The sequence below is a fragment of the Chenopodium album genome, chromosome 1, assembly GCF_948465745.1.
Source record: "Chenopodium album chromosome 1, dcCheAlbu1.1, whole genome shotgun sequence".
In the NCBI taxonomy this organism is placed as follows: Eukaryota; Viridiplantae; Streptophyta; class Magnoliopsida; order Caryophyllales; family Amaranthaceae; genus Chenopodium; species Chenopodium album.
Genome location: NC_137834.1, coordinates 22,012,144 through 22,084,232, shown reverse-complemented (window position 1 = coordinate 22,084,232; position 72,089 = coordinate 22,012,144). Strand labels below are relative to the sequence as shown.

The 72,089-nt window shown below is 34.5% G+C and overlaps 3 protein-coding genes across 3 annotated transcripts; all 3 read left to right on the top strand.

Annotated features, from left to right (window-relative positions):
* The first annotated feature begins 3,054 nt into the window (after window positions 1-3,054).
* Window positions 3,055-5,991, top strand: LOC145629388 (protein FAR1-RELATED SEQUENCE 6-like). The gene is made up of 4 exons (XM_081681988.1): window positions 3,055-3,933; window positions 4,081-4,133; window positions 4,268-5,792; window positions 5,890-5,991. The coding sequence occupies exons 1-4, from the start codon at window positions 3,055-3,057 to the stop codon at window positions 5,989-5,991; spliced, it is 2,559 nt and encodes an 852-aa protein (XP_081538114.1).
* Window positions 5,992-23,341: 17,350 nt separating this feature from the next.
* LOC145571403 (uncharacterized) lies at window positions 23,342-36,606 on the top strand. The gene is made up of 2 exons (XM_081630466.1): window positions 23,342-24,939; window positions 35,845-36,606. The coding sequence occupies exon 1, from the start codon at window positions 23,542-23,544 to the stop codon at window positions 24,934-24,936; it is 1,395 nt and encodes a 464-aa protein (XP_081486592.1). The 5' UTR covers window positions 23,342-23,541; the 3' UTR covers window positions 24,937-24,939; window positions 35,845-36,606.
* A 10,369-nt stretch (window positions 36,607-46,975) lies between these two features.
* Window positions 46,976-47,830, top strand: LOC145629381 (uncharacterized). Its single transcript, XM_081681976.1, has one exon. It carries the CDS (start codon window positions 46,976-46,978, stop codon window positions 47,828-47,830), a length of 855 nt encoding a protein of 284 aa, XP_081538102.1.
* The last annotated feature ends 24,259 nt before the right edge of the window (window positions 47,831-72,089 follow it).

Genomic DNA, 72,089 nt, shown 5'->3' with positions numbered 1-72,089 from the left:
CTATTATTGGACCCTTGATATGGACCAAACCAAACTGGATTGGTTGTTTTCTTAAAAAAGGTTTTCAAAAACAGAGAGAAAGAAAAGAAATAAAAACTAACCGCAACACTAGACTTTCCACACTTTCACTTCATTCCTTTATGATTCGACGTGAAAGGTACTCATCACTGGGTTTGGTTTTGGGGAGACACAAATGGGTGTCTACAAGAAGGCATCTTGCTCTTAAGCTCTCTTCGAAGCTTGCTCAAGGCGAGTTGGAGAGAACCAACAGTCATCGGAGGATCCTCGACCTCATGGAATGAGGCGGTTAGAGGATCATTATAATTGATTATTGCAATTAGATTCTCTACGTGCCCATCCTGATCAGGGCCAGGGTCGGTATTAGGTGCTTGACCATCTATTGCCATATATAACGGACGAGTATCCCCACAAACAAGGCCAAATATTTTGGGTGTTTTTTGGATTTCCCTTAGGATACTGGTCGCGCTCCTTCGGACATATGGGCTTGGACACCTGCAAAAGAACGAATATCCCGTTGCTAGAATATTTTCCTCCGATGGTCAAGTTAGTAACCGGAAATCAGAAAAGTTAGAGAGATAAAGTAGAGAGAAGTTGGAGCTTGAGTGTACTCTTAAATGTTATGTCACAATCCACCCCTCCCATCTTAAATGATTGGGGTATTTATAGGGGTGGAGAATTGTGCCCCTTAGGATTCCTACCCTAATATTATGCGCTCTGATTGGTGGCGCAATCGGGAGAGGACACGTGTCTTAGGGGGCGGCATTTTGCGGCTTTCCCATGATTTGGGCCTCCTGATGTAAGGAGGCCCTTTATTTTCTTTTTCAGATGCTCATGTAACAGTTTTACACGTGTCATCTTCCTATGGGGACACATGTTGCTTTTTAATTTGAGCCACATGTCTCTATGGGATTGAACCATGTACTTAGGGTATTATTGTTACCCTAAACATTTTTCATTGTGATTAATATGGTCTATGGTTGTGCGGGGCTACGATTGATTATTGTTCGGATTTGGGTTACGAAATTAGCACAAGAATTTTCTCTCTCATAATCGAGTTATGAAGCGGTGTCGGATCTACTCAAAAAGTTGTATAAGACTACGAATCGAGAATGTGCCGAATTGTTATATCTATATATTTGGTTTTTAAGCTCTTCACCGATTATTTTTTTTTTTATTTTGTTAAATTTGTTTTCATTATCGTTAATTGTCTATTGTAGATGTCATATAACCCTCATTAACGAAATTTAATTCATGTAGGAAGTTTTTCAAAAAAAAAAAAAAAAAAAAAAAAAAAAAAAAAAAAAAAAACAGAAATATCCCATGTTTAACAATGCGAGAAGATAAAGCTCCCCATCCCCGTTTTTTTTTTCAGTTAGGAGAAGAGCCTGGCTTGGGTTAGTGAGATAGGGTTAGCGAGATAAACTGTAGGAGTGGAGTCGAATGGTAAGACAATTCCGGCAAACTCTTAGCCCAGCACCGTGCTGGGCCAAGCACACATTAAATTCATTAAATAATGTGTTGTGGGTCCTGCCTGTAGTATTGGAGTGTTATTTATACGGAGTATATGTATTTCTATACATGTACTAAAATACGCGGGATATTTACTAAGAGTTTATACCCGTTGACAAATAGTGTCCCGTTGGTGGCCGTTACTTTGCGAATTTCAACTCAGCTCCAGCCCCAATTTCAACTCAACTCCTTCTCTTCTCAGCCTCTCTCCTCTTTCTTCCTCTTACAGTTAAGAGTATGACTTGAAATACATACTCAGCTATGCCTTCAAATTCCTATTCATCTAGAAATTCGTAATTGGGTCGCAAATGTAGATTGAGAATGTGGATTTCCTTTGTGTAATTGCGCGAATTTAGGATATGGGCGAATTTAGGGTTTGTATAATTTTGTTTGTGAACTTCGGAAGTTGTTTGCGAATTTCGGGTGTTAGAGTTGCTGAATCAAAGGCTTCTTCCTTAACATTGTAAGTGTGGTTAAAGTGCATTTCTATTTTTGTTGTCGAATTAATTGGCTGAAGCAATGGCATTGAATTTCTGTATAGTTAATGGCTGGTAATGTGTGTGAACTGAGTAAATTTGTAAATTTGGTGTAGCTGTACGAGTATATTTGTTAAAATAGTTTTATCCTTGAACTGAATATCAAAATTTTGCTAATCTAAATACTCGTCCATGGTATGCTGTGTACTATATGTGATGAATGCATGATATGTACCATCTGGTGGGTGTGTTGAATCATATGATTTTTGCATGTATGTTATTTGTATGTTGATGATGGTTGAGAAAGACATTTTTGGCTTTCAAAGGCAACTATATACACAATTATACTTTGTATGGTAAGGCCATCTATAAGCATATTTAAGTATTAAACAATTATACACAACAATTAACTTCTTACTATTAAGGGGAAGATTCTAAACAATGAGCATATTTAAGTATTAAACAATTGAGTTTTGTGTTTAAACTAAAATAAAGTATATAACCTTGGAATCTTGGATATCTAGTAGTGTCTTTCTTTATGCATTGGCTATTGAGCATGTTTCTGGTGATTTTAAAAGGCTAATTAAGAATGGAGGTTTGAAAAATGTGATTCACTTAAGAATGGAGGTTTATGCAAAGAAAACACATGACATTATTTAACTATTGGAAAAATGTGATTTTTTTTCCCCCATTAGCACTTTCCAACATAAAGCAAATGGAGTACACATGGTTTATGCAAAAAGAGTTGAATAAAATGTCATTATGTGCTACCTTCCTTAAAACATTTTGAAATTATAGGCATATAACACTTAAATGATGCTAGTATACCTCCCACTGCCACTCCACAAATGTGCCTTAGTGTTTGCTTCAGCTGCATTACATTCTGCAGAGATTATGTCCCAAATCCACATAAGTGAATGCTGCCATATATCCGAGTCTCTGTTTCAGCTGCAGTATATTCTGATTTATGGATTTTAAACATTGTTGTGAACTATTTGTCAAAATTTGTGGCTTATAGTTGTTTGAATATATTTGTAAATAGGTGTAAATGACAGTTGGTAGTGGTGAGTGTTCTGATTATGTTCAACAAATGGAGGAGATGGTGGAGTATGATGAATTAATGGATGAGATAGTGGAGTATGATCGACAAATGGATGAGATTATTGTAGAGGGGAATGGTGACAGTGGAGGTTATGATACTCCAGATGAGAAGGAGCAGAACAATGATGTTCAGAACATGGTGAACATGGACTGTGTTAGGGTGGATCCCCCTGAGGTGGGAATGATTTTTAATTCATGGCAAGAAACTGAGGTTTTTTACAATGCATATGGGAAGCAAGAAGGATTTGGGGTAGTTCTTGCTCAAAGTGCTTATAAGTGGGTAGACGGAGTGAAGGTAAAACGTGCCACAACCTGGAAATGTGACTGTGCTGGTAAACCAGATTCTAGAAGGAGGGTTGGAGGAAAGAGAGTATCAAGGGAGTTAGAAGGTGAACCTGTGGCAACCAAAAAGTCAAAAAAATGCGGTTGTGGTGCAAAGGTGTATGCAGGGCTGTTGGAGAATGGAAGATGGGAGCTGAAGAATGTTGTTTTGCAGCATACTAACCATAATCCCACCCCATCTAAGGCTATGTTTGTGGCAAAGTACAGGTTGGATGAGTTGGAGAAAATGCCATATGTTAAGCGTAGGCTTCAATTTGGTGATGATGTTGGTATTAACACTTCAACAATGCATAATATGATTGCTGCCGAGAGGAATGGCTTAGAAAATATGCCATTCACTAAGAGGGACTTGCACAATTTGAGGGCTAGGGAGAAGAAATTGAAATTCAAAGATGGGGATGCCAATGCAATGATGAGTTATTTTAAAATGATGCAAAACAACAACAAGAATTTTTATCACATGCAGCGGTTGGATCAGAATGGGGTACTGCAGGATGTTTTATGAGTAGACCCTAGGAGCCAGGCTGCATTTGATGATTTTGGTGACGTCGTGTGTTTCGATACGACCTTCCTTACAAATAAATATAATTTACCGTTTGCCAATTTTGTTGGTGTTAACCATCATGGGCAGACTACATTGCTTGGTTGTGCACTAATATCGCGGGAAACCACTGAAACCTTCAAGTGAGTTATAACTTTGTGAATCATTTACCTTTGCAAATATATGTCCTGCTGTTGTACTCTTTATAAGTCTTGCTTGCTGCTGTTATGCTGTTTACATATGCTACTTATGTGTAATGTTTAATTTGATATGTTAGGTGGGTGTTTTCAACTTGGTTAGATGCAGTTGGGGGAACTCCTCCCATGGCTATTCTGACAGATCAAGACCCAGCCATGCGAAAAGCGTTGAAAGCTGTTATGCCGCAAACTAGGCACAGATGGTGTCTTTGGCATATCACTGACAAATTTGGTTCTAAGTTAGGGAAGTGTAAAGGGTATTCAGATTTCAAAGAGGTGCTAAAAAATATCATTTATGATAGTTTGAGTATGGAAGAATTTGATTTGAGGTGGAAGGAGTTTATAGCCACCTATAACTTGGAGAGTAACATGTGGCTTGCTGTTTTGTATTCTGAGCGGGAAATGTGGATACCAGCTGCCATGAAGCACATGTTTTGGGCTGGAATGAAGACCACCCAAAGGTCAGAAAGTATTCACAATTTTTTTGATGAATTTTTTGACCGTAATACCGGACTGTGTGACTTTGCTGAGAAATATGTGAGGGCCATGGAGCATCGAAGGGAAGCAGAGAGGTTGGAAGATGGTAATTCGGCATTGTATCTTCGGGGATTAATAAAAGATTTCAAGATTGAAGAGACGTACAGGAATGTGTACACAGATGCAAAATTCATGGAGGTGCAACGAGAGTGTAAGAGAATGTTGTATTGCAATTCCACTAGCTTGCAACATCTTGGGGATGGCTGCTATGAGCACCTAATTAAAGACAGAATTTATGTTTGGAATGAATTTGAAAAAAAAGAAAAGCCTGTGGCAAAGTGGCGAGTTTACCGGGTTTTGTACAATGCAATAAGTGAGGAAGTTGAATGTGAATGCAAGATGTTCGAATGCAATGGAATTCTTTGTAGGCATTGCATCAATGCTCTAGAAATACAGCAAGTGCCTAACGTCCCGCAGAAGTACATCTTGGATAGGTGGCGTAAAGATATATACCGCAAGCATACTAGAGTCAAAGTTGCGTACCATGACATATCTAAGACTGCGGATGTACTCCGATTTGACAAGATGAACTTTGTATTTGAGGCCATTTCATATCTTGCAAGTGAGAAGGACGAAGCTTTTGCCATGGTCATTGCAGGCTTACGAGACTTAGAGCTGAAGGTTAAGGAGATTGTGAAACCTGCACTTCCCTTGAGCAGTGTTGGGGAAGCCATGACAGATTACACTCCCCAGAGCAGAAACATGGCAATTGCATGCCCCACTGTATTCGCCACTCCTTCTTCTGTGGGTAAGAGCGTCATAGGGGGTTATGGTGGTGCGGGAACTGATGTCCTTGATCTTACGGTTGCGGATGAATCACAGCAAAGTGGTCTTGGAGATGGCATTAAGGATCCACCTTCAAATAGGGGTCCTGGTTGTGTTAGAGCTTCAAGGTTTATGACCACTTTTGAAGAAGTGTGTAGACAAAAGGAGGCAAGGAGGAAATACTATGAAGAAAAGCAACGTCGAAAAGATAGAGCTAAGAAAAAGGATGACATTGTACAGTTGACCGATGAAGCTGTTGCAAGGCAGATAGACTTCGATGATCACAGCTTGGGACAGCAACAGGTATAAGTGCTGGTATATTGAATCACTTCATTTGTAGTTAACAACTTCTGTTATGAATAATTCTGAGCTTTGATTTCATACCCTTTTGTATTTTTAGTTCAGTGAAGACACTGTTGGGAATCAATTGAACCAACAAGATCTGGATGCTATGTATGGTGATGATGAGCTCATCCAACGTAATGGGGTTCATTGGGGTTGAATGTCCTAGGAGTAGTATGATGAATTGGGCAATTCGATTGTTGTAGTAGTACTTAAATACGTAAATTTTAACTTTGGGCTTTTGATTTGGCCCTTTGATTTGCTGTAGGGCTACTGTATTTTTTACATATGCTGATTCCTCTTTTAGTTGAATAGTTTGTATAATAAGTGTTTGGGCTTTTGGATTGGGCTGTAGTAGTAGTATTCACATATTATTTTGTTTTCTTAACCTATTGTCTAATCAAATGTGGTGTAAATTTTATTTTGAATTTATGCATTATGTATTTGGGCCTTATGGATTTTGGGGCCCTTTGAATTTAGTTTAATGCTCTATTTTGAAAAGATGATTTAGGTTAATATACATTTAGTTACGGTTTTGAATTTAGGCTAATATGCTACTTTGAATTTACTTTCGGATTTTTTAAAAGATGATTTAGCACTTGCTACTAGTCGACTTCGAGTAGCTTGCGATTTGTCTCACATCATAAGTACCACCCTTAATATATTCTTTTGGTTTTTTTAACTCGCATTGGAATAAGTAACAACTACCAAACGATTTAGAGGTTGGACTAAGCTATATTCTTTTGGTTTTTTTAGCACTATATATATATATATACATATATATATATATATATATATATATATATATATATATATATATATATATATATATATATATATATATACATATATACATATATATATATATATATATATATATACATATATATATATATACATATATATACATATATATATATATATATATATATATATATATATATATATATATATATATATATATATACATATATATATATATATATATATATATATATATATATTCATAATATGAGAACATAATTTAACAAAATTAAATATAATACACACAACTTATAACATAATTTAAATTAAACATAATTAAATCCACAACATACGAATACTAAAGACATACAAATTGTTCACCAACACCTACGAGCCGAATAAAAGATTACAACCCAAATTAATAATTGTTCTTATTAAAAACGTTGTTCATACGAAATAGTAAATTAAACATGACGACATAATTTGCCTTTCATAGCTTAGCCCCTTGCAACCCGAACTCTACTCCTCCTCATCCGTTCCAGCCATACCTTCACCAGCAGTTCCCGACGAGGCGGCCCCACCTTCAACCTTCACCTGCAACACATAAGGGTTTTCATTACATTTGATGAATGCTTTAATAACTAATATATACAACTAACTTACTAAATTTACTAATAACAATGTAATTGCTCAAACTTACTTTGACTGAACCCACAGCAAGCAAATCGCAAGTTCCCCCACAGTTGAACATTGTTTCACAGTCGACCAGATTTGTATCCCACAAAACAATAACACCTGATGCTAGCCCTCCTCCTGGGAGACAAGCCTCTTCAAAATTGCAGTTCATGAATTTTTGGGAGAGACGTGTCCAATTCTTCATGGTTGCTCGGGTCTCAAGGAGTATTATAACTCCGGGTTCGTGTTTCTCAACCAATGCTTGGAAATTTTGCATGAAAGATGGTCTACAGACATCCCTAACATTCCATACGACTATTGGAGTTCCTATGGGCAGGGAGGGACAATCTTTTTCAATTGTTGGTGTTAACCTCGTACCATAAAATCTAGACGCAGGGGCCTCATCAACAAGGTGGCTAGTGAGAATGGCAAAATCAACAGTGGTAAACATTCCATGGACATGGTAAACAACAAGTGCATCACTTCCAAAACCTATTTTTAACTCAGTGGGATTTGGTTTTGTGAGGCGAAAAATTGGACATTTCAAATTCACAACAGGTAAAGGGTCAACGATCTTTTTCAGAATGGGTGGAACAACCTTAGACACAGTCTCCATTTTAGAGTAATCAAAAGACTTAAGCTTTGAATCAAAAGTGGAAGGATCTGAGATAATACCGTCCATGTCATAATAGTTGGGAAGGTGAGCCGGACGCATGGTTCCATCCTCCTTGATCATCTGGAGGCCATGGTAACAGTCAGGCCACGGTTTCAAAGGATCACCTATCAAAGCCCTTACGTCGTCATGATCGAGATAATGGATATGGTATGGCTTCTTCATCACAACTCCGTACAGAACATTGTTGAAATCCATCTCACTCTTTCTCGTGGTGTTGGGTTCTAGAAAGTATATCTCAGATTGAGCATCAAGGGGAGTGCATCCCATAGGGTATTTGGGTTTGGAGAGAGAGTACCGAGAAGCCATTAGGATGTTAGTGTTTGTGTGAATTTGGTAGTGTTTGGGTTTCTGTATTTCATTTACCAAAAAGATGATGACATTATTTATAGTAGAGGTAAATAAATTATTAGGAATATTAAATAAATTACACTAAATAAATTACACTAAATAAATTAATATGGTTCAATAACGTGTCATTGGGTAAAAGACTTGCCCAATTCAGTTACTAAGATTTTTCTTTGGGACTTCAAAACCATCGATGACAATATAACACAATGTATTGATGTTATAAGTATTTATAAAAACATTCACCTATGTGACAATTATTAATATAACTTTTATACAGTGACAACATAATTATAAAAATAAACAGTATATAAGGTGCATATGACCATCTTTATTACATCATTAAATACAACCACGTTTGTATTAATATTATTTAACGTTATACTAACACATTATCATATCATCCAATTCAATTATATTGTCATTTAATATAATTAATTGTGTCACAAATAAGCCCTTTATCAATTTTATGTGCAGAAGTACAAATTGAACTGAACTGAAGTGATAGGAGCTAAAATGAACTGACTAACTTAGTATTAGTAATTTGTATATAAATTAAAAGCAACAATACTTGTGATTGTCAAAATTGGGTTGACTAAACTACATTTAACGGTATTTAATTGAATTATTTACCTTCAAAACATATTTGTAACTTGATCTATGCACAAGTACGGCTTAAATGGATTGATACACTATCGTTTCAAATATCTTCCATACAAAGATTTGGTCCGTTGGTAGGTTATTTTAGAATTAATAAAGGAGTTAAGGCGATTGTAGCGCGACAATTTAACTAACATGTATTAAATTAGTGGAAATTAGTGGTTAAGTAATATTTTATCTTTGTACATGTATTAAATTAGTGGTTAAGTTATACTACCTACGTTACACATTTTTTGCAACGATGTGACATAAAGTAGAGAAGAAAAACGTTTCATTGTAACGGAGGTATTAAATAATTTCACATGTATACCTAATAGTCTAATACACAACCTATAAACAACTAAACATACTTTATGTGTATGTACCTAATATATAACCTATTTGAAACTAAACATAATACTTTCTTATTCATATACAATTGTAAGTCAATAATTTGATTTATATTGTCATTACTAAATTTATATTGTCATTTCTATGTAACCTCTCTCAATCAATCAAAGTTATATTACATACTTACCATTGACAGTCTAATTATAAATATTGACAATGTAAATATCTGTATGAATAGTAAATATTTGAACATTGTGCTACATATATATTTTCTATGCCACATACCACCATTTGTTGAACTTATCTATAATTGTAATAATTGATGTAGTTAGTAACAGATATGTAATTGTCAATTCTCATATTTTGAAAATGTTATTAATGTCTTTTTTTAATTAATGTCATTTACTTTTATTGTAAAACTTCTAACATTTCTGTGACTTATATTTCTGATTAGATTCATTGACAATATTTTAAGCAAAATTTGTGTTCAATTGCTTACAATAAATTGTCAATCAAAATATGAATTTCAATTCACTGACTTGTCATGTCAATGAATATCGCAAATCCAATGTAGATTACATTGCCATAACCGAGATTTAAGACCAACTTTAATGATAACTTGTTGAATCTAATTTGAATTGTTGGTACCATGCTGTTGAATGACAGAAAAAGATTCGAAATTGATGCTTTTTATTTGGTGAAGTGACAAGTCACTGATATAAGTAATAAATTTATTAATGCATATATTTTTAAAGTCATCTACTTAAAAATTGCTGTCATTTAAGAAATATTGTTTTAATATTGTTTTAAAATATAATAGTACATCAATAATAAAATGTGATAATGACAATAAAAGAATATAAAAGGACTTATATCAAAGAATCTTTGAAACTATGGTTCTATAAGGGTCTGTTATGTTCACCTTATTTTCAGTTCAAATAACTTATAAGTTCAAATAAGTTCAGTTATTTTCAGATAAGTTCAGTTATTTTCAGATAAGTTGAGTTATTTTCAGATAAGTTGAGTTATTTTCAGATAAGTTCAGTTATTTTCAGATAAGTTAAGATTGATCAGGTATAATAAGTTCTAATAAGGGTAAACCAAATACTAATTACATTTTATTTTAATTTTTAGTAAGTTAAGAAAAGTTCGGTTAAGTTCATATAAGTTAAGAAAAGTTCGGATAAGTTCATATAAGTTAAGAAAAGTTCGGATAAGTTCAGATAAGTCAGTGAAAATCAACTGAATAGAACACACCGTACTATGGTTCGATTTGGTTTTCTATAACATTTCCTTATAATTGGTTAGGGTAGAATAGGAAACTAGTGTAAGTGTCCTTCAAAATCTATCATGAAACATTGAGTTATGATTACAATAAAAAGAATTTACATTGCCAAAAATAATAAATAGGTGCGACTAGTAAATATGTAATAGCTCAGGTAAAACATTAGAATCGTTAGCGTTTGAGGTATCTTAACATCATTAGAATTGTTAGCGTTTGAGGTTTCTTAACATCGGATCGGATCGTATTTTACCATTACCATGTTATGAGCAATGTTTTACCATATTCATTTGTTTATGTACATCATTCTACCATATGATCAAATTTTAGGCTTTTGAGGTGGGTACATAGCTTATCCACGTCAGTGTTAAAAATGACAGTAAAAGAATCATCAATGACATTTTCAGGGAATCTTTTGAAACTAAAACCCTATCATAGACGTTTGATTTGAGTTCTTAGAAGAAATTTATTTGTTGTTTTGTGGTTAACTTTGGTCTATAAAATGGGGAATGTAAATCATTAAAGTGTTAAAAATGACAGTAAAAGAATCATCAATGACATTTTCAGGGAATCTTTTGAAACTAAAACCCTATCATAGACGTTTGATTTGAGTTCTTAGAAGAAATTTATTTGTTGTTTTGTGGTTAACTTTGGTCTATAAAATGGGGAATGTAAATCATTAAAGTGAAATCCAGTAGAAGTCATTATCTAGTTCATTATCTAGTTTGGTTAAAGACTTTCAAAATGGTTGATGTAAGTATATTTTCTGATTGGTTATTGTAATTTTTGGGTGTTTACATTTATTTGCTAATGATTATGAAATGAATCATATGTAACATCAATGTGCATTTTTCTCTTTTTTGATGATTAAGGTGTATGAAAGCTTGCCAAATTTCAGCGTTATATGTGATCAAGACAATGACCGAGTGGTAATTACTATCTTATTGACAAATATTTGTAGTGATTTTATTTAAATAATTTTATTACATAAAATATAATAGGCATCGTACAATATTCAATCAACTTAATTTTTATTACTTATCAAGTATTAATTTGTAATTTTTGGAATTATTACTTATCATGCAGATGATTACGTCTATATTTAGAGGCGTAATATCTGACATGAGTGGCAATGCTCGTGTGTATCGGGGCCTAGACACTTCGCAACAATGGGGTGTTTTTGTAACTGAAGTGGAAGAAAATGACAATATGGTAACCTACATAGAAAATGGATGGAAGGCATTTGTAACAGACAACGATATCCACTCTGATGATGAATTAGTAATTTACTATGGTTTTTCTGGTAAGTTTTATTGTCGTGTTATAAGGGGTGGGGTTGATATCACAATCGTTGAGGAGAACATGAACAATCAGAATGACCATGAACATAGCGTTGTCATTCTTGATGATAATTATTTAATGGAATTGGAGAATCGTAAACAACGAACCAAGCAAATACTTGCTAGGATGATCTTTCAATCTAGGAAGGTTGCCTTTGGTGTAACATTAACATCGACCTACATTGAGCAGGGCAATCTGGTAAGTACTTTCAAATATTAACTTGTTACATTTGACTAATATTTTAGAAATTTGGAGAAATGGTCACATGTTACCTTGATTGTATTTGTAGAATGTGTCGGTAAAATTTGCTCTGCGGAAACCAACCGCGTTACTTTGACTTATAAAAGTAAGCGTTGGGACGCGGACCTACATATTGTGAAAGGAGATACAAGAGGAGAACTAAAGATCGTGCTAGCCACTATTAAAAGGATTCGCCCTATGATGAGGCAAATGAAGTTGAAACCATGTCATGGAATATTTTTGGCTTATGATCTCAACACCCCTGACTTGTTCGAAGTTCAATTTGTTAAGGATGGTTGAAGTTGTTATCATTACGTCAAATTATTATGTCTTTTATTAAATAGATTATGTCAGTTATTATTGTTTATGTCTTGCAGCATCCTAATTTTATGTTGTAATGTGTGGGTCTATTAGTTATTTGTTGCTGTCATTTTGGAATGTAATTTTTGTCATAGTTGTACTAGTACTTGTACTCCTTTGTTGTATTTGTACTCTATGGCATTAATTGTGTGGTATTACTAGTAACTTTTATCGTTTTAATGTCTTAAATATTATTCTAATAGGGGGTTAACAATTATTTAAGTAGATGTTCCATAATTTCAGTAATTTTTCACCATTTAAGATTGATTGATTATCTAAGTAAATGTTGCATAATTTTTAGTAATTGTTAACAATTATAAAAGTAATAATCATTTAATTAAGATTGACTATTGTCAATCTTAATTAAATTTTAAATGTGTAATTCAATACAAAAATTTTCGCGCCTAATACAAAAATATTCCTTGTTTGAACTAAACTACTACTATAAGGTCGTGCGTCAATTACAAGAAAATAACTGTCACCCTTTAAACTTAGTATGTCATTACAAAATTTCAACTAAACTACTACTATACCAAAATCTGAGTTCCATACATTAGAAATAATTGAACCAAATTATTGCTGCCTTGACCCAAAATCTGAGTTCAAATTATGAGGATTTAAAATTAGAAATTTCCCGCTAGTTTTTCGACAATAAGACTAACTCTCCCCTCCTCCTCAATTCAATTGAAGAATAACAACTAAATACTACATCCTAGTTCCCACAACTATGGCCAGCCCACTCCATGAATGCACCTACCATTTTTACTCACCACCCTCAAAAAGGCCGAAACCCGAAAATGAAGTCTCTGTAATTTGTGGGAGCATTAAAGATCTAGCACCGGTGCATCTTCAAGTTGATTTGGGAGTTCGCACACTTAGGGCCAGGAGCAGAATGAATATGTTCAGCTCTCAACTTGCAACGATCGGAAGGAGTGGGAACAACGTTGCAGAAATCCGATTCCATCCAGAGTACCCATTTCTTAGACCCTTCAAAATAAGAAATCCACTCAAATTTAGGAAGGAGTCATATTGCATGTTACATTATATGTTTGATCTTTATAATGTTTGCTTCTCTTTTCAATTATCTACGCTTCAAAACTATGTTTATAAATGCACATATTATGAGCACACTTATAGGCATATATCGGTGTTCATGAATTTGTTTATGAATTTAGAGGAGTGGGAGGTGGTTTTGAACTCGCTGCAGGAGGAACATGGTGATGATGCTTGGGCCTTGATATCACTAAGAAGGGAGTTCTCTACTCTTCACATTGATGATTTGAAAGATAGAGAAGAGGTTCAAGAGAATGCGAACGAAGAGGAGATAAGAAAGCCTAAGGGAGTACTTAATTGGCTTGAATTCGGAGATGAAGATTTTTGTGATGTGTTCAATGTTAATGAAGTGAAATATAAAGAATTTGTTACTATCATGTGCGTATTTAATGGAATCGAAGCGTCATTGGCAAGTAGAATAGTGAGCAACCATCCTTATGATAATAACCATGACCCCCCAGCATACATTGAGAACATCGAAGATGCCTACGAAAACTATGGCTTAAATCTTGAATGTCGTGTTAGGGGTAGTTCCGACTCTGGTCGTGAATCGGACGAGTACAACAATTCTGATGAAGATGACGACTGGTAGAATTTCTATATTAAAATCGGGCTAATTGTTGATTTTATCCAGACTTAAATGTATACTTTTAATATAACTGTTGTTATTTAAATATGTAATGTTATGGTTAGTAATTTAGTATTAGTATTAATGTTATGGTTATTTCAATATGTAATGTTATGGTTAGTAATAAATATGTATTTGAAATGTAATTACGGGTACGATTATGAACCTAATATATGTTTCGTATTTTAAATTATATGATAACTTAAAAAATATCGTGGGGTGTTAAGGGAATACGTGTCCATATTACATGTGACACTTGAGTAATTATAGATGTGTTAGTAATTCGTGTACTAAGCATAGTTGACGGTATATGATTGATAAGACTCATAACCATAAAGATTAAAAACAATGTACTTTCTTTTGCAAACAATACTGCAAACTAAGTTAACCATGCATTTATATTAAAAAAAAAAAACTACTACATTAAAATATCTCTCTATACTCCCTTTGCCAATACAACTATAATCACTCCCTATATAAAAGAGTCAGTATGCAATAATGTCCAGGCAAAACCGATCAACACAATCACTTACTTTACAAATTCCTCCATCTTTACCAAAGCATACCCTTATAACTCATTAGCTCCTTGCTCCTTCGCCTAATCCAGACAAGTTCATGGATTCATCTGACGACTCATCGAAGGAGGAATCACTTGATCTCACAGACGAGAGAGACGATTGTGTTGTCATAACTGGTAAGCCACTTACCACCAAAGTGAAATTGTTAGTGAAAGGAGGGGATGTTGATGACAATGGGCAACCAATCGAGATGAGCGTTGATAACCGTTTACATACGGTTTTCTATGAGTACGCAGCTATGGTAGGCCTTCGTCCTAAGGACCTACGATTGTGGTGGAGAGGTAATCTCGTTACACCGGAAGACACTCCATTTCAACTTGGAATGTACATGTCCAAGGTTATTCTTGCGTATGACAAGGTACTACAAAATTACTTTAAGATCGTAATCAGTTATATAATATGATGATGTCCTTGTTTTTTTCTCTTTAAAATAATTTTACATGCTTCAGTAAGAATGAATACAAGAACCAAAATAATTAGTAATATGCATGTAAGAACCAAAATAATTACTCATGTAAGAATGAATGTAAGCACCAAAATATGAGTAATATGCCAAATAATTACTCATGTATTGAAACTACATTGTCTATGTGCAGGATGGCAAAGGAGTTCCTGTTGATCCACCAGCACAGGAACCAACAAACAACAGAATAGTAATCACGGTATGCACTGTAGCATCAGGCCGTGAGTCTCATCGATTTGCTATTCGCAAAACAGCCCGTGTGCATGACCTTTACATGAAATGGGCCTTAAGTCACAATGTCGATGCTCAGCGTGTCCGTCTATGGGTCAATGGGGAGGACTTAAACGATCTGAAGACATTGGAAGAGGAGAATGTTCGAGATGGGGCTTTGGTTTGGGCTCACATTGAGCCTCGTGGTTTTAAAAGGAACGACCACATTAGGTTTAATGAGGCTTACTACAGATAAGCCTAAGCTTTGAGAAAGCCAAAGTTGTACTTAAATTATAGCTGAAATTAGTATTCTGTGCTACTAATGTAGATGCTTTAAAAAAGCATTGACTAAGTTAACCAATTAACTAGTAATGTATTATGAAAGTACTAATGTAAGAACCAGTTCCCTTAAGCATAATATATAATAAGAAGTATGAACATGTTAAGTAAGTCTTAACAAAAAGCACAATTTCGTTGGGTTAAGTAAAAAGTGACTAAGGTTGATCTACATATCCCTACTTTTTTTCTCTTTAAAATAATTTTACGGGCTGAGACTTGAACAAAAGCTGGCCCACATAGAATGGCCCTATACAATTGCAACCCATTAAGTAATCCATTAACTTAACCCAAAAAAAATCCATTACCTTTACCCAAAAAATGACCAGAATAGAAGTTTATAAGCAGGCAGGAGGAAGAATTACAGAACTCGGGGTGAAATTAGTTCCATGACATCCTGTCTGGCTTCATTAAATTCTGACAGGAGGTTTTCAGCAAGCAGCCAGGACCTCTCTACCATCATATCCTCAACCTAGCAAATCAGAAGCTCATTTTTATTACTTTATGAACTACTCAAAAGTAATGCTTGAGGATATAGTTAACGCACTTACTGGAGGCATTTCTTTCAATATTTTAGAGGCATTTCGCTAGATTGTAATAATCATGTGTACTCCGCAGCTGTGACTGTATAAAAATTGCAACAAAAGGAAAACAAGTGTCTAAAACTGAAGAAGTTCACCAAAATAAAAACAATTGTCTGAAAGGCCAGAAGTTCAGCAACTACAAAATCAGTACATAATGGACATGAAGAGCAACTCACATATCGCCTTGCTGAGCCATCTCTAGAGAGGTCCGAGGCCAATTAGAAATGGTTCCTGTTGGCCAAGAAGGATGCATGCATTGAAATGCAACATCCATGGCAATGGCCTGCAAGGCAATCAAATTAATTTACAATTAGAGGGACATATGGTTGAAGAATTGGTTGAGGCTAAAATAGTAGAGTTGTTGCCAATATTGAATGGATGTTGTACTCTCCTACATACCAGCTGAGAGACTTCTACACTCCTACTTTTAGCTGCCTTTCTGATTTCAATAGAATCAATTACAACAATCTCCTCCCTGTTCATTGAAAATGCCACGCACCACCAATGGCCATCGAGTACGACCGGGACAAAAACCTGTCATTCAGATTAAACAATCCACTTACTGACCCATTTTGTATAATTGATGCAAAAACAACCCCTATTACATACAACTCTGATCTACAAACCATGCCTATTACATAGGAATGAGTATCACCCTTTTATAGGAATGGATGTATTTGCCTAATTGATGCAAAAACAACCCCTATTACATACAACTCTGATCTACAAACCATGCCTAAACATGAAGTTTATACCAATATGCTAAAATTAGCTAAGAATGGATGAATTTACCTAAAGCAAAGTGAAGGGGGAGGATCCATAACTTACCATATTGACTCTGTTAGGGACCGTCTCCCTTAGTTGTTTGCAGTATGATTTCACTAACTTCTGGATTGCAAGCAAACGTCCATTACAATGCAATACCATCATCTACAACAAACCAAAACTAAGTAAGGAATAAGATGAATAACAATTCAAAACTTAATATTTTTTTCCTTACAAATGCTGTTACTTACTCCGAAGGCAGGATCAAGCATGAAACGCCTACTCTTTCCAACAAATTGCATCTCCCAGACCTTCTCATATATTTTAGCTGCAACCCTTATATACTGCATTCAATATTGACGTGTAAATTATGAATTTCCTTAGCACACAACATAACATATCATGGACTGTGAGACTGATTTGAGACTGGCTTGATGAGCATAGAATACACATATACCTACCTGAGTAGATATCTGCCCCATACAACTAGCAACCAAACCACATATACTGACGGGCACCCACTCCCCATCATATTTCAATAATGCAATGTCAGTCCTAAAAATAGAATAAAAATCATATCAAAAACTCAATGTTATGAAACAATTAAATAAACAATATTGTTAGACGACAAGTATAAGATGAGGACTCACTCCAAATTCCTAACTCGTCCATGACTAGATGAATGATCCATAACGTACTGGACCAATGGTTCTCGAAACCGACGAATATGCTTCGGTCGCCAGTGATTAACATAATCGACCGGCAATGTTGGAGGGCCACCAGCCTTCCTCTGCCTCCTACTGCGCTCGACTTTCCTCCTTAACATCTCCATCTGGATAACACTCCTCTGATTTATCGGGGTAGTCGGTTCTTCTTCAGATTCATAAGTCACCTCATTAATCTCCCCTTCATCAGACACTTCATTTGACTCACCCCTTGCATTATCAGTACCAATAGTTCCATGTCCCTCAACATTTGGTGCACTTAAATCAACAATGGGTGCACCATTCTGTGCACCATTCTGTGCACTTAAATCAACAATGGCTGCACCATTCTGTGCACCATTCTGTGCACCATTCTGCTGTGCACCAGAAGCAGCTTTTTTCCCCTCAACATCCCCACCAGTATCATCAATCTTCCCCTCAACGCTTCCAGCACCAATCTCATTACCAACATGATTAGTCTTTCCCTCAACCATCCCACCATTGTCATTTCCCTCTACAATTCCACCACTACTCTTATTTCCCACCCCTTTCATCTCACATACGGTTCTCAAAACTACATTGTCTTTCATTTTGAAACCCTCATTGTCGCCAATTCCTGCATTCCCATGATTATTATCCAACCCTGATCTACCCTCACTAACATCAACAAAATTATCATTTGCATCTGCAAACTCATTCAAGCTTGCATCATCATTGGTCAAGGTGTACTTGCTACCCCTGAACCGAAAGCCTGAAGTGTCAACGTTCAATGGTTGCTCATGTTCCATGATTGGTACACATGAAGTCACAATCCAAATCAAATCATTAACTTTTTCATGAACACCCCTACTTGAGTTAACCTCCTCACTACGGGTGTCATTCTGACTCGCATTATCCGTCAAACCAATATGAGGACCATCTTCCTCATCAACACCCAATTCCTAATCATGGGACTTTGAGGCAAAGACCCTAAACACACTTCCCTGATCATCAACATCTGCTTCATTAGTAGGAAATTGATCACCATCTGCTTCATCATTATCTGCTTCATTAGCAGGAAATTGATCACCATCTGCTTCATCATTATCTGCTTCATTAGCAGAAAATTGATCACCATCTGCTTCATCATTATCTGCTTCATTAGCAGGAAATTGATCACCATCTGCTTCATCATTATCTTCACTCACATGCAGATCTTGCACATGAGGACCTATAAAAACACACTACATAAATATATGAAGACAAACCTAATATTAAAACCTATTATTCAATGTGGACAAGTAAATCATTACCTTCCTGTACTTGATCCAGTTCCTGTTGATCAAGTTCCTTTTGCCCTACATTTTTCTTCCGACCAAATGGACGGTCCGTTGTTGCCTTTCTTCTCTTCTTCACATTTTTTTTCAACATCTCCAAATCAATATCATCTACATCCATAGGTCCTTGTTGGACTTCAGGATCCTTAGTATTCAAAACACTCCTCAGAACATTAAGCACCTAAATCAAATCATAACAAAAAATGTTAAAATAAATAAAATAATAAATCAGCTTTCCAAAAGTATAATACTGAAATAAATACAAATACCCTTACATCTACACAGTCCTTTGAATTATTCCCAACACATGGAAGGATATCATCTGCTTTGAAGGGATGTGGGCGCCCGTAGCTCACTAACAGACACTAAGCACAATATTGTAATCATCAGCTTTCCAAAATTAAAATAAGTCAATTGATTTCAGTCTTTAAAGCACTTACCCCACGACGTCCAAAATCACCGGAGTCAAACTTATCATCTGATATTGCCTTGTTCATCTCCTGCCTCGACCAAACTTTCATCCTTGGGAATACACCCCAATTCAACGGACTCCGATTAAGGCGATCAAGATAAAAAATCTACATTTTCAAAATAAATTAATATTAAATAATTATAAAGATTAATCATAAGCAATACTACCTATTTCCATTAAGCCAAATAATTCACTGCAATGATTAAGAATCTTACAGCCAGGAAAAGAGTACATCCCCCACTGCTTGTTGCTGAAGCATTGCCATAGAATCTTTTACTAAACTGGCCTAGTGCTTTCATAAGCTGATCTAGGACAAACTCACACCAGTTATACTCAGATGCATTGTCCGCAACACTAGCTCCATGTAGAAATGACTTCTTCAAACGATGGCATGTCGATGAGCACAACACATTCAGACCATACATTAGGAACACCTTCCTAAACTCACTTTCGTCAACCAAAGGACCCTCCAAATATTCAATCAAAGTCTTCCTGGTAATACCTCTTGTGCCGCATGGATGTAATGTGTTATATGTTTTGTACAATCTATCCTCGACTACTTTGTCCACTACCTTGTCCGGAACAGCCCGTAGACCATATGGAATTCCCAAAACCCAACGCACTTGCACAGGGTCCAGAGGCAAAATTTTACCATCCACAGTCAACAAACACCTTCGGCTCACATCGACTCTAGTACACAACCAGAAAGCCAACGTTCGTGGAAGTCCCTTACCAACACAATAAAACAAGCCGCCAAACCCCATTTCCTTAACTAAACGAACCTTCTTTTCGTCAAAGTTCCCTAGCACCCTTCCCATTGTCTCCACGGGACAGTTCACATTCATTGCCTACAAAGTACAAGTACCACAACCATTAATAAGCCTATTAACTATACAACACACAAAATGCTATACTAATATCAAATCATAGGGATGAAGTATCAATAACATTAAACCTTCTTATGACTCTTGAATGAAGCAATAACAGTTCCTGAATCCTTCAGCCTCCCTCCTGCGGTTTTCGAGTTATCCTGCATAATAATATAAGGTAAAAACTCGGAAACAACTAATAGGCTTTGAAACGAACGAGGATAATTAACCAAAACTTCATAAGACATCAACATGAAATCAATCATAAATTAACAAAAAACAAGCAAATCAACTGCAAGCAAATATAAGTGGAACTTAATATCAACTTCAGAACAGGGCATCGCAACAAAATTAACCTAATCAAAATCGACCAACAGGTCTGCCCATAGCTATACAACTTCTAATCCTAAATGTCCAAAACAACCTCATAAGACATCAACAATCAATTATAAATTCACCAAAAACTAGCAAATCAAGTGCAATAATATTACATAACGTATAAACAACTATTATATAAACAAAGAGCAAAAAAACACTCACCACATACACCTGCGGATCTATTTTACGTTTCCTAGCCTTTGCTTTGCGTTCAGCCTTTTTTACCTACAATACCCAAAATTTACCACAATCACAATCACACATTATCAGACAAACAACCTTTAATGAAAGAAAAATCACGGTATATTGCATTACCTCTTCATCACTATTGTAGCATTGACTAACATCTCCACTAGACACAACACTATATGATTCATATACACTTTGAGAATCAGGAGCATAAGAATTATCCAAACCCGACAGTGATCCAGACGATAAAGACTCAGAATCAGAATACGAACCGCCGGACTCATCATAAAATCTCTCAATTGGTGTTTTGCTTTTGCTTTTCCTTTTGCCTTTGCTTCCTTTAACAGTCCCTCCTTTAACATTAGTCTTACCAACAACTCCCTTTTTCACACTATTACCTACATTAGCAACAAATTACACAACCATCATCCCCACATCATGCAAAAGCCACAGTAATAGTGCAATCAAAACATCCCATTCCAACTAATACCAAAAGTAACCGCAATCAGTAAACACTATAGTGCAAGTTCAAGAATACAACTACCTCAAGGAATAAACTCAAATTTTAGGAATAAACATGCATTGAAGAGCCAAATAATCCAGAAATTCACAAAAGAAGTGCCTGAACCTAAAAGCTTCACAGGCTTTGAAATTTAAGCTAGGGAAAAGTTACTAATTATTCTACTAATAAAAATCCAATCAAGGTTATCCAGAGTATCACCTTTGGCAAAATCAAATTATGAAACTCATTTTAAGTTCCTAGTACTAGGCATGAACTGTGAAATTCCTCAAGACAACTTAGAAATGATTTTACTCTGATTTTCTGAACTTCAATAACAATATAATATACCTTGTACATCATCAACGAGTTTTAATCACCAGACTGGACAAGAACACTAACATTCTATTTAAATGAACCTCATGGTTTCTATTTAAAAATTTTTGAATCAAAGATATTTACATATATCACACACAGTTATCATATAAATGAACCTGAATAGATGGAACCAGATCAACGAAGAAAGGGAGATCTTAATCTCAAACATCAAATAGATCATCAATGACAAATGTCAAATACTCATCAGAGTCATGACTGAAGCTCTCTTTATAATAATCTCTGCTATGCTCAACAATACACAATACCATAGGCAACTAGATAATAAAATTCACAGCCAATCATCAATATCCAAAAAATCCATATTCACATGCCCTTAGGAAAGCTCCATTATTCATATCTATATTGGTTTGACCATTCTAAAATAAGTAATCTCACTGACAGGAAAGCTCCATTATTCATATCTATATTGGTTTGACTATTCTAAAATAAGTAATCTCACTGACAGGAAAGCTCCATTATTCATATCTATATTGGTTTGCCTATTCTAAAATTTATCTAAAATAAAAATCCAAGACAGGTTAGAGTATCCATATTCAAAAATTTATCTAAAATAAGTACTAGGCATGAACTGTTAAACCAAAATTACTGAAGACCACTTAAAAATGATTTCCCCTACTTTCTCTGAAGCATTTTGCAGTATTAAACTTTAAGATGAAAAAAATTAGAGCAATATTTGATTGACAGGATCGGGAATAAACATGCATTGACAGACCAACTCCAAATACTCCCAATGACTAAACATGCATTGACAAACCACAACCAATGATATTACACTGAAAACATCCCATTTCCCACTAATTCATATCGAAAGTCAAACAAACCAATATCATTTGTAATTGTATGAAAAAATCAAACAAACCAATATTCAAGGCATATTTCAACCAAATCAATAACCCAATAATCCATTTATTCAATAATTCAGTCCAAACTAAAACCCTAAATTCAAGTAAAATGCTAAATTACATACAATTACAAATGATATTATGATTAATAACAAAATTGTAACAGGTGATTTCACAATACAAGCTTAATCAACCACATTCATGTCGCAAAAGTACTAACACATAAACCCTAATTCACGATTTCGATACTTCACTCACCTCTGTTCTTCATTGGAAAGGGTAAGTCTTTCTCGTTACACCACCACTCAAAAATCGGCCAACAAACGACGAGAAACCTGAACTGCGGTGAAGTTTAACTATGCTAAGCACAGAGCGGGAAGAAGAGGAACGCAGTTGAAACGGGGAAAGAGAATTCGAACAGGTATTCAACCCTTTTATATCTGTATATACATACGTAGAAAGTACCAACGTTCTATCACTTAAATTTTTAAAACTTGTGAAATACCGATATCGCCCCTGTGCTTGGACAAAGCGGCCACAACACCGTGCTGGGCTGAGCCTTACTCAGACAATTCCTATATCAAAATACTTCTAGTCTTCTACAAGTGGGATAAAAATCTTACCACCAGATCAAACTGTTACTCGGTAGAAAATGGAGGTCCCTTGGAAAGCAGTAAAATTGAAACAAAGCAAAAGGAAAGTCGAGGCCATTATTATGCCGAAGCAAATTTGAACAAAGGAAACCATCCATTTCCAGAGAAAACCCAGAAAAATGGGTAAAATTCCGGCAACCCTCCGATCAACAGCAACCCAACTTCTCAAAAATCCACCTCAAAATCAACCCTCTAAACCCTCCAATTTCTCTCGCAACACCAATAAACCCAAATCAATTTTACCCTCAAAAGGGCTTAAACCCTCCTTAAACCCTAATTCATCTTCTCCAATCACTTCCTCTAATCTTTCCGATGCGAAAACCTTAATCAATTCCTTAATTTCAAACCCTAAAACCCCAATTGATCTTCAATTTCACAACTCCCTTCTTCAATCTTATTCTTCAATTGCCCCTTTGCATGATTCTTTCTCTTTATTCAATCATATGGTTAAAACCCTACCTTGTTTTTCCCCTGATCGGTCTTCCTTCCACATTTTGATTTCTCAGTCGTGTAATTCAAAAATCGTTGATTCCCCTCTTTCTCATGTTTCACAAGCTGTTGATTTTATGGCTTCTCATGGGTTTCACCCGGATCCGGTTACCGTTGATATTGCTGTTCGGACGCTTTGTCGGTCCGGGTATGACGAGGATGCTGTGAAGTTTATCAATGAGCTGCATTGTAAGAATTCCGTGACCCCTGATTATTATACTTATAATTTTCTTGTTAAGCATTTGTGTAAGAATAGGTCAATGAGTATGGTTTATAGGGTGATTGATGAGTTACGGCATTCACTTGGGCTGAAACCGGATTTGGTTACGTATACTATATTGATTGATAATGTGTGTAATAGTAAGAATGTTCGTGAGGCTACTCGGTTGTTGAGTGAGCTAAGTGAGAATGGTTTTAAGCCTGATTGTTATGTTTATAATACCATCATGAAAGGGTATTGTAATTTGAGCCTTGGTAATGAAGTTGTCAAGGTTTATAAGAAGATGAAAGAGGAAGGGGTTGAACCTGATATTGTGACGTATAATACACTTATTTTTGGGTTGTCAAAAACTGGAAGAGTTAAGGAGGCTAGAAAGTATTTGGAAGTTATGGAAGAAGTGGGTTATTCACCTGATGCGGTTACTTATACATCGTTGATGAATGGTTTGTGTAGAGAAGGAGATGCAATGGGCGCTATGAGATTGCTTCGTGAGATGGAAGGTAAAGGGTGTAGCCCGAATGCATGCACCTATAATACATTGCTAAATGGATTGTGTAAATCAAGGTTGTTGGATAAAGGGATGGAATTGTTTGGAGCTATGAAAGCCGGAGGTGTGATTCTTGATACTTCTTCTTATGCTACTTGTTTGAGAGGATTATGTAGAGAAGGCAGAGTTGCAGAGGCGTATGAGGTTTTTGATTATGCTGTTGAGAGTAAAAGTTTGACTGATGCTGCTGCCTATTCTACATTGGAAAGTACGTTGAAATGGTTGAAGAAAGCTAGGGAACAAGGGCTGGCTGTTTGAAGGGTAAGTTTTACTCCCCAATAGAGTCTCATCATTTGACAGTTTTTATTTTACATGTATATTCCTATAAATTTGGCTGGAAGTAATTGAAGTATGTGTCTTATTTCAATTTCCTCTTGATACTGGATGGGATGACTTTGTGTTTGTTTTTGATGGTTAAGTAGTTCAACGCTTTTCTTGTTAAAATGGAAAAAATTATATAGAATAGAACCTCAAAAGCAAGTTAGGTTCAGTCAATAATTCAGTAGGGCATTAAATGCAGCTGGGGCTCCATATATTATTGTATCTTCCAGTTCATGTATAATTTTATAATTGATCTGTGCTCTGATTTTATTCTGCTACGACTCCTGGCTTGTCAGGGTCCAGTTTTGTGCTAATTTTGTTGCGCTGTTGTGTATCTTGAATAGTCTAGAATTCAAGATACATAATGTCTGTGCTGCTGGGATTTGGGAACATATATTATGGAGTAGTCTTTAGTAAGATCAGAAGAAATACTTCATTCTTTTCACTTGAAGTTCACTCTGGGAATTAAACTTGGGTTGTTTATTTGATCTTATTTGTGCTACATTATCTCTTGACATCACGAGATTACTTTTCAAAATGATAACAACAAAACCAAAATAATGGAGTATATAAACATGCCTCTTTAGGAAAGATATCCTCATAGTTAGTTAGCGTGACTGTGTGTGAGAAGTGGTTGCTTACTGAAGCAGTGTTATGATTATTAATGAATTGAGTTAGCTAGGACAATTTATTGATGAACATTAGTGACTGAAAATGGTAAATAAGACTGATTAAGTGAAGTTATAGAATTAAATGATAAAACACAAGCTTTCGAGTGGCTTGTTTCACTCTCAAAGGCTACACCAAACCAAGATAACAACTCAATTTCTAGTTTATGCCCAATATTGCATGAGATTTTGGTAGATGTACAAAACTGCCAAATCTATATACTACCTAGCAATGTTAACAAAAATCCAAAATTAAAATTGATTTGAATATCATGTTTGTGTTCTAAATAAATCAAAAAATGCAAAACGAATGACTAAATAGTCTTAATAAATCAAAATTGCGACATAGATGACTATTTTGATGTTTTAAGTTTGTGGATATATCCTATTGTATATAATAAGAGAAAAATTGAAACTAATAATCCCACCTTTGGCTCATCTTCTCTAGACAACCCCACCTTTGCGTATTATGAAAACAATTCCACCATTATACCCCATATTTTAAAAATGAGTCTTTTACCAATTAGTGAAATTGGTAACTTGTTTAGAAGGTATTTTGCCACGTGTTGTCTTCTAATTTATTTTATTTTATTTTTTTAATAATTTTTTTTTAAAAATTTTTTATAATAAAGGAATTTTAAAAAAAGAACAATAACCCATCTTCTTACTTCCCTGTTGAAGTCTCCCTCCCTTGCCGTATAGTGTCGGAATACGTCCAACCCTCCTACCCAATTTACAACCATCACATCTAGCCACCCTTACATTGAAAAAAAAAACAAACTTCCACCTCTAGGTTGTCGGCAGCCATGGTACCCACTACCTAGCTACCACAACCTTCCATGGTCAATGTATACTCAGGTTAATAATCGGGAATCAACTGAACACCATTGGACCGAGGCACCTAGCCACCACCGGACACGATACCCCACTATCCCGGGAACCATTCAACCTTTGAGCCACGGCCACAACACCTCTCTCACCCGCCTTCGGAAATCAGCTAACATCTCTCTCACGCACCTCCGTAGCCCCGTTTTCTCTCTCCGACCACCGCTTTCTCTTTCCTCTGCCTCCATCGCTTCATTTCCTCTGTCGATACCCCTCAATTTTAATTTTGTTTGAAGCAGGTGGTTGTTCATCAATTGAATACAAGCAAAGCAAGGGGGGAAGGGTTTCGTGGATTCGGTGAAGGGTTAGGTTTAAGGGGTTTCGGCATGGGAGATATTGTGAGATTAATTTGCAATAAAAGAGAAATTAAAGGGAAATCTTAAAATAAGTTAGTAAAAGTTTATTTCTTGTAAGCCGTACATTAATATCAATTTATCACCTCTCTTATTTTAGATTGTAAAATTCTATAAAAGTTGTAATAATTTTTCATTTAAAAAATATTAAGAATGAATAATAACAAAATACAATATCTTTAATTCTCTCTATCAATTTATTTTATACTTCATATATACATATATTTATATATCTCCTACATTTTCGATTCTTATACCCATTATACTTCCGTTGTCTCCAACAAATTTGGTATCAGAGCCGAAATAATTATATCATGGCTTCCCGTGCATCTAACACCATTTTTCTCTTATTCCCAACCAACATTTCCTATCTTTGACGGAGAACATTATGACTATTGGAGAAGTCAAATGCAAACATTCTTTACATCCTAAGATTTATGGGAGCTTGTGCAAGGAGGCTATGAAGACCTTGAAGAATATCCTAATGAAGGACAACAAAAACTACACAAGGAAAATAAGAAAAAAGACGCACTTGCATTACGATATATTCATGCAGCCGTAGTAAAACTATATTTCTCCGCTTATATGGATTGAAAAAATCGAAGCTTGGGATACATTAAAACAAGGATTTCTAGGAAATGAAAAAGTTGTTGCACTCAGATTACAAAATCTGTGGAGAGGTTTGAAGTGCAAAAGATAGAAAATATCCAAGTTTATTTTTCACTGGTCACGGGATAGTTATTCAAATAAGAAGTCTGAGTGATACATTAGAAGTAAAAAGTGTTGTTCGAAAGGGATTGAGAAGTATGAGTGAAAAATATAATTCTGCCACATTTATAATGGAAAAGTCTAAGGACTTGTCGACTCTCACAATGCATGAGTTAATGGGATCTTTGGAATTACATGAGCAAAATTGAAAAGAAATGCAAGTACCGATCAACTTGTAAATCAAGCATTTCAATCTCAACGTAACATATCAAACAAACAATATCTAGGAGAGTTAGAGAAAAGAGGAGGAAACCAAAGAGGACACCAATATGGTAGAGGCCTAGAGGTCATGGTAATGTCGTGGACAAGGACAAAGTAAAAGAAGAGGTCGTGGATAATATCAAAATTGTCATCAAAGGTCAAATAATTCTTGTCGTAGTTTTGGTAAGTCTAACCATTAATCATCTAAATGTTATTTTAGATGTAAGAAATGTCATAATTTGAGTAATTCTCAAAAGGATTGTTGGCATCAACATGGAAATTATACAAATAAAGCTAATTTCATCGCAAATGCTGATGTTGAACAATTATTCCTTACGTGCATGGATGCACAAAATAAGTGTGACAATTTATGGTTTCTAGATAGTGGTTGTAACAACCACATGACAGGAAATAAGGACATGTTCATCAAGTTCGATATGGGTGTAGCAAATCAAGTCACCTTAGGTGATGGAAAAAAGGCAAACGTCCAAGGAAGAGGAGTCATTGCTGTTAATAGCAAATCAAATGACACAAAATACATACTTGATGTACTGTATGTGCCTAATTTGACATAATCTCCTAAGTGTTGGGCAACTTGTTTAACGAGGATATTCAGCAAATTTCGACAATGGGGAATGCATTCTTATAGACAAAAAATCTATTACTATATTGGCGAAAGTATTAATGGCTGATAATAATGTTTTCCCACTTCATATGCCACAAAATAAGGTGGCATTGCAAGCAAATGTTATGGATGAATCTTATCCATGGCACTTACGATATGGACTCTTGAACCAAAAAGGATTACAAATATTGAAACAAAAAGACATGGTTATGGGATTACCACACCATACATCAAGTTTGTGACGGATGTATATATGGAAAAATGCACCGTCTTCCATTTCCATAAACTTCATGGAGATCCAAAGCTCCTCTTGAATTAGTACACGCAGATATATTTGGCCCCACGAGAAATCCATCTCCGCAAAATAAGAGGTATTTTCTATTATTTGTCGTTGATTATACCCGTATGATGTGGATATATTTTATCGATCAAAAGTCAAATGCTTTCAATGTATTTCTCCAATTTAAAGCATTAGTTGAAAGATAGAGTGGATATATGATAAAGACTTTGAGAACCGGTAGAGGGGGTGAATTTATGTATAACCCTTATATGGAGCATTGTAGAAATGAAGGAATAAAAACTCAATTGACGGTCTCAAGAACACCTCAGAGGAAGAATCGCACAATTGTAGAAATGGCAAGAAGCATGATGGAAGAAAATATTCTTCCTAAAACATTATGGGCCGAAGCTGTAAATACATCTATTTACATACTCAACCGTTCTCCAACTAAAGCAATCCGTAACAAGACTCCTTATGAAGCTTGGAAGGGTAGAAAACCGGTTGTTAGACATTTAAAAGTTTTTGGATGTATGTCATATGCCTTGAATAAAGATCAAGGAAAAGACAAGTTTGATCCCAAAGGGAGAAAATATCTTTTTGTGGGATATAGTGATGAATGAAAAGGCTATCGTCTCTTAAACCCACAAGCTAAGAAGTAGTTAATAGTCTCCGGAGACGTTATATTTGAAGAATCGACAAAATGGAAATGAGATGATGAAAAAATTCATTTTCCTGGCAAGAAGAAGCTATAACTTCTCGTAGCCCAGCTCTAACAACAATAAATGATGCAGGAAACAGTGCGCAGAGATCCTCTAATAGTGTGTCAAATACACAACCACTAGAAACCTCATCTTCTCTAGTCTTAAATCAACAAGGAAGAATTAGAAAGAGGCCTTATTTTGATGATTATGAGTGCTACTTATCTAAAGCAAATGACATAGAAGCATTTGCTTTATTTGCAAGTGAGCCTTTTAGCTATAAAGAATTATCCACGTTGATGTTTGGATAAAAGCAATGGATGAAGAAATTGCTATGATTGAGTAAAACAAGACATGGGAGCTTGTTGATTATGAAGGTAATGATATTATTGGACTAAAATGGGGTTATAAAATAAAACTAGACTAAGACGGAAATATCCAGAAAAACAAAGCAAGGCTTGTTGTCAAAGGATATGCTTAAAAACGTGGAGTTGATTTCATCGAGACATTTGCTCCAATAGCTCATATTGAAACCATTAGGACAATGTTAGCCATAGCTTTAAAAAAAGAATTATTTGTGTATCAGCTTAATGTGAAATTTGCATTTCTAAATGGTGTGTTACAAGAAGAAGTGTATGTGGAGCAACCATAAGGTTATGAAATTCAAGGGCAAGAAGATAAAGTTTATCCTATGCATAAAGAGCTCTATGGGCTCAAGCAAGCGCCAAGGAATAGTAGAATTGACCATATCTTATGAATAGCGGATTAAAAAAGAGTCCACGTAAACCATCACTCTACATTAAAGAAAACAATGATGGGCATTTTCTCATTGTTTTTTTTATGCTGATGATCTTATCTACATTGGAAATGATATGTAACTCATTAGTGCGTTCAAAGAGTCTATGATGCTAGAGTTTGAAATGACAAACTTAGGACTCGTGAAATACTTTCTTGGAATTCAAGTAAAGTAAACCAAGGGAGAAATTTTCTTTAATTAAGTGAAGATGATGGAGCTAATAAGGTCGATGCTAATGTGTACAGAAGTTTGGTCGGTTCATTTTGATACTTAACTCATATGACATAGCCTAAGCAGTGGAAATGATGTCAAGATTTTTTTGCTGCTGCAAAAAGGATATTACGTTATCCTTAAAGGCACCAAGAAAATACACATAAGATACAGAAGTGAAGAAAATGATAATTTGATTGGATGTACAGATATTGGTTCGACTAGTTCTGTAGATGATCGTAAGAGTACATCAGCTTACATATTCTGTTTAGGGACCAAAATCATTTCATGGAATTCAAGGAAACAACATTGTCTTTAGCTGAAGCAACATGTGAAGCAGTTTGGTTAAGAATAATTTTAAGAGATTTAAATATTATTCGAGAAAGTCCAACAACAATATTTTGCAACAATGTGTCGACAATTGCAATGACAAAGAATCCAGTGTTCCATACTAGAAGCAAACACATTGAGATTCGACATCATTTTATACGAGACTTAGTGAAGGAGAAATAAAGCTTGAGTTTCAGAAAGGTACGATATTAAATATTGCAAATTAAGGGGAGAGTTTGTGGGATTAATTTGCAATAGAAGAGAAATTAAAAGGGAATCTCAAAATAAATTAGTAAAAGGTTATTTCTTGTAAGGCATACATTAATATTTGTTTATCACATCTCTTATTTTAGATTGTAACATTCTATAAAAGTTAAATTTTGACTTTTATCAAAATTCTATAAAAGTTAATTTTAGATTGTAACATTCTATAAAAGTTAAATTTTGACTTTTAACATTCTAGGAAATTTTGACTTTTATCATCTCTAAAAAACGACTTATTTTTTTTTACCATCTACATAATTTAAAGTTTATTTTACCACAAAATAAAAAAAAAAATGAAGTTGGTTTTTGCTACCAAACTCAACTTTGGTGACAGGAAAAGGATGTGGGGCCCACTTATTTTTATTTACCTCCAAATTAAATGCTAAAAATCCGATTTCATTTTCAAAAGTAATGAAACATCATAATTAGGGTAACATTATGTTTTAGTGCTTTGTAATTTTTCCACGTAATATTTTCTCTATTTAATGGAGATGAGTGCGCCGCAAATGGACATTTTCAATGTGTGTGTGTGTATGCCAATAATGGAAAGCATTGCAACTAATTAACAATTTCTAAAATAGGAAAGTGTAGCAACTAAAATGAAGCGGACGAGGTGTATACTCCTTCTGTCCCATAATATAGTTCCTGTTTTCTTATTTTGAAAATCCAAAATGTTGTTCCTATTTCTATTTTTGATACTATGTAAAGACTATTATACCCTCATTTTTTTTAACTTTATTCATTGTACTTTATAAATTACCCTTAAATTTTGCACATGACGTGTACTTTTTTTCACTTTCTCTAACTTTTGTCTATAATTGTATTTTTCACTTTTATTAATGTATTTCATCTACTTTATTTTTCTATCTCTCAAGTACCGTGAAAAAACACAAAAAGGAACTTATGTGCAATAAAGGAGCTTGCATGGACTACTAGGCAAAATTTATATGTGAGCGTTCAATAGAGAGAAACATTTTTAGTAAATGTTGTATATAATATGAAACAAATGTGGTAAATAAATCTACTGTATAAAAAAACTAATGCATGGTAATTGTTGTAGGGGTTAAGCACAAATTAGAGTAACCTTACCAATTTTGTCACATGATTGATTATCATAGTTCTAGTTATGTTTTTTTTTTTTTTTTTTTTTAAACTCATGCGTCTTCTTACTCTCTTCGTGTCTTAATGAGTGTTACACTTACTAAATCCGGCCGTGTTTGAATAAGTGTTATACTTCCTTTATTGGCAAAAAGATACCATTAAATATTATCTCTCTCTCTCCTCTCATGGTCCCCACCTAAACCCAATACTACTTTATATATTATACTTCCTCTCACATTCATTACTTTTCAATAAATTATTAACCCCACTATATTTCTTTTACAATTTTTTATTACTCTAACTATTTTACTTCTTATTTTATTTAAGTCAATTAAATTGCCTAAAACTATGTGTCAGTCAAACTGCAACACTTATTAAAACACGAACACTTATTAAAATACGGAGGGAGTATTAATTATTCTCTCTTCGAGATTTTTAACCTTTTATTTTCTCATTAAATTTTCAACGGTTTTCAATTATACATAAAAAAAAATTGCACTGAATAATCCCATCTTTGAGTTATTTTTAAATAAATCCACCTTCACCCCTCAATTGTTTTTAATGGTCCCATTTTACTTGGAACCGGTTGAGTAGGTTAACTTTTTTTTAGAAAAAAAAAAAAAAAATTTACAGGTGTCACTATGTGATTAGTCAAAAAATAAGTTTTAATTTTAATTTTATTTTAAGAAATGATTATTAGTAACTAGCTATTAAATAAGTAATTTTACTTTTTTTCTAAAAAAAAAAATAATATAAAAATTAAAACCACACTAGCTCCACCACCACCCAGGGCGGCAGCTATGGTACCCAGCCACCACCAACAGTCACCATTCGACCAGCCACCACTAGAAATGATACCCCACCAGCACCCCATTGCTTAGCTTGCAAATTACAGCACCTTCGCAGCCGTGTTCTCTCTCTCCGACCACAACCTCCATCCCCTCGCTTCCGCACTTCTCTCTGTCGATACTACTCGCCAATCAGGGTTGATTGGTTCGATTAGGGTTTATGTCTTAGTTTCGATAGGGGAAAGTTTTTTTTGAATCAAATTGGTGGTTTAAGGGGAAGAATGTCGACGGTTGAAGGGGGAGGGGGGGGGGGGGATGGTGGGCCGAGGGGAAGGCAGGAGTTCGGGCTGGTGGGAGTGGGCGGCTATGGAGTCAGGTGGCTTGGTAGCCGGTGGGGTGATTTTTAAATATTTAGTTGTATTTTATTTTTAATTTTTAATTTTTTTTTATAATTTTTTTTTTATATTTTTTTTGAACCAATCACATTCCGCCATGTGTTAGATAACTTGTTATAACATTAACCGGTTGGAACAATTTAAAGAAGGTTGGCATTAAAGGTGAGATTATTTAAAAATAACTCAATGGTGGGATTATTTTTAGCGGATGCTCCTAAGGTGGGCTTATTCCGAGCAATTTTTCTTTATAATTAATCATGTCATCCGTTCTTCTCATTTTTTTACCAATTTATAATCACTCCCTTATCTCAAAATTCATTAGTGCTTTTATACACCATAGTGGTTTTATATATGAAGGATTTTATTTTTTTCAATACTCTACAAACTTTATATATGGCTTTTTTCTTTTCTTTTTGGAGGTTTATACAATCATACATTAGCAAGTTTGCAATTTTACATTACAAATTATACTAGTTATTGATTATGTATCTTCATTGTAAGGTTCAAATTTGTTAGAAGTACGTAGCATGCACTAGATGAATTTTATTTTATTTTTTTATAATTGAAACTCCATTCTCAAGTTCAATTGACCAGGGCCAATGATGGTAATGATGGTTAAGACGACCCTGATATCTTCTTGCTTACTTTTGGTGAAAGTCTGCAATATTCTTCTTAGTGTGAAACAAACATATGTTCCTTCCAAAACTTTGCTGAATTTGTTTTGTAAGAACAAGCAAAACTAATTGGATTTTCGTTATATCCCAATAGCTTTGTCATGTAACACAATTGTTCCAAAGAGAATTGATTAAAAACTATTAGGGAAATGTTTATAACGAGCCTCGAAGAATTTATCATGTCTCTTTGTGTATCGTAATTCTCTTACATGTAATCTAGGAAATTTTGTATAGAATTAACCTAAAGATAGAGTCATTTGTGAACAACTACACGTTTTTTTTTTATTTGTTGAGAACTATCCAGAAGTTAAGAAAAGTTTGGGTAGCACTATCCATTAACGTTTTTCGTCCAAAAAAGCATTAATGGGGCTCACTTTTTTTACTTTACCCACTTAATTAATTCCTTTAATTACCTTCTCTCTCCTCCCTACTTAACTTACACTAAACCCTAGAAATCAAAACAACAAATTTAGATATCTAACCAATTACAATGGCCAATTAGACATCCTACCAATTAAAATGGCTAATTAGTAATTATAATGTAATTGAATTGAATCTCAAAGTCAATATAATAGAAATCTAGAACTCAATTAAACCCTTAAACACTAGAAATCAAAACCCCCAAATTTATTTAAACCCACAATCCCTAATCAGAATCACTAATTTACACCTAATATGTTAATTGCGTTCAATTAAAACTTGTAAACAAGTACAATAAACAATGAATTAAAAGGAAAGTGTAAAACATTACTTGAATAATTGAAAATTTGTGTTCTTGATTGAGTATGTTCTCTTGGATTTTTTTAGTGAGAATTGAGGGGAAGTTAATTAGAGAGGAGAAAGAAGGTAATTACGAGAGTTAATTAAGTGGGAAAAGTGAAAAAGTCGGCCCAATAACGTTTTAATTGGATGGAAAACGTTAATGCGTAGTGTTACCCAAACGTTTTGTAACTTTTGGGTAGTGTTAAACAAATAAAAAAAAAATGGGTAGTTGTTCACAAATGACCCTATCTTTAGGGTAGTTCTAGAAAATTTTTTATGTAATCTATGACTTTTTATTATTATACAGCTTAAGAATTGTTGATTATAATAAATAAAAAGCTTGTGAATCTATATGCGTTGGGCTTGATTATTGTTTTTTCTTTTTCTTTTTTATTCTATATTGTTTATATATGTTAAAATTTTTGTGTGTTTTATCTGATTGTTTTCTCTTCAGATTTCGTGCCTGTGTTTGTCTATCACATGTTTACCTGTATTATAACTTCAAGGTGAACTAAGGAATTTCTGTGATGTTGGATATAGGTATGTGTATCAGGTACCAGCTATAGTTATCTGTAAAATATTAGGTCCTCAAACTCTACTTTCTCAGAAATGAATTTGGTCTATGTAATGGAATGGACTATTTGGTGATGTTAATAATTGAAGAAATTCAAGAATGCTTCCTTGTCTCCAAAATTCCTGTGTCTATGACCAGTCCACTCATCTTTTCATTGGCTATGCCTTTGATGTGTATGGAATCATTGGCTATGTCTTTGATATGTATGGAATCGGCAACGCTAACTAGTTTAAAGATGTACTTGAGATCTTGAATTAGTAAGCTATGTTCTCAACTATTTCATTGCTTATTATTGAACTTATAAGTAGCTGATTCATGTTTTGCACTGATACAATTCCAGTTGTTAGTCTACTTGTTTTATCACATCTATAAGTGATTATATATATATATATATATATATATATGATCTTAAAATGGAAGTTTGCATTTGTCCGTAGTAATTAAATTGACACATATGTTTGCATTTTGGTTAGGATCTTTGAGTATAAGGTGGTCTGAAGATGGCGATTTTTTTGAAGCTCTGCTAAATGGCTGCTCTGTCTGTGCAAGTTGTAGCTGTGGTTAGATCTAATGGTTTATAAGTATAGTTGATTCGTATGAATGGACTAACCAGTAACTCAAAGATATTTCCATGGAAGGTTCAATTGCCTGCTACTTACATGTACTTTGAGGCCTGCCTGGTTATGAGTTTGTACTGTATAATACTTTGAGGGCACTTCCCACACTAAAAGGGCTATGATCTTGAGAGCTACACTCTTTGCACGCCTGCTCAAATTTGCTGAATCTGCAGTAAATCAAGCCTCTATCAAACCGATTCTGACAAGGGAATTTAGGCTCATATGGGGTAATGAAGTGGACAGAAACAGAATAAATCAGCTGCTAATTACTGGATGTTCGTTATCACAAGTATGCTTGTACTATCTTCTCTTCTTCTGATTCATTTTAAATCTGAAGTTGTGCTTTTTATATTTTTGGGAATTCCTTTGCAATTTGGGTCTATCATTTTTGGTTCATGTAGCCGACCCCACTTATGGGATTAAGACATTGATTGATTGATTTGCAATTTGGGTCTATGATATTGTGGATTATTGGATGTTTAACCTTTAGCTAAAAATAAATTATCACTTGAAACCATCTTACTGATCGTTAGATTGTAATAATGCGTTTGGATGTCTTTGAATTGAAGTTTCCTGATTAAGAAATGGCTATTATGACCATTGTTGATATAAAAAGAATTTCAGTGATGTATGAGTATTATGTGCTTGTTTCTTTTATTCTTTTTGGTACCTTCAAAAAATCATTATCTTAACTAGAATAAGTCGGAGCTAATTCTAGGTATGGTATTGTCATACTATGCTTTATATATGTTTAAAGAAACTAGTGGTCAAAATCAACAATATTTGATTTTAAAAGTCAAGTGACCTGATTATGAGATAAACGCAAGGTTAAACTTTGAACATTCCTATGCTATTCTTTCTTTGGGCCTAAAGACAGTTATAGCTTCTATTTTTCAGTTTTATCTTACCCTTTTCACGTAGGATAACTCACATGTGGAAGAACATTTATATTTAACCCCGATGACATGCAAGGTGGGATACACTTGCCAGTCCCTTGCTTTCTGTTATTGAGTGCTGAGGGGAGGTAGGGTGGCATTTTGCGATATGATACAAATTTGTAACGTATGCGTTGTTTTAAATGAGTCTGCCTTTTGTTTTATCTGGTATATAATGTTGTAAATATCTGTGTGACTCATTTAATTTTTTACTGGAAAATTGTTGTGATTTATTTCCCCTCAGGGTTTTGAAAATTACTAAACCAATTCTTATCTGAGGAAAATTGCACATTTCTTGACCTTCTGGTTACATATCATTTGTAAAGTACAATGGAAATGTTTTATGGAATTGTGTTTAGACAGAAAATACAAAGACTCAAGTACATGGGCATGTGATCTGAATTGTATCTGTCTAAGTTAGGCTGCTTTTGTTGCACAAGTGCACATATACTACCCAACTCAACCTCTCATATCTTAGTTTCAGTCTCTATTTGGTAATTAGTTGGAGCTGGTTCATAATCATTGGTTGCAGTAAACGGTTTTACAGTTTACTAACTGTTTATATTAGATGCCTTGACTAGCTGGTGAAATAAACTATTTGAATAGAAGTGTGTGCTAAATTATCTGATAAGTAGTAACCATTTGTTGTTTGATTGTAAAATGAAAGCAAGAACTATATATATTTTTTATTAATATATTTATTTATGAAAAGACATGACTATATTGGCAATTTTGTTATGAGAAGTAAATAAAAACAAGTTTAGGACAAAAAAGTCATTTTATTACACTTTTACAATCATTTTGTTTGTTTTGTTTTGTTTTTTTTTTTTTTTTTGAAAAAAGCTCCCAAATCTAATTTTTATAAATTAGTTTTTGGGCTTAATAAAATTTTAGAAAGAAGCTCTTTACCAAAGCAGTCAACCATTTGAGCAAATAACTATTTTGTTTTTGTCAAAATTCTCTTTTCGAAGGAGGCAAGGACCCCCTTAACCCATTTAAAATTGTTAATTATTTATGTATTAACTTGAAAATTTTGAGGCATGAAACCTATTATTTTATCAGCATCAACCACTTTTACCATAGGAAAACGACATTGTTTATGTGACTTGCTAATGCATTTTCCCCATTTGATGTATATTATTCTTTTCTTAATTGTATTTTAGTGTAGGGGGAGGGTTATTTTAAAAAAAAAAGGGCAAGGACTGAAACTGAGTGGTTTATTGTTAAAGCGAAGTTAGTGGATATAGTTTATATAATTAAGTAAAAGGACATGTGAGATTGTGAGAATATAAAAGTTAGTAGGCCATGTTGAGTATGAAATAATCTGTTTAATTTAATAGTGGTGGTGTTTGGTATTTTTCAAGTTTATATATATATATATATATATATATATATATATATATATATATATATATATATATATATATATATACACTATTTCCGGTTGAAATTACTCGCAACAAAGGAATATTTTATATCTCACAAATAATACCTCTTTGTTGCGAGTAATAAGAACAAGAGGTAGTATAATTTTTTTTTTTTTTTTTCCTCGGATTTTTCTAAAATTACCAGACCATTTCTTATTTGAGAAATATCGCTCATTTCTTATTAGGCTCTGATACCATGTCACGAAATAATTTTCCATAGTTTCATTAGAGTATGGGAAGCGTATTTATACAATCCTAACAAGAGATTAGGGATCTTAAGATAGGCCCGTTAGCGATACAGTATACATAATAAATATAGGCACTAATAGATTCTAAGTTCTGGTTACTATTTTATAATCTGACCTGTAGAGTGCAAAGGATATATTTTTATGAAACTATGCTTGAACAGAAAATGAAGACACAAAAATATGGCCAGTTGATGTGAAGTTTATATCTGTCTATGTTAGGCTTATTGTTGCATCCATACTACCCAACTTGACCTCTTAGATCTTAGGTTTTGGCCCTATTTGGTAATTAGATGAAGTTGGTCTGTAGTAGCTTAACTGGTTTAATTAGTTGAGTTTAATTAGATGTTTTGATTAGTTGGTTGAATTAACTTTTTGAAAAGAAGTGTTTTGTTAACTTATCAGATAAATAATAGAGTACTTCCTCTATTTATTTACTAAATATTAGAGATGATAAACACATTAGATAAAAAATATTATCACCATAAACCGTAATTTGTCCTCTTATTAGTATTTATGGATTTTTTTTTTTAAAATTTAAAAAATCCGTTTATCTTATCTATTACCTCCGGAACATATTATATGCAACTTTTGTCAAAAACGGAAATTTCACATTAAATGCAACTTTCCTCTTCTTTCCCTTTTTAATAAATTTTTTTTGTAAAATTACTCAAATACCCTTACTCATGATATCATAGACACAGTTAAACAACTAAATTAGTATAATAATTTAACTTAATTAACATAATTCATCTCACCAAATTCAATTCACCAAAACAAAATCCCATCAACAATCAACCTAAACTCAAAAAAATCATTCAACTTTCATCCTTGTTCATCTTTCACAATTTCGGCAACCACTAGCGTCAACGTCACCGGCCACAACCACCTTCAAGGTTCCCGACTCCGTCATCGGCTTAGTTCGAGTGGAGGCGGTGGTTTTGGCTTAGTTCGAGTGGAGGCGGTGGTTTTGGGCTAGTTCGAGTATATCAGGTCGGTTTTAGTGGGCTAGTTCGAGTAGATCGGCTGGTTATGTGGTGGTTCTGGGCTAGTTCGAGTAGATCAGCCGGTTCTCGATGGTTCGGGGGTGGTTCTGGCTGTTTTCTAGGTGATTTTGGGTTGTTTGAGTAGATTGAGCCCTAACTGAGCTAGTTTAGGGGTGGGTTGCGTTGTTGATGGGTTGGTGGTGGTGGTGGTTGTGTCGACGGTTTGGTGGTGGCGGTTAATTATCCCCATTCTCTCTCCTATCCTTAATTATATACTCTTTAATCCATTAAATCACGATTATGAAATTTGGTTTTGGGTTTCGTGAGAGCTCTAAAGTTACATCTAATATGTTCCGGAGGTAGTATTTCTTTTGTTAAATTACGTGCCATGAGACTATAGGTCAAGCAGATGATGTTTTGTTGTTTAAATAAGTGAAATGTAAAAATAAGGACTATGTTTATAATTTTTTTAAATTTTTTTAATTAAAAAGATATAATATATCTAAGATTTCAGAACAATGTAGTCATTTTTATTGTTGATTTAGAATCATCTATTTGAAAAACTCAGAAATCTAATTTTTCTACAAATTACTCCATAGTTTTTTTTATTTTTTATTTTTTAATTTTTTTAGGTTAAGTATTTTAGAATTTCTTTACCAAACACCAAAAAGAGATGTTTTAAGCCGTTAATTTCTTTTTTTTTTTTTTTTGAAACCAAGCAGTCAATTTTTTTATATATACTTCCTCCGTTTTTTTTAGATGCAACACACTTTTCACGATATTTAAGAAATGTGGGGTTCACATGATATAATACACTTTAAAATGGGATGAGTGGTTGTTAAGAGTGTAATTTAGTGGGCCATGTGCTTTAAATAAGGAAAATAGTATAGTTTTTTCCTAAAGTAACTTTCCTTCTATAGTGTTTTTTGCAAGTATTGTGACATTTCCTTTTTAGGGAAGTGTTGCAAGTGGGCCATGATCTTTTTATTTTATTTTTATTTTGATCAAAACTCAGTTGAGTTGAGTTCAGCTCAGCTCCTTTCAGTTCAGATCAGTTCATCTCAGCTCAGCTCCTAATTTCCTTCTCTTATAAAATATTCAATTCAGTTCAGCTCAGCTCAGCTCAGTTCAGCTCAATTCAATTAAGTTCAGTTCAGTTCAGCTGAGTTCAGTCAATGAGAACAGACCCTTAATCCATTTAAAGCTTTACATTATTTATTTATAAACTTGAAATTTCCAAGGCATAAACCAATTAGTTTATTAGCTTCAACCGATTTTTTTGTCATGCGAAAATGACACATATTATGTGACAATTTCCATTGTTTTGCTTTTCTCCCTCTGCTAACGGTTTTTCCCCTATTTTAAGTCGATGTTTCTTTTCTTAGTTCAATTAACATAATTTATTTTGGCTTTTCTACGATGTATTTTAGTGTAGGGGAAGGGTTTTTGAAAATTTCTTTTTATTTAAAAAACCTGCAGGTCCTACCTTTAGGTTGCAGCGTATACTTTGACGCCGTAGCGTGTGGGTTAGTCTGGTTGATTGCGTTTTCCTATTATGAATGAACCTATCACCAAATCCATAATTTTCAATCTAATTGCTGCTACCTGCCCTCTCTTGTTCCCTCATGTTTTATTTATTTATTTATTTTTATAGCTTTCTTTAGTGTTTTTGTTTAGCTTTTCTTGGTCTTTTTGTGATTTATGAATTGAGATAGGCCAAAAGAAAAGAGTGTAAATGGCCCTAGCCCGTAAACCACAAGCTATTGAGCTATGTATTTGATAATTTAGCAACTTCAGCTTCACGGGTGACCCTACGTAAATCCGTGGATCAGGAACCATTCATTGGGTGTGGATAAGACCTATCCTCACGTCAAAAATGATGGGGGGGGGGATTAATGAAGATGGACAGATATAGAACTATGCCGATGTAACCTGATTTATGAATTAGTTAAGATTATCCCTTTGCTTAAGTTGAAGCACAGATTTCTATAATAAGTTTCTAAACATTGAAGGGTAAGGAACTAAGGATTTTGATTCGGTACTTTTTCATATAAAACGGTCTTAATAAGTAAACTAACAGCACTGTCGGATTAATACCTCTCCTAGATGAAGTCTTCCTAACCGGTTTCAAGATTGTAGGATAACTGAAAATAAATTTAGAGATAAAATCTTTCTTAGCAGTTACATTCTATTAATCAAAATTGAACAAATTGAGATCAGCGGCCTCAAACACTCTTGTAAATGTGGTAAACATCAGCCATGATCCATCAACCTTGTCATAGATCAGTGGCCTCAAATTGAAACCTTACGTTTGCTAATTGTATTATCTGCTCCTAAGTTCTGCCAAGTATCCTACTTCTTTACAGTCAGTCGGCTGATGTGTAACTCAGCTGCTTAGAAAATTTTCAAAGTATTGCCTTATCTATAGTTTCAGTTTTCTTTTGGTTAGTATTGTATTTGTATGGTAACTAGCCTTGGGTCAGGAAGTTTACACTAGCTTGTTAGACATCTATAAATTCTATATTCTCCCCAAAAAAATATTACGAGCAGTTAACCCTTATCGTCTTAATGATAGATTAAGACACCGGAATCATGCATTAGTCATTGTGAGATCTGTACAAGAACTTGCCATTTTTTTAAAGTATTAAGACAAAAACAGGATAGGTTTCGAACATCATGCACCAAGGGTGATGGCAAACAAGTTACTGCATCAATACAAGAGACAGTAGTCCATCCCTTTTGATTCTCTTCTTGCTTATACCTTAGATACATTAACAACTTGATACATCTGGTGCCTTCTGTTAAGAAATGGGGCGTTTAATACGATAGACACTTCTGCACAATTTGGGTCAATCAAGATTGCATTGTTTCTATGATAAATCACATATGACAAAATGCAGCCTGTCAATGATGGGCTGAGGTAAATTCTATTTCAATGATAAAATACCCTCTGAATTTGATGGTATTTTTGACAATTGAACTTTTAATTTCTTATCACTATCATGTTTCCATTATTCATTCCTCATTTTTCTGTCAGGATTCAGGAGTATAAAAAACTCCTGCATCTGTATAAATAGCTGGACTTTTATGTCTATAACCAGTTTTGTCAGAAAATGAGCAGCATGTGATACAGTTTCTTTTCTTAAGTTATCTTTTCCCCTGAAATTCTTGTTGATCTAAATTCAATTTCTAGACAGAAACTGTCACCGGTTTATATTGGCCGCTACTCCCTCCATTTTTATGTCATTTTGCACAATTGGCATAGAATGCTTTTGAATAATATGTTGTTGGACTAGTCATAATATATTTTTTTAAAAAAAGAAATAATACACATTAAAGGTAATATTGGTCGGTGTCATTTCTTGACTAACATGGTCGGTTGAATTATAACACTTAAACATTAAATGTATGATTACAAATTATCCCCATTCTATAAATTCCGAGATATATTTTCTTTCATAAAACAGTCGGATTCATGAAGGGAAAAAAAAATACAATTTCTTTCATTCAATCGTATTTTTTTATCCTTCTCATGTTATAAAAAAATTTGGTGATGTAAAATTGAATGAAGTAAATTAGTAGGTTTGCCCACAACTTATACCACATGAAATTCAGGAAACTGAGTAATTAAAATGCTGTGTAGCTGTGTGTGTTTTTTAGGCTGACAAGAGAATGTGAACATGTGATGGGATTCTGGGTGTTCCCTGTTTTTTAAGCTGCTTCAGTTTTTTTTATAATCTGTAGTTTTATTCCATTGGTGACTGAACCACTTTCTCATCCAATCAACTTAGGTGTGTGTGGAGTTATTGTTTCATGTGTCAACCGCCTTCTCATCCAACCAAAACTATTGAGTAAGGTAGAAACTAGGACTTCACCCAATGACTGAGGTTTGCAGATTAGATTAAGGATATCTTCTATTCACCACAATTTAACATGTATCGTTTTTGAGTTTATTTGATCTAATTTATTAAACGTATTGAACCTTTGAGCTTATTGTACGAGTACATGTTGGTTGTATTAGTTGACGAGCACACAAGGAGCTATAGTCAATGCGAGGGGTGAGGTCAGATTGGATTTTTCATCTTACCTATTCAAAAAATGTTTTAACGAAAGTTGTCACTTGTCTATAAGTCTATGCCTTGTGTAAATTGGCAAAATGTCATCATCGATGCGATATTTGATTGGGACTTGAAGACTATCAGAATTGTTAGATATGTAACCGAAAAGGACTTGTAAAAAATAAAATGTTGGAATTTGAATGGGACAAACACTTGCAGTTGCTTCTACAGTTCTAACATGGCACATCTTCTGTGTTTTACTTACGATGCACGAATTAATGTACAAAAATAAGAGCTTGTTTATGATATTTTTTGTTTTTAGTTTGATGTTTTTTAAAGAATAAAAAAAAAAGAAAAAAAACCCAAAAACAGAAAATCAAAGACAATCTATTCATTCTACTAGTATAAACATACCTTTGAATTCAAGCTCCAATACTCCATTACACAATGTGTACCATATTTATGTATGATACGTGATTACATGTATTACTTTCTTCGGATCTCTTTCTTCAATTTAATTTTGGAACTACTAGTAGTATCTGGTATAGTGATAAATAAACCCTGGCTGTGGCATAAATCTCCACAAGGAAAACTTGGAAATAGGGATCTCTGACTCTTACCCTTTCCCTTTCCTTCATTCCCAATGAGACTTGTATGCAAACTCGAGCCGAGTTAATATGTGAAAAATTTCGGTCTGATAGGACGTGTTTTCTTAGGGCCTATTTACATTTACTGAGCTGAACTGAACTGATTGGAGCTGAACTAAAATGAAATGAATATTTTATGAAAGAGGAAAATTAGGAGCTGAATTGAACTGAAATGAAATTAAGTAAATATGAACAGGCCTTTAATTTAGAAAATGCCTTACTCCATATTTTGTAATTGAAACCTTGAGCCTCCACCACATGAAAATGAATAGAGTTAAAGATAAAGAAAGTTATTTTTTTATACAAAAAAGAACCTTCACTTCCTGTCAAAAAAAAAAAAAAAAAAAGAACCTTCACTTAAATTAAATGAAAACATTGATCAACTACTCAAATTAAGGCCAATGCTGCAAGGGGACACTTAGCTTATTCCGTAGGAAAAATTAAAATCTCTTTTCATTAGACGACGATTATATATTATTAGACACAGGTTATTATGATGTAGACATTGAAGTAGATGAGTCACTTTATACTAATATTATTTTCAATGATTGTCGATTTCTGAAAAAAAATTATCCTCAACTCGTGGACTACATTAGATGACGAGTACATATTATGGTGAAATTTTTTCCATAGGCGGATGCACAATGTTTCGTGCCTCCGTTTTTTTGTAAAAAGACAGAATATACATTTAGTTGTTCACTAAAGAACATACAGTTATTTTATAAAGATTATTTAGTTATTTTATAAAGAACATCACACATAATTGTATTGTAATGAACATATAGCTGTTTTGTAAAGAATTATAGCTATTTTGTAAAAAAAAAAAAATCCAACTTTATGTTCTTTATATATATATCTAAAGAACCTCCGTAATATTAATAAATAACATGATAATTAGAGGTGATCAACTTCAGCCTGGCCCCGATCCGGCCCGAAAATAGGACGGGTTTGGGCAACCAAAAAATTGCATTTTTCGTTAAAAATCCAAACATGGCCCAAAAAAACCCAAAAAGCCCGCTACATTTTCCGGGTTTGGGCAAGAGATATTATGTTAAGACTTGGTCCGACCCGAATTTTTGATCACCTCTAATAATTATATAATGTAATGAACATTATTTTTATTCAACCACCATAATTTGAATTTAAAGACAAAATTCAAAGAACATTTCAAAATAAACAATTAATAATTATGTCACAAATAAAAGTACATTATATTGACAATCAAAGAATATAAAAGGTAGTTTTTCACAAAAAAATCCTTATATAAAAAATATATGGTATAAGGCTTTATTTGTTGCCATTTTGATGTAGTGTGATAGAAAGAAATGATGTGGAGTAACTGTGGATTGATGGTTGGAGATTTGAAGCCTAATATTGTTCAAATTTTATCCTAAAACCAAACATTGTACAATACTTAACACCCACACTAGTGTTTGATTTCATTAATTTGTCAAACAATGAAAGTGTGGCACTCCAATTCAACTCCAATGTAACATAAGGTCAAATTAGAAAAATAAACCCGTTGTCTCTACTATAAATTAAATTTTAGGCACCAAGGTAAGTCGGTTCATTTGACCGCGTAGTCCTTAGCGCATCCGCTTTTGGTAGTATGTTTAGTATATTGCATGCTCAGATGAAAAAAAAAATAGGGTAAAAAATAATCATCTATTATTAAGTGTACACCAATATGTCGTCTATGATAAATTCATTTCTAAAAAATTATTTTTAATTTTACGCCTGCGTGACACATTGCTCCTTAGGATAATATTACACTACAGGACTAATGAATTTGTGGCACCATTATGTAACATGTTCTTTAATTGAATTTTTTAAAAAAACCTATGCTATAGTAAGTCCAAATGAGGCTATGATTCTCAAAAAGACATTTAGCACTAGGTATATTTAGTCCTTGGATAAAGATCTCCGATTTATTCTGTCAACTGCGCTATTGTCTCCCAAAATCAGCAACTTCTTTACACTCTTTTACTTGATTAGCATCTCTTGTTTCCACATACATTGCATTCTTATATTTTTAATTATATTCTTAACTATTTCACTAATTAGTTTTGTTCTCCAACTACCATGCTACTCCTCTCTATGATCTTTTTAATCCTCGGAAAAATGCAACAGTAAATCTGTTAACGATTCTGTTGCAGCTAAAACAATTCTGTTGATATTGTTTTGTGGTGATTTTTCAAGCTTGATACGATACGTGTATTAGTATTGGATAGTCTAATTTGATTACGATTATAAAAATCAAGAGACATGAATGCGACGAGAATGCTGTTAGTTATCATCTAATGATTGGTTATAGAGTAGGAGGGCAGAGAGGGAGACAAAGGTTGTTTAAAAAAATTGTACAGAATCTTTACCAGAATGTAAGCTGCTAGTCTGCAAGACTGTTAGTCATCGTATTTAATAAAATAATCCGTAAAAGGGTTTTAAATATTATTGAGGGTTGGCAACATGTCGGACTAACTGTTTCCTAAGACGAGTGACGAGCAAGGGTAGTCCCACGTCGTGTTCACATGCCCTGATTTCGCTCTCCTCTTCTTCTGCTCCTTGGCGAACTATAAATAGCTCGAATCACAGCATTATCTATTAAGTGCATTTTGGTGATCAAAATCTCTCACATTTACTTGAACAAACAAAAAAGATAAACATATTTCATTTAACAACTTTAAACAAAATGGCTGCTTCTTCTCATCCTGTTAGGTCCATAAGTTTACCTGCTAGATCTCACCCAACATCTCTTAAAATCGAAGAAACGATCAATAAGTTAAAGACTCGTGATATTTACCCATCAGAGTCAACTTCCTGTTATGCAACAGGAGCCGATAGTATTCAGCTCGGTCTTCTAAACCTTGTTGAGTTGTATGCTCATCTACAAGATCTTATCAATTCTCTTTCCAGCCAGAACGGGAAATTGGTAGAAGAAGCCTTAGAAAGTTCGGTATCACTGCTAGATACTTGCAGCAGTGGAAGAGACCTCATTACAGGGTTTAAGGAGCAAATCTGTGAACTACAGTCTGCTCTACGTCGTAAGGGGTACTCGAGCAGTGAAGAAATTAGCATGTACATGAGTTTTAGAAAGAAGGTTGCAAAGGAAGTTTCAAGATGCCTTAAAGTATTGAAGCAAGCTGAGGGAAAATTCGGAATCACTGCTCCTCTGCTTGAAAGCGATCCTTCAACAGCGAATTTAGTTAAACTTGTAAGAGAAACATACACTGCTACAGTTGCTGTCTTCAAATCACTCTTCTTGTTCTTGTCTACTCCAACCAAGGCAAGCAAATGGTCATTGGTCTCAAAACTCGTCACTAAAAATTCAGGGGCTCGTTCTACCAGCAAGGTGGCCGGGATCCTGAACGAGGTTTCTGGGGTTGATCTAGCCCTTCAGAACGAGAAAAAAGTTGATGTGATGCTAGTACGAGGCAAAATTCAAGCTCTTGATGCTAGTCTTCAAATCATTGAGGGAGAACTCGGGTGCCTTTTTAGGTGCTTACTACAAAATAGAGTCTCACTCTTGAACATCCTCACAAATTAAGTGGATACTTAGACTAAATAGTTTGTATACTATATTCTTTGTCATGGTAAATTTCCATGGGCCAGAAATTTTGTGCATTTGTAAATTGAGAGACAGGATTTATAGTTCGCAATGAAATTATATATTGATTGATTCATCTATTTGATCTCTCTTTCAAATTCTGCAATATTTTTTTCCTGCGAATTCATAGAACTGATTCAACGTCATTTTTTCAAATTAATTTACTGTTCTCTACGTTGTTCATATTCCCAACTTTTTTTTTTCAACAAATTATCCTTGCTAAAAATATTTTTAAGTCCCTAGAATCGGTAATGACAAAGCTAATTCATTTTTGTTTCTCACCAATGAATTGTTCTTGTTCTACAACAATATAAAATTACGTACGGCTTCTGTTGAAATACAAAGAATCAAAACAGATAAGTCATATAGTTTGTTACACTAGAATGGATTAAAATCAGTCCTTTTCTGTACTTTCAGTCATCGTCTAAGTACATTGGTGTCGGAATATGTAAGCATCATCATATGTTGATATTTTAAGGGCTAAGGTTAAAATCAAAGTGATTACTACCATGTTTAATAGGCTCCGAGTACGAAAATTACTAATGGAGCATGATTCCACTGGCTTGTTATCTTGTACTGCACCGAAAATCCGTAATCAAGTCTAGGACTCTGTCATTTGCCATGCTTTTAACTTTGTATCATGGACTGTATGGCGAATTGTTTGAAAGTCCAATTTTTAACATCTTATTGCTAATTTTGCCCTTTGTTAGCACGTAAAATTGTTTAATACCTTTAGAGTTAAAAACACACCCAAAAAATCGAAAATTACAGTAGATTTGATCACAAAGATGAATCCCACTGACTGATTGATAATTGCTCTATGATAAAGAGTCAATACATATTTCTGGTATCAACTTTACAGAATGACAAATTTGGTGGTTATGTCATCTGTTTTAATGTCTGGTTTCGTTGAAATTGTACTATAGTTTCATTCACTTGGTATCAGATTTAAAAATTATGTCCTTGATGGATTTAGTTTAGGAAAATCATTTAGTTTGTTGGACTTAAATGGACAGAAAATAAAACCTTTTTTCAAGTGGTTCAATAAGACTTGGCCAATATAGCAAATTTAGAGATGTGTAAACATCAGTGATCTGTAAAATGCATTATATCCGAAACCTTGAGGCATGTGAAATGAATGTGGTTTGTCTTGTTAGCCACTTAGTATTAATAACCCTGATCCAATCTTCATGTTTACCATAGTTTTAATAGATTAAAGATCATAATTCAGTTTGTTTGTTGGTTCCCTATATCTGTGAATTAATTGGTTAGAAGGTAGGCTTGCACCACACTAGACATTTTCTGTTCTATTGCCGTACCAGTAAATTATAACCCTTGCACGATAAGTTCTATAAACTTCCTTTTCCTTGCACCGCGTGTGCTTGGCTATTTTTACGTTTTGCTTTAATATGTCCATGATTCATTGTAACCGGACTATTGTTTTACTTATCTAGACATAACACTTCTATAACTCAAATTCTCTTGCCAAGCATGCAGATGTTTGGACTAGTCGAAACAAGTTCTGAATCATGACTTGGAATATGAATGAATCTAGTGGCGTACGACAATGGTATGCATACATGTTACTCTGCCCGTACTCTGTATTCATTAGTCAATACAAAAATGGAAACAACTACTGATACTTGATTGCTACATATGTTTTGACCATATATTTCAGTGTCCTTTTTCAATGACTAAAGCATTCAAAGATGGGCATGACCTCCATCACTATTTATTGTATATAATACAAACAAAGGGTTGAATTGGATGAAATCATGTGATTGTTGTTCTTTTAGATTTGTACTAGAAAATCTGTTTTTTTTTTTTTTTTTTTTTTTTTTTTGAAAGAATATTATACAATAATAAGAATAAACAATGTAAATAGGCATAAATAGTTTAACACCATGATATTATAATGAAGTATTCTATATACATTACCCATGTCTTCTTAGATTTAGTTCTACTCCATATATAATATTTCCATCTCTCATTTTAAAGTGGTTTATTATTTTATTATTCAGAGGTATAGTCCTAATAATATTATAACAATGTTTCCATCTCTCAATCAATGCATATCATACCCTTCTCCGAATGAATCTTTTATTCTAGTATTCCAAAATAAAAGTCACATTTGCATTCGACAAACTTTTTTTATTTGATTAATTAAATTTGAATCAAGAAAATAAATAGTTGAATATAAATGTTTAATTGATTAAAGAATATACATAGTAAAAGAAAAAAAAAAGCAAATAATAAATAAAGTTTATATGAGAACGAATGTAGTATTCAAATTTATTATTATTTTTTTTAATAGAATTTATTAATTTTTTACATCGTATTTGTTTTATATTAAAACTCACTCAACATCATTTGCTTGAAGACAAACAAACATAAACTTTTTTTTTTTTTTTTTTTTTTTTTTTTTTTTTTTGCTTTGAGGAATACACTACTCTTTTGTAATCCACATATAAAGAATCTGAAATTTAATTTTACCAGAGAATAAAAATAGATAGATACATTACACTAGTACAGTAGTACTTCATGTACCTAAACCAAGTTGCATTAGGAATTTATTTTCATAATCACATGTTTAGATTTATAAATATTAGTTGCAACATTATTCCGTACAAGTTGCTAAATTATCAAATAATAATGCTTCTTCATTCTACCGAATTTTTATGGCCAAGATTCATATATAGGTTGTCACTAATTATATTTTAATCAACTTGTATATAAGCTTAATTATGTAAAAGAGTACATCCTTTGTACGGTGCCTACAGTCACATGTATGGCTGCCGGACCAATTTAAGAACATGGATTTAATAATTATTTTAATTAATCATGCATATTATATAGTTTTTGGATGTGGAAATGAATGAAATTACTTGTAGAATTGTTTCCTATGATTGATAATCAACATTATGAAGGTCATTAATTTTGTCACCATATTAAACGGTATAACACATGATTTAATAAGGGACAAGGAGACAATGAGGTTCCATTCCAGGCTTAATATTAGACAACTCTCTAGTTCTTCCCCCTTCCCTTTCGATGGCGTCTCCGATGTACTAGCCATGTTTGATGCATACAGTCCTCAAATAGTAAAGCACTGCATATTCTCCGATGTACTAGCCATGCAGTGCTCATCTGTTTGGATTTAATTGTCACACTAATAGTTCAAGTCGTCACTAACGCTTTGTTTGGATAGCAAAGAAGGAAGGAAAAGAAGGGGAGGGAAAATGGAGGAAGGGAAGGGAAAAGAAAAGGAGGGGGAGGTGAGCTCCATTTTCCCTCCAAATCTCTCCAATTTTGGAGAGATTATGGTTATTATAGAGAAAGGGAAAATGGATCCCTCCCCCTCCTTCCCCTTCCTTCCCCCAATCTTTTACCCAAACAAGAGATTTTGTCCCCCTCCATTTCTCTTCTCTTCTTTTCCTTCCATTTCTTCCTATCCAAACAAAGTGTAAGTGATGAACTACCTAGATGCTATGTTTTACGATATAATTGCTAATACACGTTCTTCTGTTCGGGCTTAGCAAAATGAAGTGAACCGGACTGAACGTGTTACCGAGAAATAAAAAGGAACGACTATAAATTGATTAGTGGTAATATAGTAAAAACGCAATCTGATTTATATATAATCTATGAAAAAGAAGTTTATGCTAATTGATGCCATGAACCATGATAATGATAGTTCAGCATCAACCCTAATTTTTAAGATGTATTCATGATTTTAATTAACATCTATTAATGATATGATGATGATAATAAAAGAAAAACTTTGTGAATTGAGGTTATACTTGTATTACCATGGATAATGATATTTATTGCTATAATCTATAAGGGGATGTTTGGTTCAAGCATATTAAGGTATAAGGTATAAGGTATTGGTTTGTAATGACCAAAACCCATACCTTGTGTTTGTTTCTAGAAATTTCATTTATCAAACCCATACCTCAAACCTCCAAGGTATGGGTTTTTGAAACCCAAGGGGGGAGGTGAGTATGGCTCATACCCATACCTTTAGGTTTAAAATTAAAAGAATACAACCATTCCTAGATAAAAACCAAACACATGAAATCAAGTATCAAGTTCCAACCCCATATCACCCAGGTTTCATTCCTCATTACAAACCCATAAAAAAAAAAAAACTTAAATTCATAGTTTTTTACAATTATTTATTATTACTTACCAAATGAATAAGGTCAAAAGTCAAGAATATCATATTTTATCCCATTTTTCGAGTAACTCAACTCTTGTCTCTAAAAGATTACCCAGCCCATCACTATGAACTAGTTCTGGGCCTGTTCTACACATGGGCTCTGCATAAATTATTATTTATTTGTACTTAAAACTTTACAAATTATTAGAATATAATAAATTAATTTCATTGACTTTTCACATCTTATAACATTTTACAAATTTCTTTTCTTTTTTTTTAAGAAATTGTAATTAACCTTTTTTCTTTTTTTTTTTTTCAAGAGCTTTTGAGTAACTAAATAAAATTGTATTATATTGTTTTTGGGTTTGAAAAATATAAGTACTAATGGATTAATTTTGATGAATCTCCATAGTATGATTTATATAAGAAGAATGTTGAAAGAGTCGACATAGATTGTGTGTTCATTTGTTGACTAACTGTCGGTGATTCGATTCTTTATAATTATTGTATATTTGCAAGTTTTAAAATAATAGCAATATTTAGTCTTTTAACAAATAACCAGCAAAGTAATAACTGTAAAAAAAAATGCTTAATTATAAAATCAACCTCTCTAATTACTTTATAGTTTATCAATTATTTTTTAAAAAAAGCTAGAGTGTGATTAATACCAACCCTTGTTGTAATTTTACACTGTTACATATATCAAATATATATTAGATTATAAAATTCCTGTTTACCAAATCTATTTCTCTTAGAGTGTGATTAATATCTTGAAAATAATTGCCCTATAAAATATGCTAGCAATGTCATAGTTTTATAATTTTCTTGAATTTTTTTTGTCAAAATCAATTCTTCCTTCTTTTCAGCCTCAATTTACATAAAATTTTGATGCTCTAATATATATATATTTTTTGGAACCTAGGTGATGTGAAAAAAAAAAGATTTATTGAAAATTTGTATTTATATTAGGAGATAGATCGGGGGAAGATAAGGGGTCAAATAATTGAGTGAAAATTTTGATTAAATTTAATTGAAAGATGGAGGGAGAAGAGGAGAAAGTTAAAAAAATAAAGAAAAATAAGCACATTAATTGAACTCATGAAAAAAGATTGAAAAAGGGTAAAAGGGAATTAGAAAGATATGTGGCACTTTGATTTGTGTTGGTTTGTGTTTTTAAATACTGAGTATAGATATAGATATAGATATAGATAGGTCATATTTTTTTCTCAATGGTTTAAATGGTGTGACCAAAGAGTGTATGTGAGAGTAAAGTAGAATTAGTCCTTCATTACCATTTATGATATGTCGCAAACATTAAGGAAATGAGGGAGTAAATTCATACAGTACAATTGTTATGTAAATAACTTCAGTTTCACAATTTAATATTTAATTTACTTAATAGCTCTTGAATGAGCCAACAACAAGATCTTATCATTGTCTCTAACTCAGTGAATACTTAAACAACAATCTTAGATCCTGTCTACAATCTGTTGGTATCAGGGAAGCAAATCAAGAAAATCTGTTAGCTAATCAAAGGTCATACCGTACTAATTTTGAAGAATCCTGAAGAAATCATATTCTTATATTTTCATAGGATATATGCTCAGTATTATAATCAGATTAGGATTTAGTATATGAATTAGTGTCTTTTTCATCCATTTATAACTTCAATTCATTGTTTCGAGCTCAGAATAATACCAACTAGTCTACTGATTGAAAACTTCCTGAGCTGTGGTACCACATAAAATGATCATATGATCGATATAAGATCGAACAGATCATATAATGTACCTTGATTCATCAGAAGTGTTACCAGAAACAGGACTGTCAGATGATTTCATGAAGAACAATATCTTTTAACACATGCAGTTTTATCTCTTTAGGTCGTAATCGCTGTTGCTGTTTCATTTCAATTCTTGATCTTATAGAGTTACAGACTGATAAATTGCTTGGTTGCTTCTATTCTGTACTTCTGTTTGATTTGGTTCACAAATTTATTTTCCTAATTATTGTATCTTTATTATAATTTCCACTCTGATTATTTGTAATTTACTAAATATAATCAATCTGAATGTTTTTAAGAAAGTAGCATGACAGATGAATGGATGATGCAGTTGAAAGAATTTTTCCTGCAACATTGTAGCGCCGTACAATGATTGTCCGAATTTGCATATAACCTTTCAGATTTGTTCAAGCACAATATATAAGGAAAAGTTTAGAACATACGAGTAAAAATTTAGAACATATAGAGTGTTCTCACATAAGAAAATTCTCACGAGAGCCTATATATATATATATATATTGCTCGTTGAAACGAACACTACAAGAGGGGGGGTGAATTGTAGGTGAGTTCCTAGTGACTACTATTGCAAATTATAAAACAAAACATAAAAAGGAACTTTTCAATGCACACAGGATTTTACAAGGAAACCTTCCAGGGCCCAACTGGAAGTAAAACCTCGACCCTTCTAAGGGATTTCCAAACAAAAACCAATCCACTATAATAGGGCAAACACCAAGTTACAAACCTATTATAAGACATACCTTTACTTGCAAGTTCCAATTAGAAATTGCTACATAGTAGGACTCTATCCTACCCAATTCAAGTCCCTAACTTGAATTCTCTCGTACTCTCACAATACAATCACAGCCTTTGCACTCAAAGTCGTCTCACCTGTATGCAATATATACTTCATACACTCACACCCAATAACCCAACCAATTACAGAAAATATAACACCTAGAATATGTTAGGCAAGCAATGCACGAAACCCGAAACTAATATGACAAGATTAAAGCTTGGCAAACTTACACAAATTAAGCTTAGAGATTTCTTCACGCAAAACTTACAAAAACTTATGAAGATGTGATCTCAACTATTTATACAAGATTAACTTGTATAGCTAGTAGGGGTTTTCAAAAGATAAATAAGTTAATTTAACAAAATCACAAAATATAGTTTTAAGTAAATCTTTTAGAAGAAAATCTTTTTCGAAAAACAAGATAAAGTAAATTATAGCAAAAAGAATAATATCTTTTGTTAAAACCGATTTTAAGAAACAAAATGATTTGAAAATTTTTCTTAAAATCTATCTTTTATCTTTTTCCGTTTTGATTAAATTTGCCAATTATCTTATCACTCTTCTAATGAATTTCGTGCAAATCTACTTAACATATTTAACAATAAATCTAGAAGATAAAATCTTAACTAAATTAATATTGTTGTGCTGCGTTTCTGTAATCCTGAATTACTTGGGCTTCACGCAGACCAGGACCAAGTACCTGTTGTCATTCGTTCTTCAGTCTTCAACTGGAACTTCGTAGACTAAGTTCCTTCCAGAATTTACTGTCTTCAACATGCATCCTCCAAGTTCTTGTTAGGGAACATTTTTGTTAAGGAACTCAGTTCTTGTTAGAGAATGCTTCTTCTATATTGTTTGACTTTTCGTTAAAGGTCTCTTCATGTCTTCATAGTCCAAGTTACTTTTCCACCTCCAAGGACAACTTCACCTATACTAGTCAAACACTTATAAACCTTTATTAGTTGACTTTGCTTTAGTTTAAGTTCATCATCATCAAAACCTTTAAGCTTCAACAATTTCCCCCTTTTTGATGATGAAAAACTTAAGCAAACTCTTTTGAAAAGTTAAAACAAATAGAAGGGCGTATTTTTGGTTTTATAATTTTTGACAAAACGTAAACACACAACTTAAATTAAGCACACAAACAATAAAACAAAAATAAACAGAAACACACAAACAAGAAAAACAGAAACTAAACAAAACTAAGAAAATGGCATCTTTATCAGAAGAAAGTTCTGATATTTTCTCAACTGGGACCCAGAACAACTTCATTCTTCAAGTTTGCCTTTTCTTTTCCCCCTTTTGGCATCATAAAAAAGTTTTGCTTTTTCAAGTTAGTAAGCATCTAGCCACAGCCCCACAAGAAATTTATCGAGTGTGGGAAACTGAAGGCAGCGCTGCTAACTTCATGTAAATTAGTTCCACTTTCCTGCATAAGCATTCATAATATACAGATACACGCATGTATAGAAAGTTCCAAAAGCATCTATTAAAACAAAAGATTAATAAACATCCCGCTGAACAATTTTAAAATATCACAGACTTGAAAGAAATTGTTCAAAAACAAAAACATAAAGTGAAATTGTTCATGACTGAAATAGAGATAGGCTAGGAAGGGCTAGGTAGGCTAGGATGGAAATAGGATGAGCTAAGTCTCAAGAAGCTCCAAAATCTTCTTGTTGTCCTCCTTGGTTTTTGTGCAGAAGCTTCTAGTTTATCTTCAAGATGTTTAATAGCCATCTGGAACTCTTTCGGCTGAGTCCTAAGATTGGTCTTAAGTTCCTGCACAGTTTTCTCCAGCTTCTGTACCTGTCCTGTGGCTGCATTGAGTTGCTTCTTTGCAATGTCAACTCGGTCATTGAGCTCAGCCACCTGTCCAGCTAACACATTAATTGTCTTCCTCAGCATCAATCTCCAAGGGTTCCTCCATGATTGACTTATGAACAGAGCTGGCAGACAGTCTCCTGCTCTTCCTTACAGGCTTCTCTGGAACCTCTTTCCCTTTTCTCTTCCCTCCTGCTATCTTTTTCTCTTCTACTCTCCTCACTTTTCCATTCACTACTTCCAAGCTAATCCCCTGTAGTGTCTCACCATTAATCACATTTTCAGGTTTCTCCTCCAATCCCTCATACATTCCTTTCAGCTTTACACCAAGGCCTAAAAAACAGTGGACAAAACAACTCCATAACCTACTTTGTTCTTTCCTGGAACACAGTGAGCTAGGTGTTGATACATCAGTGAAGGGAAATTAACTTTGATTTTCCTAGAGATATAGAAGATGACAGCCATATCCATAAAACTAGCTTCACTCCATGGTTTTTGAAAGGTGGTATTAAGCTTTGATGGATTTTTACTGAAAAGGGGTTAATTTGATTTGACAGTGAGGTGAAAGCGGTGGGTGAAAGATTCTTTAATATTTAATAAAGCGGTGTGATGGAATTTAAGGAGTTTCACTATTCAGTCATTTAATTGAACAAGTTCAATTAATTTTTACAAAACATTTTCACAGGATGAATTTTTCAAAAATCTTTACTTTCCAAATTCAATTAATTTTTGAAAATGCAATTTTCTAAAATTACGCGTGATTGGAACACGCTTTTTACACACATGCATTGTACATCACTAATAACTTACAAATTTAAGTGTATAATGAACTAACCTTCAGTGATTAACAACGGTGACACTTCAGCTATGTTTAGCACACCAAAATTGCGCCAAGTGCTCTTTTCGCTTTATTTACATTATTTTTTACTTTGCCATATCTTGGAACTTCAAAAGCAATCAAGTCATCTTGATCATCCCAAGTTCCAATCTCAATTTCTCAAACCTTTCTCTGTTCAAGGGCTTGGTTAGAATATCAGCAATTTGATTTTCAGTTTGACAAAATTCTAACTTAATTTTCCCTTGCTCCACATTGTCTTTTAGGAAGTGATGCCTAATGTGGATGTGTTTTACCTTTGAGTGTTGAACTAGATCTTTAGAAATACAAATAGCACTTGTATTATCATAGTAAATAGGAACACATTAAAAAATAATACCAAAATCTCTAACATGTTGTTTTATCCATAAAACTTGTGAGCAACATGCTGCTGCTGCCACATACTCAGCTTCAGCCGTGGATAATGCAACTGTGTTTTGCTTCTTGGAACCCCAAGAAACTAAACAAGGTCCTAAAAACTGTACCATACCTGAGGTACTTTTTCTATTAACCAAATCACCTGCATAGTCAGCATCAATAAAGCTATTTAATTCAAATGAATCACTTCTACGATAAAAGAGACTCAAGTCATCAGTTTCTTTCAAGTAACGAAGGATTCTCTTTACTTCTATCAAGTGAGATTCCTTTGGATTTGCTTGGAACCTGGCACAAAGACCTACACTAAAAGATATGTCAGGTTTACTTGCTGTTAAGTAAAGTAGAGAGCCTATCATACCTCGATACATAGTTTGATCTATGCAAGTTCCAGTTGGATCTTCATCCAACCTAGTTCCAACACCCATAGGAGTCTTATTGGTTTTTGCATTGTCCATCTTGTATTTCTTAATCAGTTCCTTGATATACTTTTGTTGATGAATCATGATTCCTTCTTCAGTTTGTTTAATTTGAAAACCGAGGAAGAAGTTTAACTCCCCCATCATACTCATTTCAAATCCTCCACTCATTAGGTCAGCAAAATACTTACAAAAAGATTCACTAGTTGCACCAAATAAAATATCATCAACATAAATCTGTACAACTAATATGTCAGTTCCATTTGATTTTAAAAACAAAGTTTTATCAATTTTTCCACGTTTAAAACCATTTTTCTATAGGAACTTTGATAATCTTTCATACAATGCTCTAAGAGCTTGCTTCAACCCATAAAGAGCCTTGTCAAGCTTATAGACATGGTTTGGGAACTCTGGGTTCTCAAATGCAGGAGGCTGTTCCACATAGACTTCCTCATCAAGAAATCCATTTAGAAATGCACATTTAACGTCCATCTGGTACAACCTAAATCCAATATAAGCAGCAAAAGCAATAAGTAAGCATATAGCTTCTAACCTGGATATAGGAGCAAATGTTTCTTCATAATCGATTCCTTCTTGTTGATGGAAACCTTGTACAAGAAGTCTAGCCTTGTTCCTGACAATAATACCATGCTCATCTAGCTTGTTCCTAAACACCCATTTTAATCTAATTGTCTTCTTCTGATTGGGTCTAGGTTCCAGATGCCAAATTTTGTTTCTTTCAAACTCATTAATTTCAGCTTGCATTGCATTAATCCAGTCAGCGTCAGTCAAATATTCAATATAGTTCTTAGGTTCCATAGAAGATAGGAATGCATAGAATGCACAGAAGTTCCTAAGCTGAGATCTGGTCTGAGTTCCTTTTGTGATATCGCTCATGATTGCATCCACTGGATGAGACTTCTGATGTTTCCAAGGTTTTGGTGTAAAGTCTTTGATTGGATACAGTCTTTCTTCATTGTTGATGACTGGTTCAACAGTAGGAACTTCATCTTGATTCTCAGTTTGAACTTCTTCAAGAACTTCTTCATTAGTTTCGATCTGTTCTGGAACTTATGGAGTTCTTGTTGCATCTTCCAATGTAGGTGCTTCATTTGCTTCTGGATTTCCTTCATTTTCCACCCGTTGTTCTGCAATGACGTTGATTCCTCATCTGGATCCTGCTTGCGTACAAGTCCAATTTTAAAATCATCATCACAATCCTGTACATCAATCAACTGTTTAGTTTCATCAAATATAATATGTATTGATTCCTCAACACACATTGTTCTCTTATTATAAACTCTATAAGCTTTACTATTAGAAGCATATCCTAAGAAAACTGCTTCATCACTTCTTTCATCAAACTTTCCCATGTTCCTTTTACCATTATTATGAAAAAAAACATTTACAACCAAAAGATCTGAAATAAGAAATGTTAGGCTTTCTCCCTTTGATAAGTTCATAAGGAGTTTTGTTGGTAATGGCTCTAACAGATACTCTGTTTAGAATATAGCATGCTGTGTTCGCTACTTCTGCCCAGAAGTTTCTAGGCAGTCCACTTGAGATAAGCATAGTTCTAGCCATGTCTTCAAGGCTTCTGTTCTTGCGTTCCACCACTCTATTCTGTTGTGGAGTTCTTGGGGCAGAGAAGTTGTGATCCATTCCATGATAAGTGCAAAATTCATCAAATCTTGAGTTTTCAAATTCTGTTCCATGATCTGATCTAAGATGAATCAATGGATTACCTGTTCTTCTTTGTTCTTTCTTTACAAAAGCTACAAATTCATCAAACGTTTCATCTTTTCTTACAAGAAAGAAAACCCAAGTGAACCTTGAAAAATCATCAACAATAACCATTACATATCTCTTACCACTTCTGCTTTGGATTCTCATAGGACCACATAGATCCATGTGAATAAGTTCTAAAGGCCTTTTGGTGCTTACCATTTTTTTTTGGATTTGAAAGAAACTCGAGTCTGTTTTCCTCTAACACAAGCATCACACACTTTGTCATATAGGAACTTAATGCAAGGAAGTCATTCCACTAATTCCTTAGATCTAAGTTTATCAAGTAAAGAGAAGCTTGCATGACCAAATCTCTTGTGCCATAATAGAGGATTATCCTCAATAACACTAAGACATGTTAGACTACTGTTAGGAACCTCGTTAAGATCCACAACATATGTGTTCTCTTTTCGAGTTCCTTCTAGGATTATGTTCCCAGTGTCATTGTGTATGATTCGGTACTTATTAGAAGTAAAGCTAACATAGTTACCTTTCTCACAAAATTGTGAAATACTTAACAAGTTGTGTTTGAGACCCTCGACTAAAAATACATTATCAATAGCATGGGAACTTGACCTTCCTACTTTTCCAATAGCAACTATATCTCCTTTCATATTATCACCAAAGGTCACAGTTCCTCTATAATAGGCATCCAGTGAGAGAAATCTAGAATTATCTCCAGTCATGTGCTTAGAACAACCATTGTTGAGGTACCAAGTGTTGTTCCCCCTCACTCGAACCTGCATGAAGAATCAAACGTTAGTATCAGGAACCCAGGTTTCCTTGGGTTCCAGTGTAATAAGAGTGGGATTATTTTTCATAACCCAAATTTGTTCAACAAATTTTTCATTCTTCTGTGTACTTTTTTCTTTCTTAGGACATTTAACCTGCTTATGTCCTGTATTTCCATAGAAGTAACAAACATTATTACTAGGCAAATTAACATACTTCTTTTCCTTTTGGAACTTCTTCTTTAAACCTAATCCCTCAGTTCTTTTGGTCTGAGCATTAGTAATCAAGTCAAAACTCTATACTCAACAGGTTGTTTTCCTTTCCTAACCTTCTCAAGTTCCCCCTCAAGTCTAGCTTTCTCCATTTTTGCATTTTCCAAATCAGATTTCAATTTTTCAAAATTTGTGAAATGAGCTAGAGAAGGAACTTCAGAATTAGGAGTGTCAATACCAAGTTTTAACAAGGACAGTTCCACATTCAAGAGTATATTATCATGTTTCAATCTTTCTATAGTCTCTTTTAAAAGAATGTTGTCATAAAAAAGACTAAAGAACCTGTATTGAATGTCAAATTTCATGTTATCAACCCACTCACTATTTTCTTTGTAAGTAGTCAAAGCTTTATAACTTTGCTGTTTAGCTCTATGCAATTCTTTAAGTTCCTCTTGAATATCTAAAACAACACATATTAGATTCTCTTTAGAAAAATGTTTTAAATCATTTAGAGAAAACCATACCTCATCCTCAAGTTCCTTCAACTTGGCCTTTTCATCAGTTTTGGCCATGAGTCATAGATGAGCAGTTTCTTCAGGAGGTTGGCCTTCTTCCTCTTGTGAATATGTGTCTCCCCATGCAGCTAGCATTGCCTTCTTCACATTGTCCTTAGTGAAGTCAGGCTTATATACAATGGATTCTTTAGATTGCTCTTTTCCTTTGTTCTTTCCTTCCCTAAGTGGACAGTCTTTAATGAAATGATCTTTTGCCCCACACTTGAAATAGGTAGTGTCTCTATGTAGACACCTAAAAATGTCTCCCCAAAACCAAACCCGATGATGAAAAACCTTTCACCGCCACTATTGGTCGGGTTCAGTATTTAATCCCGAGAGTGCTTAAAAAATCGTATTTAATTAAATTCAGTTTTTGAATAGTCCATGGATCAATCTTGATGTTTAGTCGAAGCATAGTTTTTTTTTATTTTAATTTCAGCCTAAACCTTTTTATTTTTTTTTATTTTATTATTTATTTAGACTCAAACCTTTTATTTATTTTATCTACTTATTTATTTTAGCTCAATTAATAATAATAAATCAGAAATGGCCCGAAATTATTAATCGACACTTAAAAATGCTGAACGAAATTAGGGTTAAAAATGAATTTAGACGGAAAAATGGACTACAGGCTCCCGCGTCACGGTAGAAGTCCAACGTGTCACGGGAATGTTCCCCGTTTGACGGTAGGATTCCCCGTGACACGGTGCCCGTGACATGGGGCAGTTCCGTGTCCTTTCCGCGTAAACCCTTCACGCGTTTAATTCCCAGTACCCTAAATATTTCCCGCGTCACACAGCTGTCCACTGTGTCACGGGGATTTATCCCGTCTAACGGTGCCCTCTGCCGTGTCGCGGTGCAATTTTTTAGGGTTCTTTTTTTTATCTTTTTAGGGTTTCGTGTGTTCCCTCAGCACATTTTTTCTATAAATACCCCCTCATTTCTGATGTACAAGGGCATCAATTAATTCTCTATTTTTCTCTCCTCTATGCTCTAGCCTAAACACTAGCCTACCCTTCTTCTTTCAAAATTCCTTCTTCAAGCACTCCAAGGAGTCCATACTTTACTCGTGGTTCTGTCCTTAAGCCAAGGCGTGAAAGGTAGAAATGTTTGGGGGTTTGGCCCCAAATCAACTCTATTTAATTTAATTTAATTATCGTTTTATTATTATTTCCTTGAAGTTACTAACTCGTTTATTATTTTATAGTTGCAAGCAAACATAATCAAAGTAAGAATTGTGTTCCTTTTATTTCTATTATTTTTCTAACGATTTTATATTGTTGGATTTATTGTTAAATTGCTTCCAATATTAATGCTTATTCTATTATTTATTTATGATCACCATATTGTATGTTTAAAGGAATATGTAATTGAAAATCATGCCTAATAAGATAATTTGGACAACCGGTTTAGGTTCCTTTTAAATCTTATTGTTTAATCAAGTGGTCACAAATTTTATAGAATTATATGTTGTATTAATATTAAACAAATTTATCTTAATAATAGTTTGGAGCAAATTGAATCTCTGTTTGTATGCCTTTGAGATCGCAGGAATCATTTTTCACTATAAGAATTGAGTAGAGGCCAATATAGGCGAATGTGACTCCATGACTCACTTCGTACCATCATCCCCGATCCTCCTTTTGTGGTTCTGAACCATATGGAGTTAGAAATCTCATGGATTATGAATGGGGTGTAACCTTCACGGGTCAATCGTTGTTGCCTTCGTTGTCCCTTTATCGTGGTTGCCTTTTATGATCCGTGAACGGTTTACAAGTTCCTTAAAAACTTGTTGGCGGCTCCCTAGTTTCCTTGTCCCTAATCGTATATGTCAATTCCCACTTCCTAAGAGTGCCAAGAATATTCACACATGCTTTTAATGTAGGCGCACTTCGAGCGACGCTTACAATTTGGCGAATCCACTGGGGAGGATTCTTGTTTATTCATCGATTTGAGTGATCGTTATTTAATTAAGATGAGTGGATGAGACTTGAAAGATTCTTGAAAAATATTCCTGTGATTAATTTGGCATTTTTGCATAAGCATAGACGTTTTAACGTCGCATTTAGGTCTGTCCCGTAGGAAAAATTGAATAACTTGATTGCGTAAGAAGGAAAACAGGGCACCAGTCAGATTTTCTAACTGTCGTGCCACGACAGAATCTGCCGTGTCACGGTAGTCCTAAAATCAGTCTGGTGGCATATTTTCTCTTCTCACAGTCAACCTCCTTCGATTTTTCTGAAAAAACGTGTGTGTTCTACATGCGTCTTAGCCCCGGGAGATTTAAGCTCTATCAACCCTAAAAACGCTCATGGCAATAAGGGTTCATCCGAGTTATTAAATCCACCCAAACCATGGAGTCAAGTTCGATTTCATCACGAACTCGCGGAGCCGCCTGTTAGCATACACCCTCAAGGGAGGCTGCCTTGCTAACGCGTCCAAACTCTTAATTTTATAACCATGGTACCCTTTTGACACCCAAAGCTTAACCAATAGTTGAACATAGATCTTGACCTTAGGTTGCGAACTCTTTTTACATCATCGTGACTAAATGCTACATGGTTTGTTTGGTGCTAACCCTCATGTGTTTTCTCTTTTTGTTTAACCCATGACCGAGGGTTTTTATTTTCACATAGTAATTAGTACGGACTAAAATTGATTAAAATCTGGAAATTACACAAATTTAGGCCTGGAATTGCGCACCGTGTCACGGCAGGTCTGCCGCGCCACGGTGTTCAATGATGTGGCACGGTGCATTGCCCCGTCTGACGGTGCTCTGTACCATGTCACGATAGTCAGCACCGTGACACAGTGCCCAGGAGGTTTGTCCAGTAAGCTTTTTTTGGTCTTCGTGCATGCTTATGTGGTTCGTATGTCTGGTTTGGTGTCCTGTCCAGCTGTACGGTCATAACACGTGTCCATAACCTTCACTTAATCACTCACATGTTGTGTTCACACACTTTTTCCGTTAGTCGTGCACCATTTCATGACCGTATTTTAGGGTAGTCTTGTGTCGTTTTTTTTCGGAGTAAGTCGGATGGTATCCTCCCATACTTTTTTTTTTAAAAAATAAAATAAAGTGAATTTCAAAATAATTTTTTCTTAATTATTCCTGGATGGGTTAAGGTTAAGTTTGGTCATTAAAGGTGTGTTTGTTTTGGTGTCACAACACTTGGTCAAGAAGCAGGGGTAGATTGTTACGGTTCGAGTCAATACCTCAACAACCTCTTATACCAAAGAGGCGTACAAGGAAACCACCACAATCATCTCCACAAGATCCATCTCAGTCTACTTTCAACCAATGGCTACTAAGGAAGATATCGAGAACATCAACAAGACAATTGATATGTTGTCTAACATGATGCAAACACTCACAACTAGAGTCAACACGGTAGAGCAAGACAATCATAAAAATGTCACTGCCGCTGCAATGGACAAGATCAAAGAACAGATGAGTAAGATCTCTGAAGAGTTCACTTATGTGGAGCAACCTGTCACCTCTTCGTCCATAAGGGACAAACTTCCTGAGAAGTTTTCCACTGCTGACATTCCCAAGTTCAAGCCTACTGATAATCCACTTTTCCACTTGAAGGCCTTTTCTGCGACCATGGCTCTTAAGGGATTAGATGTGACACTCTTCCCTATTGTGTTCCCTCTTTCCTTGGAGCATGCCTGTCAACAATGGTTCTACTCTCTGGAATCAAAACATGTTGCGACCTAGGAGGACGTTACCGAAAGCTTCATGAATCGTTACAAGTGTAACATCTAGGCCAAGACTTCTGAACGTGAACTCTCCATTCTCAAACAGAAGGAGAATGAAGGCTTCACTACTTACCTAAGCAGGTGGAGAGGAACAGCTGCGCTGTTGGTGGATCCTCCCAAGGAGAAAGAGATGTTTCGTCTGTTTATTGCAAATTTGACTCATAAGTACAAGCAACACTTGAAGTTTCTGCCTTTGAGTACCTTCGAAGCCGTGTACGATATTGGAATCAATATTGAAGATGAACTAATGAAGACTGCTGGTAGCAACAATAATAACATTATCACTTGGAAAAACAAGAAGAACGACACTCCTTCTTCGTCTTCCAAGTCCAATAATGCTACCAACAATGTCAATATCAATGATGTGATGGCTCTTAATGCTCCCCCTCAAAGATTCCAAAGGCAAAGGAGAGTTTAAACACCTTTGGGAATGACTTATGATGCTGCTTTTGATCGCTTGCATAGTCAAGGACTGATTATGCCAATTGGACCTTTTCCAGAACCTCGATCAGAGAACAGAACTACTAGCTATGACCCCAATGCTCATTGCAAGTTTCATCAAGGCAAGGGTCATACTACTGAGTAGTGTTGGAGGTTGAAGAATGCGATCCAAGACCTGATTGATGCTAATCAACTTCTTGTTCCTCCAGGGGGCAAGAAGCCTAATATTCAAACAAGTCTTCTTTCTGATGCTTTGGCTATCATGGGAGATGAAGTCTCCTTTGATCCATCAATACTCATTCAACCTATGAATGAACCTTTGTCGGAAGTTGTATTCGTCTCAAACTATGAAGAAGTAAATGGAATTTGGGATAATGACGATGAAGACGTCTATCTCAAAGATATAGCCTGTTTGTCTCTTGGCACAACTGAAGATGTTTGGGGAGACCTTGAGGTCAAGGTTATCAACCGAAGTAGACGGTTGCAACATCCTAGTCCACCTCCGCCTCCACCGCAATCACAACCAATAGTTGATCCCATCGACCATGTGAACAACGATGTGGTCAAACAATTACAAAAGATCAAGATGGAAATGAATGTATGGAAGCTTTTGGCCACCTCTCACGAGCATCGGAAGGCTGTGATGAATGTTCTGGTTAAAATAGGAGTTGATGATGATATGACTCCTCAAGGACTGGTCAACTTTCTCACTACTAAATTGCCAAGTACTAGCAATCTGATTTCCTTCTCTGACAAGGATCTGCCCCCGGAAGGGGACCAACATAACAAGGCCTTACATCTCACTGTGGTGTGTAGGCAGATGAATGCCCCTATGAGCCTGGTTGATAATGGCTCTGCAATCAATGTATGCCCACTCCGCACTACAAAGAAGTTGGGCATTAAAATTGAAGAATTGACTCCCTCTACTCAAGGGATTCGTGCTTATGATAATACTTGTCGTCAAGCCGTGGGTACTATCATGCTAAACATTACTACTGGAGCCATTGAACGTCGCACCAAGTTTCAGGTGGTGGACATTAAGGCTTATTTCAATCTGCTGTTAGGTCGTCCTTGGCTTCATGAACTAAAGGCGATCCCATCATCATTGCACCAAAAAGCGAAAGCCATAGTTGGAGGGGTTCCAATTACCATTGATGCCTCCCCCATGCGCATTCAAGTTATCGATACTCCCATCGTCCATGTCGAACATGACGAAGAAGATGAAGATCTCTGGTGGTTTTCGCTGGATGATGTTCGCATGATCGAAGAAGAGGAGAAGTGTCACCTCGACTTTGATCCTTATTCAAATACAAATGTTATTGCTATTATGAAGAAGAACTACTACAAAAATGGCCAAAGAGACCTAACATAAGAGACCCTTTCATTAGATAACCGGTCTCTTTGTTACAAGAGACCTAATATTACAAATAACGGGTCTCTTTGATACTACCTTAGGAAAGTGAAAACTAATAAAGACTCTTTGCTAAAGATAACCGGTCTCTCTTGATTTTTTTATTTTTAATTTTAAAATGGAGAGACATGTGTTCTTACAAAAGTGGTCTCTAGACCTTACACCTTAGACCGCCTATTTAAGTTAGGCGGTCTCTGGACCAACACCTTAGACCGCCTATTTAAGTTAGGCGGTCTCTTGCTATTTTTTCACGCTTTCACACTATATATGTATATACTTTATTTTTTTTTTGAGGGAAATATATGTATACACTTTATCATTTTCTATTTAACCCCTTTTACCCCAACCCGCATTCCTCTCCTTCTTTAATTAAAACCCTAGCTTGCTTCAAGCCTCCACCCTCCTTCCCCTTATTCTCACCCTTTATATTTTGATGCAAGTCATGCAACCACATCTAAACTTTGCACTTCCATTACTCACACTCCTTCACCCATTATCTCTCCTCATCTCAGCTCCGTCAACACTTTCGCCGCCGCATACATCCCTTATCACCGCTTGTCTCGCGACGTAAGCGTCTGCAATCAGCCCGTCATTCCCCCTCTCTAAACACTCGATACTCATTATTTGGGTTCAAAGGTTTGTCTCTTTCTCTCCCCCCTCTTCATCTTTTCTTTGTATAATTATTTTTTGAATGAGTTAGTTGATTATCGATTTGATATATGTGGTTTACTTTTCCTGAATTTTGATTTTGTAATGTATTTTGTGAATTGTTGTAAATTTTGGAGATTAATTATTAAATCGAACTGATTTTTTTTCTCTATATATGCATTCTTTTTTGAGTCTGTTTTGATGGTTTCACCAAATCTTCATCTATCGCACCAGGTTATCTTGTCATTTACAATCTTTAAATTAGGTGGAAATAGATCTCAAAATCACAATAGATTACTAGATCTTCTCTTGAAAGGTTCTTATAAACTACCAAACGAAAGATTATTTTGAAAGTGAAAGTCAGATCTCAATTGACAATTTATTTCATTATCTCATTAGATAAAGAGGATTAATTTCAGTGAATTTGTTGTAATTTTTTTAGATAAAAATTATGTTCATTATGCCTTTTATTTAATTTTTCGTAGGTTGTAAATTTTTTTATCAATTAAATTGGGGTAGGGTAGTTTTTTCAAGGTACTTCGTCTTTTAAATTCTTGGTTTTTTTAATTTGCTTTTGAAATTCTAGAATTTTTTTTTTCTGTGATGGAGTTAGTTGTTATCTACAATTTTTTTTGGGTTAAGCTAATTCTTACTCCCTCTGTTTTTAAATACTTGCTCCACTTTCTATTTGCGGCCGTTTTATAATACTTGCTTCATTTCCTTATTTGGAAAGCTTTTACAATATTTAATCAATTTCTCTCACCTAGTGGCCCCATCATATATTCTCTCTCTTCCAATTCTCTCCACTACATTTGCTTTCTATAATTTTTTATTTTTCCACCAACCCCACTACCTCTATATTTTATTACTTTCTCTAATTTCTCCTAAAACTCCGCGCATGGAGAAATGGAGCAAGTATTTAAAAACGGAGGGAGTATATGTTAATTGCAGCTTATAATCATATGGATCAATTCATGTTCAAAGCTAAAGACAAAGATTTACAAGAGAGTTGTTGAAGACTTAAGTTCACGATGCCAAAGTATTTTATAGGATTAATAATTTTTTTTACATATGTAATTAGGGATTTTGTATAATTTGTACTCTATATCATGTATAAAATATTACATGTATAAAATCAATTAGTTTTTTTTTTTTTTTGTTTTTTTTTTTTTATTTTTTTTATGAAATGTAAACCGTAATTTGCGATTTAAAAATCAAATAAAATTAGCTATTTTTTTTAAAAAAAAGACACCAAGAGACCTGTGAAGTTAGGTAAGGGGTCTCTCTTTTTCAATAATAGAGACTGCCTAAGTTCAATAGGCGGTCTAAGTTTCCCAAAAAAAGAGACCGCGTAACATCAATAATCGGTTTTAGTTTTCACATTCTAGAGACCGCCTTTCAGCAATAAGCGATCTTATTTTTTTCATTCTAGAGACCACTTTTATCAAGGCAGTCTCTTTGCCAAAGAGACCGCTTAGCTAGAGACCGCCTTTAAAGCAGTCTCTTTGACCTTTTTGGACCAGTCTCTTTGGCTTTTTTTGTAGTAGTGAAGCAAGGGCGTTTCCCTGGAATGACCCTCGAACTCAAAAAGAAAATGGCTGAACTTTGGGGCCATCCTGGTGCACTTAAGAAAGATACCTTTGGTTTGGGATTCAAGCCAACAAAGGAAGATGTAAAACAAGCTCTCCTGAAAATGAAGGCTCACAATAATGCTCGAATCATGAAGATGGAAATGGCCATGGACTCATATCCATTCACTCTCAATGGCCAGTATATCAAAGAAGGGGAAGACTTCCCATGCTATGAATTCCCTGAGCCTTTCTTCCACGATGGGAAGCGTGAGCCAGGGTTCGAGATGTTCCTTGATTGTGATTTCGTTGATGAAGGCGATGAACTCTTCACAGTTGAGAAACCATCTGATGATCTGAACATTAATCTTCTTTTTGGACTAGAAAAGAATGAATCCAAGCCTGTCTACAATGATGATTCCGAGCTTATTCAAGCTGTTATATCAAGCAAGGATTTGACCCCTCTGAGTTAATCGTCCAGGCTGATAATGTTTTAAAGGGATGGCGCAAGATGGTTAAGATCACTACGCCAAGTGGAGAGAAGTTGGAAGTAACCGCTGGCGAAGGTCCTATGTTTGATGAATCTGAGTCGTTTGGGTCCGAGTCCGAATCTGAGTCTAAGTCTGTAGACGAGTCTTTAGGATTTGAGGCCAACCCTCTTTATGCTACAGAGTCTAGTCCTGAGTCTCTTGTTGAGTCTCCTCTTTCTATCCCAAATAATTCCGGCAAGGTCGCAGCTGACCTTGCCCTCCTTGATGTAATGACCAATGAATTCAATGAAATGAGTACCTTTGCTTACGATGTGTGTCATTCCCCTAACCCTGATCAATATTGCTTTGCTAATGATAAAAATGACAAAGAAATAATAAAAGTAATGGAAGAACACGAAAATAAAACAGCAATTATTGAAGATACAGAAATAGTTAATATTTCCAATGATACGACTATCAAAGAAGTAAAAATTGGATTAACACTAAGTCAAGACGAAAGCAAAGAGCTAATTAACTTGCTTAGTGAATTTGTTGATGTATTTGCTTGGTCATACCAAGATATGCCAGGAATCGATAGGGATATAGCTCAGCATACAATACCACTCATTCCAGGTATGAAGCTTGTCAAACAAAAGTTGTGTCGTATGAAACCGGATGTGGCTCTCAAAATCAAAGAAGAAATTAGAAAGCAATTGGTTGCGGGTTTCATCAAAGTATCCAAATATCCAGAATGGATAGCAAATGTGGTTCCAGTTCCAAAGAAGGATGGAAGGGTTAGAATGTGTGTTGATTACAGGGATCTCAATAAGGCAAGCCCGAAAGATGAGTTCCCTCTACCTCACATTGACATTCTGGTCGATAACACAGCAAACCATGCACTCCTATTATTCATGGACGGCTACGCCGAATATAATCAAGTATTAATGGCCGAGGAAGACATGGAGAAAACCACATTCATCACACAATGGGGTACATATTGCTATACGGTAATTCCATTCGGGTTGAAAAACGCGGGTGCCACCTACCAAAGAGCAGCCACAACATTGTTACATGATATGATGCACAAAGAGGTGGAGGTCTATGTTGATGATATGACTGTCAAGTCAAAAGATCGTTTAGGCCACATCATTGCACTTCGCAAGTTCTTTAAAAGACTCCACAAATACAACATGAGATTAAATCCAGCAAAGTGCGCATTCGGAGTCACGTCAGGCAAACTACTTGGATATGTGATTAGTTCTCGAGGGATTGAAATAGATCCCACAAAAGTCAAAGCGATCATGGCCATGCCACCACCCAAGAATGAGAAAGAAATTTGAGGCTTCATTGGAAGGCTGCAATATATAAGTAGGTTCATATCAAAACTCAAGGCAATATGTGAACCTATATTCAAGAAGCTTATGAAAAATGTCCCAGTCACATGGGATGATGATTGCCTAAAAGCTTTCGACAAAATCAAATAGTACCTGGCAAACCCACCCGTGCTAGCGCCAGCAATGCCTGACTTTCCTCTTCGACTCTAGCTTACGGTCACGAGAGAAACGATGGGGGCAATGCTAGCATAAGAGATCGAAAGCAAGAAGAATGCAATTTACTATCTGAGCAAGAAGCTTCAAGGATATGAGGCGCGATACACACCACTTGAAAAGTTGTGTCTCGCACTTGTGTGGGCCGCACTTGATATGTCTATTTTATATAGTATTTTACCCCCGTCCCTTGGTCGTTATTAGTAGTATTTTACCCCCGATCGAGCGCGTGTTGTTATTAGTTGACGATTAGCGTCGTTTATGTTTGTTTTAGTTTAGGATTCTTGCTTAGTATAAATACTTCTCCGTTAAGCAAGTTTAGTATCTTCTTTTACTCTTTCTTAATTCTTTCTTAGATTTTCTCTCTTTACTTAGCTTTTAGATTAGTTTCTCTCTCTTATACTTTGTTCTTAACTCTATTCTTAATTCCAGATTTCTTTGGTAACAATTTCTCTTCTCTTAATCTTAGTTATTTATTTTTATTCCTTTGATCATGTCTTGTTTATTTATTTTGATTAGTTTAGCTTTAATTATGTGTGAGTAGTTTTATTTCTAGGGTTTGTGGGGATCCATAAATAATATGAAGGGGTAAATTATTGTTGTTAATTGTCAATGCTAGATTAATTTCCTATTGATTGATTTAATGCTATGTGACTAGATTTGCGCAAATCTTTTATGCATGAGTTTGACAATATTGATTCGAGATTCGAAAGATGAGGATTAATGTTTAGGTCTAGTTTCAATAGGCAGGTTAATTTATAAATGGTTAAGTCGAGATTCGAGAGATGAGATTTAATACCGGTAGATTAATTGTGTGATTGTAATACGTAGCG

What these genes read in the sequence shown, in the direction of transcription:
- LOC145629388 (XM_081681988.1), top strand. Translation starts at nt 3,055, where the DNA reads ATGACAGTTGGTAGTGGTGAGTGTTCTGATTATGTTCAACAAATGGAG. An exon ending in GAAACCACTGAAACCTTCAA is followed by an intron (nt 4,134 to 4,267) that starts GTGAGTTATAAC and finishes TTGATATGTTAG; the next exon opens with GTGGGTGTTTTCAACTTGGT. An exon ending in ACAGCTTGGGACAGCAACAG is followed by an intron (nt 5,793 to 5,889) that starts GTATAAGTGCTG and finishes TTGTATTTTTAG; the next exon opens with TTCAGTGAAGACACTGTTGG.
- LOC145571403 (XM_081630466.1), top strand. Translation starts at nt 23,542, where the DNA reads ATGGGTAAAATTCCGGCAACCCTCCGATCAACAGCAACCCAACTTCTC.
- LOC145629381 (XM_081681976.1), top strand. Translation starts at nt 46,976, where the DNA reads ATGGCTGCTTCTTCTCATCCTGTTAGGTCCATAAGTTTACCTGCTAGA.